Source organism: Quercus suber, unplaced genomic scaffold, assembly GCF_002906115.3.
Source record: "Quercus suber isolate HL8 unplaced genomic scaffold, Cork oak 2.0 scaffold_201, whole genome shotgun sequence".
NCBI lineage: Eukaryota > Viridiplantae > Streptophyta > Magnoliopsida > Fagales > Fagaceae > Quercus > Quercus suber.
Genome location: NW_027069659.1, coordinates 741,535 through 813,623, shown reverse-complemented (window position 1 = coordinate 813,623; position 72,089 = coordinate 741,535). Strand labels below are relative to the sequence as shown.

The window sequence follows — 72,089 nt, the reverse complement described above, 5'->3', positions numbered from 1 at the left end:
TCCTCTCTTGTCATGTGGGGAAAATTTTACCCCCTTTATATTGCAAACCTAAGATTGTGTACAACATGATGTTGCTATATGGCTCACAGAAAGACATTTTCCAATGTTTAATAAGGTTTAAAATAATATTTCAAATTAAATCCAATTGCCATAAGTGTTGAGAAATTTAAAAGAAAGTTCATCATTTATTTTGAATTGTTTTAAATACATATATATTTTTTCTTTATATTGGATCCAAGAAATGATGGAAGATACTGATGTGGGTAATGTTGAAACCTGTGTAAATGGAGGTTCAAATTGATCTACATGGGCAAAGAGAATTGACCTCTTGAGAAATGCCCTATAAGGTGTTTGTCAAAATGCTTGACCATAAGACATCCTCACTACGTTATCTGCCTCAGAAGCCTCATGCAGTCAGGCTTGCTTTTCACGCTGCTTCCACCAATAGCCACTTCAAATTACCTTTCCTGCCACTCGCTCCTGAAGCCTCTCCCCAGCCCTTCTCTATGTTCTAGAGGACCAAAAGTCTCTGCCATCTCATCGATCAAGCTGCTTTCACTACCTCTTAAGCCCAGCCCAAGGGAGTTACCAGTTATGACATTGTTATGAATGTTATATAAACTGTGCATATTTTAATTTTATGCATTATAGCTATTAAATCTCCGGCTTTACAATGGAATTTGAATTGAGTTATATTTTTGGATAGTCTTATGAGGCTAATGGTTAACTTTTGGCTATGCATTTCTTTAGTCGTTGTTTTGGTTTTATTTTAATGATTAGTAATATGCGTTGAGGAGAATGTAACAATTTTTTTAAAAGATTTTCAAGGAAAGCCTAATTTTTATTTTCCCAAAAGTTTCTTAGGAGATCATATGAGGCTTTTGTAGGTCTTTCATGTGGAATTCATGAATTGTGTGGGTGCTTTTTGTTCTTTCCTGGTTGAACAAAAGTTTTTATATATGAATTAATGTTGTGATTGTAGGAGGCAAAATTTAAGTCAATCATAAAATGCCATATCAAAATTTAGTGACAAATTCTAGATTAATATGTCATTAAATTACATAAATCAAGTGTTGACATGTGTCATTTAAGATGATAATTATCCTAATTAAATAGAGATAAATATCTCAATTAAATTGGAATGATAATAATTAATCATTATCTCTATTAAATAAATAAAAAATAGAGATAATTATCTATAAAGAGGTGAATCCCAAGTGAGACTTATCCTTTGAAACCACTATAAAAAGAGAGCATACATCCTCTCATTCTACACCATTTTTCTAAGACGTTGAAGTTCTGGAGAAATTCTGCCTCAAGAACACACGAAGAACATGCAAAGAAGTTCAAAGTTCTTTGAAGTTGTATTGGAATCAAGTTGAAAAGCCTCCATGAACTTCAACAAACCCCAAATCCTTGACTCAAATCCTTGAAGCTCAACGAAGTTCTTTGAAGTTCTATTGGAATCAAGCTGAAAAGCCTTCATAAACGTCAACAAACTCCAAATTCTTGAAGCTCAACAGATCAAGCCTCTAAAGCCCCATAAAACTTTAACCTAAAAGCCTTCACATTCGAATACTTGAAGAACAATAAATTTCTAACAAGCTCAAAGTTAGAGATTTGTCTTCACATTCTTGAAAAAAAATAAATCTCTAACAAGCTTAAAGCTAGAGATTTGTTGTGAAGAATGTTTAATCCATCTTTCAACCAAAGTCAAGAAGATTTCTTTCGAGTGAAGTTCGAAGAAGATAGAATCAAAGGGTATTCTTTTGTAAAAGAATTGAAATAGAGATTTTACTCATTATTCATCAATACAAATTTATATTTGCAAAACATATTTTTTTCAATTGTTCCATTTTCCGCAATTGAGAAATTGTGTTTACAGTGACATTGACTTACAACAGCCTTATATTTGTGACAGGAGTACTAAAAATTTTGTATTTCAATGTTCACTTCTTCCTCACTTGTGTATTATCCATTATGGATGGCATTTTTGAATATAATAGAAAATAATATGGTTAATAGTTTAAACAATTCATGGGTAGATTAGCTTCTCTTTAAAATTTTATTTTTTTATTTTATTTGAGAAGAATTAAAATATTATTTTATACTAAAGATATATAAATAAGTACCGAACTATATTTATGTCTTGTAGCATAATTTTGTAAAATACTATACTTATTCTTACTCTTAGTAGTAAATATATACATACTTTGATTGAATTGTCCAACCTTAAGAATATGTTCTTGATTCTATGGAAAAAGTGAATTCTCATCTTCTCGATTGCACTTATCTTATAGAAGAAATTACCAAATATGCTTGTTGATTGAGCAAATTGGGGACGTAAATTTGGCAGGAAGAAATTCCATTAACAATGTAACCTTTTTATTGTTGAGAATGGGACAAATCTTGGGAATTTTTTAAATTTTCTATTTTATAGTTTGAAAAACTTAATACCTTTTTGTTTTTTGATAAACTGCAAAAAGACTTGAAGAATGCTACGCTAGAGAATGATATAAATTGACTAGAAACATGTGATTCTTATTTGGTGGTCTTCTTCTTCTATTTTTATTATAAAATAAATAATGTCATTTCATCCATAAGTAATATCAACATGATAAATTCATTATTATAATTTTTTTTGTAGATCATACCTTGGTTGCTGTCATTGTTGAGCATGTCCTTGATAAACTCTCTCGTTTGTGCAATTTGACTGTCAAATTATCAGACATTCTATTTCTTTTTGGCTAAACAAAAACCAAAAAGAGGGTCCCCACTCTTTGTTGATCCATAGTTTCAAGAATCATAGATGGCAAGGGTTAAACAAAAACCAGCTATGTGTCTAGAAACTCAGGATTATAACAATGTTTTTATTTTATTTTATTTTACTAAAGGAGAAAAAGCTTTAGTATTACTAGCACGTTGCATAAGTTGACAAGTAGTCTATATGTATATTAATAGACAAAGTTTAAAGAAAGTTCAATTATAATTTCAAATTAGAGTCTAATTTTGCGCCACATGTCTCATCTAATTTTTAATTTTTGTTTTAAATGAATTGTTGAGAGTAAAAATCGAAGAGTCTAAATTCAATTAGATTCTAAATTAGATTTCAATTGGAGTCTAATTATTGTGGTAAGTGAATTATTGGGTGAAAGAACCAAATGTCTAAATTCAATTAAATTTTAAATCATTATATATATATATATATAAAATGAGAAACCATTACATATTTTAGAAATTGATGGTTTAAAAAAGATGTAAGCTAATATCATATATAATTTGAATCTCTTCTTTAAAAAATGTATAATTTGAACTGTGTAATTGTGATTGTTTTTAATGGTACCCGTGCATATGTGCATGGTTACACATTAGTTTAAAGTAAAAGTCAGAGCTAAATCAAAAGTCCACACACACACACATACCCAAACATAAACATAAACATAAACATAAACATATGCACAAACTAACACACTAAATTGAAAAACTAATAACTCATAGAAATTATTAAAAAAAAAAAAAAAAAACCTAATTCAGTAACAATATACTTTAATAACATTAATTTAAATGTTTATACAAAAATTCATGAAGAAAAACAAATTTAAAGGTATTGAAAAGAAATTATAAAGTTATTTGATGTTATACTTTTATCTTTGATTTAAAATACTACTTATTTATATCAATTTTTTACGCACCAACTTATAAGTATGAATGTTAGTGATATATTGGTCTGAAATTTTAATGTTTTAGCTGAGGAAAATCCTATAATTGTGAATGAATATATATATATATATATATATAGAAATTGAATTGGAAAAGCACTAAATAAGTATGAAATGAAGGTAAGATAAAACAAATAGTTTACACAATATTGTTGTTGGCATTGTAGTTGCCACATCTTGAAAATACTTATGTTTACTAATCTTCTCAATGTGATGTTAACATAGGTAGTTTTATCTTCAATTTTATTTTTATTTTTATTATTTTTATTATTTTAAAAGCAATTGTAGTTAATAAATCTTGAAAGTGTTTTCGTTTACAAACCTTCTAAATGTAGTATTTTCCTAGGTTGTTCTATATTTAGAATTTAAATTAATTATAGCCTGAATATTGGAATCATTCAATACAGTAATGAAAGGTAACCATGACAACTTGTGTTTACCTCAAATTTGGATGCGAGGTAAGTTATATTATTTTTACCTTAATTTTGGATTATCTCCTTCAACCTTTTTTGTCATCATTTAAAAAAAAATTATAGTTATTGTATTGAAATTTTTTTTTATTTTACTAATTGGGTGTAGAAATAATTCATGTAACTTTGCTTTACATAAACAATAACCTTAATGTTGATATAAACAAATTTTTTTTTTTTTTTTTGGGTGAAACAAGATATAAACAAAAGTTGACCTAACATTCTCAAGATGATGATCATATGGATGGTCATTTTGCTTCTATTTTAAAAGAAACAATAGTACCAAAGGTATGCGTATTTATATAGGTGTGCGTGCACACACATACATAGACGCACCTACACATAAACATAAGCATAACATATACTTATACACGAACTAACTAACTAAATTCAACAATTAATAATTTATAGAAACAAAAAACTACTAAATGAATAAATATATATGTTAATAAATTAAATTTAAATTTTTATTAAAAAATTCATGAAGAAGAAAAAATGTAATGAATCTTAAAAGATAATTTCATGACAGGTGCCTCCATGTCTCTACCCTTGGTGTTAAGAACTATTAGGAGTTGTAAGGAAAATGGATTTTAACATAATTTCTTTTCAACATTAAACGTGTTAAAAATTTATATTGTATGTTCAGTTGTTTGTAATTGTGTCTAAATGTTTTTCTTATTATTATTAATTTTTTTTTGATAAACAGAGCGTAACTTTATTAAGAAAAAAATAAAAATATTACATCTTAAATCAAAACTAACTCAATGGTAGTAGAATTTTCTATTATCCAAGTTATATAACTAACAATATTCTTAGCATGTTGAGCCAAGAGATGTGCTTGGATGATTGTCTGTCTTCTCACATGGGTTACCATGTTTTTGATGCATTAATTGTAATAATGAGGCATATTGTGTCATAGTGGGTTTTGTCGGATTATGCAGTAGTACAAGCAGATGATTTGAAAATTGATCCTCTTGCCTCCTTGGAAAAGTTATGAGGTAAATTGTAGAAGTGGTTAGAAATTCTGAATTTTAATTTTTTTTTTTTATGTCAATGTTTATAAAAAAAAAATAAATAAATAAAAAGAAAAAAAAAATATGTCACTCTCATATCAATACTGGCCATTAATAGTAGAGTTGCCATTTATACTGACTATTTTTCACTTGATTTATTGACCTTGTTTCCACAACTTTTCTTCCATTTTGGTTGACGGGTTTCTTTTGGCTCATTTTTGGTGATTGAAAGCTTGAATTTGTGTGAAAACATAAGAGCTGTTTAGACTCCCAAATTAAAACTATGGCTCAATTAATTTTACTCTAACTTAAACTAAATGCGAAATAGAGTAAATGCGAGCGTACACACAATATAACTACTCTAAGCCATATTCATCAAATCAAAGTAGTAAAATGAAAGCTAAAAGAGTAAGGAAGAAGAATGCAAACAGAAGATAACACACTGATGTGTTATAGAAGAAGAAACTGAAGAACTCGGCGAAAAACCTCTCCGCCGCCCTCCAAGCGGTAAATCAATCCACTAGAGAATAAGTTGGAGTACAAGAATAACAAAAGAGCGTCCAAGCCTAGTCTACCCCATGTACTTGAGCCCTCCAAGCTCCTGCTACCAACTGACTTGACGAATCCTTGTTTTTTCTATCTCTCTAGATCACGCAATTCAGCCTGATTGTATCCACCAAACAAATGGCTTTTTCTAATACTTTCCAACAGCACAAAAACCTCACTTTACACTCAGGATGGGTGTGGTAAGTGTTTGGCCTATCAACCTCTCAAGGATTTGGATATGGAGAGGTAGGAGTTGAGAAAAACCACAATGGATTATGTAGAGAATTGTAGGTACGACAATTTCTCACTCTCAAGGGTAATAGCAAAGGTTTTTCTCTGAAAAGAATTCCTTTTAATATGTGGGTAATGTGGGTATATATAGTGCGGGTAGAGATAAGGTGTATCAAATATGACAAAATAGTAAAACAGAATGTTTTGCCGGTATCTCGCGGGAAGGCCTTACCCGCGAGACACTCACGAAAACCAGTTGTCACCATCTGTCATGACTCTTCCCATTTCAATCATGTGCTGAGCACATGCTTCACTTCGTGGTAAGGCTTCTCGCGAGCTACTCACAAAAACTCCTTTGATCTTCAATTTGCCTTAAGTCTTTACATTCTCTCTCACACACAACCCTTACAATGAAATCTTACATATAATAGTACATAAGATTGAACATAATTACAATCAAATTTCACATGGAATTAAAGCCAACACAAAATAGTTGTAAATTACAACTTTATAGTGATCAAGTATTCTTAATATCTGTACTACCTTAAGCATTGGTGTTAGGCTTTTAGCCGCAGATGTTGAGTAATTGAACTCTATCAAGCCCAATTGGGTTGTATTTGGAAACTTGAAATGTTTCTTTTTTTAATTTGGCTTTTTATTTGTAAGGTTGCAATTTTTTGAAAGATGAAATAAAGAATCAAAGTATTATACATATCATAAGGGAATCAAAGTGGTATCAAATCTTCTTTTTAGGGTAATACACATATAAATGTTTTTCTATTAAAAAAAAAAAAAAAACCTTTGGCATTCCATCAATATGAATGGCCTTCGATCATGCTAGCACTTTAATAAAACAAGTTTCAAATGTATTTTCCTATTGCATGCAAAGCAAATGCAGATGTTGGAATTCGCTATGTTAGTCACCAACTTCTTCTATTCTTCTCTGAAATTATTCAAAAGGAAAAAACATAACTGAATAGTGTTGCAAATGGAGAAAAACGTTCAGAAGAATAGAAGAAAAACGTGGAGAACGAGAAGTTAAAAGAAATAAGATAATCAAGTGGAGTGGGAGTTTTTACGAAAGATAATGCTGAAGCTGGGGTTCATGGACAGCTGGGTAAATCTGGTTATGCAAGGTGTTTCATCAGCAAGCTATTCAGTGGTCATCAATGGTGAGTCTCAAGGTTTTATCTCCCCATCCCGAGGTATAAAACAAGGAGACTCCTTATCACCATATTTGTTCTGGTTCTATGTGGAGGGACTTTCTGCCCTACTTCGAAAAGAAATTGAATCACAACCATCCAGGGGATTATGTCTTGCCAAAATGGGATTAGTATAATCACAACACATCTAGGGAATTATGTCTTGCTGGAATGGGATTAGTATTCTCTCACTGGCTATTAGCCGACGATAGCCTACTGTTTTGCCCAGCCATTCCATCTGAATGTAGTCGCCTACTCCACATCATAGGCACATATGAGCAAGAATTTGGCTAGGCTATAAACTAGTAGAAAACGACTTTATTCTTCAGCCCAAACACGGTTATGGAAGTGAGGGAGAGTATTTGTAATATTCTCAATGCTCAGAGTGTGATAGAGTTTGAGAAATACTTGGGTTTGCCGATGGTGGGAGGAAAGAATAAGGTGAATATTTTTAAGGAACTTTGGGAAAGAATAGCTAAACGGGTTACCAGTTGGAAAGAAAATTTCACTTCGAAAGCAGGGATGAATGTCCAGCTAGATTAAATCTGTTGCACAAGCCATACCGATGTATTCAATGAGCCTGTTCAAGCTGCCAAAAGGCCTCTGCAATGATGTTAACTCTATAATCACAAAATATTGGTGGGGATAGATGAGCAACGAGAAGAAAATGCATTTGATAAATTGGAAAAGGCTGTGTGACCCGAAGAAAAAAAGTGGGATAGGTTTTCGAGATATAAAAAATTTAAATTGGCTATGCTAGCCAAGCAGGCATGGAGCCTAATCAACCAGCCGAATTCCTTGTTCTTTAAAGTATAAAAAGCCAGGTATTTCCCTGCTTATTCTTTCTTGGAAGCTAAACTTAGAAGTAACCCATCGTACGTGTGGAGGAGCCTACTACAAGCTTGGGATATTACACTGGAAGGGTTGAAATGGATGGTGGGGAGTGCAACCTCAATTGATATTGTTAATCATCAGTGGCTACCTCAACCTCCATCCTTTCGCAGGAACGGGCCAAGTCCATTAAAGGTAAGGGAATTGGCGGATGAAGACACAAAGCATTGAGACAAGGCTAAATTAAAGTATTGGTTTGAGAACCATACGTGTGCTGATATCTTAAGCATTCCTTTGACTAACTTGCATGCTAATTACGTGTTGGTGTGGAAGGAGAACAAGTCCCAAACCTTTTCGGTCAAATCAGCGTTGGGGTAGCATAGAGGGTGCTTAACTCGTCGAATGGCGATCAGTCTATGGCTTTTGCAGATGGGCATTTATGGAAGTCAGTGTGGTCCATTAACACTCCTCCAAAGGTACGAAATTTTCTGTAGAAAGCATGCTTAAATATCTTGCCAACCTGAGATAACTTATGTAAGAGAAAAGTGCAGCTGGATCCTCTTTGTGCCGTATGTCACCAACAAAGCGAAACAGTGAGTCACATATTGTGGGAATGTCCCTTTGCCGGTAATGTGGGGGCCTGGTCAGGGGTAAGATCCAAAAAAGCAATGCTCATGCTTCAGACTTCTTCACTTTGATGTGGAGTATGCTCGAGAGACTTCCTCGAAGGGAGATGGAACATTGGGCTATGATAGCATAGGCTATATGGAATGCACTTAACAAATATTGATTTGAAGATACCCAAGCTCGCACAGAGGTTATACTATTGGAAACAAAGTATGGAATGAATAAGAAATTGACTCCTAATGTGTCCACTTGAACATAATATCAAAGTAGTGAGAATCCTTAAGTCCCAAATAGGAAATAATAAAGAATATGGGTTTATATGCTCATGGGTTGGACATTGGATTGGACTTTCGGCGTGTGTGGACTGGGCCCTCTTGTTCAAATAAGAATAAAAATATTTTATTATTTTATTTTTTGGAGTCAATAAGTCTGTATACAGCAATTAATTTTGAAACAGTGTATTTGTTCAGTAATGTATAGATGCATATAGATGCATAGTCCATCATTCATGCAAAAACAACTTTTAGAAAAACTCTTCCAAAGAGAATATTTTGTGCATTCATTTGAATCAAGGAAAGAGAAAGAGACATAGAGTAGTTCGCAGAGCACAGACCTTGTGTGCTTCTTCTCTATGTTGTGGATCATTTTATCTTGGGAGGCATACATTTGTAAGTCTCAAAACACCACAGATTGTGTGAGGGGTGAAATCTGATTTAAGAAAATTGTGTCAAACACAAGACTTAATCTGAATCATTCATTTTTCACACATTTGGTCTGTGAGTTTTTAATTATTTGCAGATTTCTTCTTATATGTTATATATTGCTTTTGCCTATCATATCTATTTGTGTTATTGCTTTATATTTAGATCTATATGTTGTTCCTTTTGCTTAATCACATAGTAAATTATTGAAATATATCCAACAATCTTAAAGCAGATCTTATTTTCTTAATTTATTTTTGTGATTCTGTGAAAAGTTTTGTAAATAATGTGTCGAATTACACTACCATCGTTAACTTGTTTTTTGGTGGTTTGTTGTATTGCCTATTATGGTCTGTGTCAACCGATGTAAGTGCTAATGTTTGTTAGGACATATGTAAAACTTGTTAGGACATATGTTATATAGAATTTGCTAAATCATTTGACAAAACGTACTTTACTTATAATTGGGCAAATCTATGATGTGTTTAATACTTCAAGAAACAAGAGTTCAAGTTTGAGTATTGAAGCCATGCAAATCTGTCCAAGAATCAAGTGAAGAAGTGATATTCATTAAAGCTCGACAGATGTATATATCGAGATTTAATATTTGAATCTCGACAGATAGCTCGACAGCTGTATCTATTGAGAATTACGAAATTTAGATTTCCAGATCTATTTTTCACATATATTCAAGTTATTTGTGTAGGGTTTCTTTCTCACAACCCTAGACATATATAAGGATTATTTTAAGAGCCGTCTCAGATAATGCAAAGTTTGTCGCACTTGTTGTTACATGGATATTGTGACCAAAGATAATCTGCCTTAGTTCACTTTTCTCTTGAAAAAGTTGTTGCGTTTGTACACTGTAGGATTGTAACCAAGGAGCTTCTTGATCTTCATAGTATAGATGAACTGAAGAACTTTGTAGTCAACATCCTTCTCAAGTTGGTGTGTTAGTCACATACTGGGATCCGTGTATCGATGGGTTAGTCACGTGCTTGAAGCCATGCATTGAAAGGAAAGATTATCACTACATTACAAGTCCAATTGTTTATTGGAGTAAGGGTTCAACTGTAGGTTGTTATTAGATACTAGAATTTCTTTTATTTGTACCCCCTTGTTTTAATAATAGTGGATTCTCAGGAGTGGTGACCTTAAATTCTTCCGGTGGGGTTTTGCTTTGGTGGTTTTCCCCATTTGTAAACAAATCACCTGTGTCAAATTTATTTTTTGCTGCATTTAACTTAGTTGGTGATTTGTTTGTACTACCACGTTTATTAGATGTAATTGAACCTAATTAATTTACTTAGGTAATTAATTGGTTAATTTACCAAAAGGGTTAATACATTCTTGGCCTATCAATGTTGATGATTGTGACATCTATTGCGTCAATAAGATTCCTATTACTGTTGTAGTGTTGTAATTAGATTTCGGTGTATAACTGCTGTAGTGTTGTGATTGGGTCTCAGTGTAACATCGTATTTAGTTAAAGTATTTTATTGTGTGAAATTCTTTGATTGCCAGATACGTGTAGCGTAATAACAATATTGCAAGCTTCTCTCTCCCCAGTAGGAGCTTTTTCTCTCTCGACATGGTCTGAGCATATTTCCCTCCCTTCTTATTAAGCGCTACCTTCTCGACCTACTAAGATTATCTCTTTTAGAAATTTTTCTTTCAAAAACTTCTTCAACTATCTCTGGGTAGAAGGTTGGTGTTTTTATTTTCTTTCCATGGAACAAGAAGTTGTGGAAAATCTGTAGAAACTACAGTTGACAAAAGAGGAGGAGCAAGATATTGCTATATCCAAGTGTAACAAGCCTGAGCTGATTGAAGAATGTACTCTTAGTCTGTTTGGACACCTGCTATCAGATTGGCATTAGAACATGAGAGCACTCAAAAGTACTCTAAGAGCAGCATGGAAGATGGGATCTGATGTTCGAATAGTGGAGGTTGGAAACAATATACTCCAGTTCAAATTTAGTTCCATGTATCAATTGAACTGGGTGGAAAGAAATAGTCCTTGGAATTTTGACAATAACCTCCTTCTATTAACATGGTGGAGACAGGGATTATCTTCCACAAATATGAATTTCACCCACTCCCCTTTCTGGGTCTAAGTCTGGGGATTACCCTTTAAGCACATGAATGAAGAAGTAGGAAAGGAACTTGGGAGAAATTTGGGCAATGTCATTGATTTAGATAAAAGGTCCATGCAAGCTAATCAAGCAAAGTTTTTGAGAATCAAAGTTGATTTACCCATCGACAAGCCCCTTTGCAGAGAAGGATACATTTTTGTAGAGAATGGAGGGCGAAGCTGGGTTTTGTTTCGGTATAAGAGACTTCCAGTTTTTTGCTTTCTATGTGGAAAGCTTGGGCACGATGAAAAACACTATAATTCAAGTCAGGTGGAGAAGACAGGTGATAGGCAATATGGAAAGTGAATGAGAGTTGGAGGATCAGCCAAAACTGGAGGTGAAAGGGGCAGTTTCATAGAGTACAGAAAACCAGAGTCCAAGGGCAATGATGGTATGATTTTCAATCTGCAATGCGTGGCAGAAAATCCAGAAATATCAAGTCAATCAGAAGAAGAAAAAAGGGGTGGGTAGTACAGATGTAAGAATTTAGGGCGGCAGATGGTAGTGGAAAATGGTATGGGAACCAGCACCTCAAATCAAAGGCACCAAAACAGCTCACAAGGATGGGACAACACAGAAGGGAGGAAGCGAGATCAGAAACTTGATATTAAAAATTGTAATCAAAGTAAGGAGATTCAATCAAATCTGGTTAGGGAGCCTTTTATTCAAGTTAAGGATGGCGTGGCAGCAGTGGACAAAGGGAGTGGGTCATGTCTTGAGAAACAAGAGGCCACTAGCTCAATAAAGCCTATAGCAGAAATGAAGGCAAAAGAAAGTAATAGTAACCAAATAGTAGGCCCAGATAATGAAGGAAAAGGCTTAAGTAAAGGCAATTGGAAGAGGATAGCAAGGGAGAAGGGGAAAGCCCAAGATGTGGATATGAATGCACAAGCCCATTAGGTTAGGAAAAAAAGAGGTGGTAATATAGAGGCTTTATTAGAAGCTGAAGGTGTTGATAAAAAACATCTCTATAAAGGAAAAGATTGTGGAGGAAACCATGGAGATTATGAAACAGCAGTGTCTACCTTACAGCACCGCTAAGAGCAATGAATCTTTTAGCCTGGAACTGCTGAGGGCTTGGGAACCCTCAGACAGTTCAAGTTTTGCGCGAATATGCGCAAAGATGGGATCCCAAAATAATATTCTTATCTGAAACAAAGTTAAAAAAGAGAAGTATGGAAAAGGAGAAGGAGAAGGCAGGGTTCAGAAATGGTCTAATTATCTCTAGTATGGGGAGAAGTGGCAGACTAGCGTTGCTTTGGTTCTGGTGGAGGTTCAGGGCTACTCGAATCATTACATAGATGCAACTATTACTGATTCGTCCTCTGGTTTCAAATGGCGTATCACTGGATTTTATGGGCATTCTGAAACTCACAGAAGAAAGGAGTCTTGGGATATGATTAGGGAGCTGAATAAAAGGTACTCTCTTCCATGGCTATGTTTTGGAGATTTTAATGAAATTTTAACCATAGGGGAAAAGTTGGGGGGGTGCAAGAAGACATCAGAAGCAAATTGAGGATTTTTGTGATGCAATTAATAAGTGTGGTTTCAAAGATTTAGGATATAACGGACCTGACTTCACGTTGTGCAATATGCGAGAAGGCGAGGAGAGGATTTATCTTAGACTGGACAAAGCACTAGCAACATTAGAGTGGATTGATCAGTATAATAATATGAGAGTCCATCATCTTATGGACTCTGTCTCTGACCATTGCACTTTGTTGATTATGGATTGATTCAGTCTCCCAAAGACCGCAAAAAAGGAGAAGGTTCCACTTTGAAGCGATGTGGACAAAAGGAGAAGATTGCGAGAGCATCATTAGTGAAGTTTGGGAGAGTGGGGTTGATTTAAATACCCCAAATGGTGTTGCTGTGAGGTTGAAACAATGTGCTGATAAGTTGACAAGGTGGAACAATACCACATTTGGGCAAGTCCTAAGGCAAATTCAGAATAAAAGAAAAGCCCTCTGTGAGATGGTGATAAGGGACAGGGATGGAAGTCGGGGAAGAGAAATAAACAAGATGAGGAAGGAGATAATGACCTTCTGTATAGTGAAGAGATATTGTGGCAACAACGAGCTAAAGTTCAATGGCTGACATCGGGGGATCGTAATACCAATTTTTTTCACTCAAAAGCCTCAGAAAGAAGAAAGAAGAACACCATTAATAGAATTCAGGACGAGAATAGAGTTTGGTATGAATCAGAGGATAATATAGCAAAGGTAGCTATAAATTATTTTGGAAGACTTTATACTACATCACAGCCTAGCAACATAATGGAGGTCACTGATACAATCCAATCCAGAGTCACTTCGAAAATGAACCTCGAATTGATCAGTGAATTTACCAGAGAGGAAGTAGAATTGGCTCTAAAGCAAATGCATCCAACAAAAGCCCTGGGTCTCGATGGTATGTCAGCTATCTTTTTTCAAAATTATTGGGATGTTGTAGGTAATGATATTTCTAGCATGATTCTGAATGTCTTAAATTATAACATGTCCCTAATTGAAATTAACAAAACCAATATCACTTTGATCCCAAAAACAAAATTCTCGTCTAGAATGTCAGAGTTTAGGCCTATAAGCCTATGCAACATCATTTACAAACTAGTGTCAAAAGTCCTTGCTAATAGACTCAAGAAAATACTACCCCATATAATCTCTGAGAATCAAAGCGCATTTCTGTCTGGAAGGCTTATTTCTGACAATATGCTTGTCACTTTTGAATTAGTGCATTACTTAGACCACAAAAAAGAAGGAAAAGATAGCTTTATGGCAGTTAAACTAGACATGAACAAGGCTTACGATAGGATGGAATGGGTTTTTATTGAGAAAGTAATGGAGAGAATGGATTTACACGAAAAATGGATAAGCATGATCATGAAATGTATACCTACTGTGTCCTATTCTATCCTTATAAATGGTGTTGTTTATGGTTGTATAAAGCCTACTCGGGGCATCCGTCAAGGTGATCCCTTGTCGCCTTATCTGTTTTTTTTATATGCAGAAGTCTTTTCCTCCATGACTAGTCAAGCCGCTAGAAGGCAGATGCTAAGTGGTATTTTGATATGTAAAGGATGTCCGATGGTGACCCATTTGTTTTTTGCAGATGACAGCCTCCTATTTTGTAAGGCTAGTTCCCAAGAATGTCAAAAGTTGACAGAAATTCTTAAACTCTATGAAGATGCTTTAGGCCAAAAAATAAATGTTGAAAAATCTTCTATTTTCTTCAGCCACAATACCCCTCAACAGCTAAGAGAGGAAGTGCTGAACATTCTTGGGCCTATGTAGAGGTCTCGGCATAACAAATATCTTAGTTTGCCCACACTTATAGGAAAATCAAAAAATGAAGTCTTTGCGGAGATTAAGGAAAGGGTGGGGAAAAAGTTAGCAGGGTGGAAGGAGAAGTTACTATTTGTGGGGGGAAGAGAAATTCTTATTAAAGCAGTTGCCCAAGCAGTTCCCACTTATACCATGAGTTGCTTCCAACTCCCAAAAGGCCTATGTGAGGATTTAGAAGGAATGATGAGGAGATTTTGGTGGGGTTAGAGACAACAAGAATCAAAGATTGCTTGGGTCAATTGGAAAAAGATGTGTAAATCAAAACTTAAAGGTGGGATGGGTTCTCGGAATTTGTAGGCTTTCAACCTAGCTATGTTGGCAAAACAACGTGGAGACTAGTGATGAACCCTAATTCTCTAGTGGCTCGAATTTATAAGGCTAAATACTATCAGCATGGGGATGTTTTCATGGCCAAACTAGGTTCCAACCCCTCATATGCATGGAGGAGTATTATGAATGGGTTAGAAGTTGTAAAAAAAAGGAACCCGATGAAGAGTAGGAAATGGAAACTTAATTCATATTTGGGAAGATAAATGGTTGCCGACTCCCTCAACATATAAGGTTATTTCTGCTCTAAAGCTCTTTGGTGACTTCCCAATGGTGTCCGCACTTATTGATAAAGATACTAGGAGATGGAAAATTGATTTGGTCAGATCCTTTTTCCTCCCTTTTGAGGCAAACACAATATTAAACCTGCCCCTAAGTTACAACCTACCTGAATATAAGATTATTTGGGTGGGAAACAGAAAAGGAGACTTCACAATGAAGAATGCTTACTACATAGCACTAAATGTTGTTCAAACAGAAGAAGAAGGGGATAGCAGAGCCACTCTATGGAAGAAGATTTGGCACCTGAATATACCAGAGAAGATTAAAATTTTTGCTTGGCGAGCCTGTGTTAATGGGCTTCCAACAAAGGTTAACTTGCAGACGAGAGGAATTAATAGTGGTGTGCTTTGTCCGGGTTGTGATGGAGTTCCAGAATCCATTTCCCATGCTTTAGTTGAGTGTGAGGCGGCCAAAAGAGTGTGGGATTGTTGGAAAGATTGCCCTGAAAATATGGTGTCTAATCATTGGGATGTTTCTGACTCAGCACTTGAAATTATTGCGGTTGGGACCTCCTCGGATTTGGAAGCTTTTTTTGTGGCAGCTTGGGCAATATGGTATTAGAGGAACCAAATTGTGTTTGAATCCACTTGCCAACTCCCTCAACAGATATGGAATTTTGCTATGGGATATTTGAAAGATGTCAAAGGAAATGGGAGAAATAAGCACTTGCATTGGACTGTTGAAAGCAAAAAGTGGGAAGCTCTACCTCATGGGGCCTTCAAAATCAATGTTGACGGAGCCACCTCTGAGTAAGGAAGAAACTCTAGGGTTGGTGTGATCATTAGAGATTCTGAAGGAAAGGTTATAGTAGCTTGGTCTAAGTATCTAGCCAGTCTGTTCTCAGTGATGGAAGTGGAGTTGCCGGCTATTGAATCAAGTATTCGGTTTGCCAAAGAGTTGAAGATATCAAATATCATTATTGAATCTGATGCGTTGACAACAATTCAAAGCATAGAAAAGGGGGAATTTGGAGGTTGCCTTGGTCATTTAGTTCATGGTATTATTCACATCCGTGAGGACTTTAATAGCTGGAGTTTAAACCATGTGAAAAGGAATTACAACAGAGTTGCACACGAGTTAGCTCAAGAGGCCAGAAGAAGAGAAGAATATAAGGTCTGGAAAGGGACTTATCCTTCCATGATCTCTCACCTGATCCAAAACGATTGTATTTAGTTGTATTTTCTGCTGGTTGTACTCTCTGTTGTTATTCAATTTCATGATGAATGAAAGGTGACGTTTTCATATCCAAAAAAAAAAAAAAAAAAAAAAGTAATAACAATATTGCAGAAGTATAGTTACATACTGTGTGTATACTTTCTGTAAAGGTTGATGAATGAAAGGTGACGTTTTCATATCCAAAAAAAAAAAAAAAAAAAAAAGTAATAACAATATTGCAGAAGTATAGTTACATACTGTGTGTATACTTTCTGTAAAGGTGGCTTATACATATGTTTATATATATTACTGTTATATTTGGAATTTAGCCGATTGAACTATAATTATTTAACTACTATAGTTGCTTTTTGATTGACTGTAATATTACACAAGCATGATTCGTTCTACTGTGTAAGAATTATTTACTATGTTTGCAATGGCCTAAAAGAGGAAGCATGCAATCCTGGGAAGATTGTAACCAAGTTAATGTTTGACCATTGATATCTGTGCAAGATGGTAATAGCACTACTTCATGGCATGTAATCTATGAGTAATACATATATATGGGCATATGAACACTATGGTTGATATCATTTGTTAATGTATTAGTTGTGTATTTGGCTATACTGTATACAATGCATATGCTATGACAGTTATTGTAACAAGCCGCAGACCCACGCTATGCGTGGGAATATTATTAATGATCATTTGTAATTAAACTTATTTAAAAGTAAAAATTTTGTAATAAAAGTTCTTTAAGGAACATTTTGTGAATTGCCAAAAGAAATTTCTTACGGCATAAGTTAATCAACTACCATTACTAAAAAAAAATAATCAAAGAAATATAACACAACCTATCAAATTATTCAAACAAAATTTTGTCAAGAAATCATTCGAATCAGCCATCAAATAGTATACCCTAGCAACTTCATAATTAAATATAGTGTAGAGTAAACATAGATTTTACAAAAATTAAATAATGAATTCAAATTGAGATGATAAAAATAATAATAATAATAATAAAAAGAAGTTGAAAAATGAAAAGAAGAATCATGGTGTAAATTTTTGTGCTATTGAATATTACTCTCATACTGTTGGACTATATATATAAATATATATAAGAATGTAACTATTATAAGAATGATTATTGTGATTTATTGATAATATTAATAAAAAAAAATTAAAACCTAAAGCATTTTTTCCTCTGATATAATGGAGAAGACAATTTATTGTCATTTAATTTAATTAAAACAATAAAGAATATACTCATATAATCATACATTTGTATTATTACCCAGGCAAACAAAGAGTCATTATTAAAATATTTGATGACTTCTGTAGGGACTCAGTTTGGATTGACCCTGAGTATGAATGGGTTTTCAGCCCAACAAGCCCAAACAATAAATTTATAGAGAGTGGGTTAAAGGTTTAGGCGCTGGCCGTCGTTCATCAAGCATGAACTCTCATTTATAAAAAGATACTTAGAGTTTCTATACAACTGGGAGAATGCTCCTCGGCCCATGGCCGAGGAGGCCTTTTGCTTCTCTTTTTTCCTCCCCCTCTTTTTTACTTTACTTGCTTTCCTTATATAGTCTTCATCTTCCTATCTCCTTATTCCATCTGTTGATCATCCATTCGCCTCCCTTCTGGCCATCCGTCCCATCAGAGGCCTTATCAGTACTCAAGTGGTTCACTCTGATCAACGTTGCCCTGCTAAGGGGTTATATCCCTATTAATGCGGCCAGGGGGGTTAGGTGAATGCATTAAATGCGAGGGTGACAGCTTACTTTGGGCCTGGTCTTTCCCGAAAATCACCCTTGTCAGGCCAAGGATGAGGAGGTCCTTGGCGTGGATTGGGAAAAGAGGCTTTCCCCAATTTAGCCTTGAATAGTCAGTGTTCCTCGGCATGGGCCTTGGGTCTGCTACCCGATGGGCCGAGGTTATCAGGCCCACGGGCCCCACAATAGCCCCTCAAAACCCTGCTGCACGTTCCCTCGAACGGGGAGGAGGGTTTTGATACCTACGGGCCCTCTTAGGCGAATCGCCCCACTTTGACTTGTGCTAATACTGGCGACTTTTCGACTACTCGATGTGCGTTTTTTACGTTTCAAGACTTAATGCGTGCCCACATTAAATTTTGGCGGCACCATGTTTCCCACGTTCAACTGCGTGATGGTAATCGTTCGGTGGGGATCTTCTGCTTTTATGTGCAGCCAGGTACACTTGGGGAACCTAAGGGGAAGTATAAGTACCTGTTTAAACCGCCTGGTTTCCTCATTTTCGTGCTTGCAACCATTGATGCGTATGACTTGCGTCTAGTTCAACTTGCACTCTTCCTGAAGAGAATCGCCATATTTCTGTAAGTCTTCTTCTTCTAGTGACCCCCAAATTTCCTTGATTTTACTCCTCCTTTTCTTCTTCTGGAACTTTTAGTCGTCTTTGGGGAATGGGTAAGTTTAAGAAGTTGGTTGATTCCGACGAGATGATGAACAAATTCATTGTCGACTATGGGATACCCAATAATGTGAGTTTGAAGTACTGTGAAGAAGGGGAGTGGTACCTTAAGAGGAGAGAGGGTGAAGTCGTAATCCCGATAGTTGCTTTCGTAGAGGGAGGGATGAGAATCCCTATGAGGCCAGTGACCCTCAATTATCTTAGGCATTTTCGCCTGGCTCCTACCCAGTGTGCCGTGAATGTATTTAGGATATTAGGATGTGTAGATATCTTGAATGAGAAAATGGGGCTGAGACTGACTCACCACGATGTGAACTGGTGCTATAACCTTCACCACCTGAGGGGTAAGACGTACTATATGAAGACAAGGGACGATAGGATTCGTCTCATCCAGTGTCTTCTTGATTCCAATAAGGGGTTGACTCAAGATTTCCTCATAGTGTCGGGGGAGTGGCACAACGGTTTTCATTGCCCAACAGTAGAGGGGGAGCCAGGTAGGGTATCCGAAGTAAAAAACAATCTAGGTTTCCGTATTTTCAAGTTTTATAACTGTGTATCCGATTTGGTTGATTAACCATAGAAATTTCACTTTTCTTTTCGCAGATCCGCACGCCTTTGCACGTAATTTCCATCTAGTTAACAAAGCGGATTTGGAAACCGTTCTTAGGTCGGACCTTTTCCTGAACGAAACTGATAACCAGGTCAGAGCTGCTCATCACATCCTCGGATGCGACCCAGCTCAGAAATCATTCCCAGTCCCGAAGCACGTAATTAGAGCTCGTGACCCTCGGCTTACGCAGATCACCGTGGTGGAGGACGGTTTTGCATTTACTGAGGGGTCTTATATACCTGAAGGCATTCCGCTATCAGGTCCCTCCTCATCCCAGCAAATAACGGTTGCCGAGGAAGGACTGTCTAAGAAGGCAAGGAAAGTGGTTGAACTGAGCTCTTCCGAAGACGAATATAGTGTGTTCGACCTAGCTGATCAATCCGAGGATCCCTCCGGTGACCTAGGGGACCCTCATTTGTCCGAAACCGATCTCCGGTCCCTAAGAGTTGGTACTCAGGCCGAGATGGGTTTAAAAAGACAGCCCCAAACAAATCTTCTTGACTTGCTCGAAGGCGGTTCCAAGAAGGGTGGACCAAAAGAGTCACAGCCCCAGCCTCCAGTACCTCCGCCCCAGATTTTAACTGTGCAAACCAGGTCGTCCTCTGTCCCCATAGTATCAGACCCCCAGACTGAATCTCTTGTCCTGAAAAGGAAAAGGCTTTCTAAGGGTAAAGAGCCAATGGATGGGGGCAAGTCCCACTCCCCGCCTGAGGAGGGTAGGTTTCGCAGGCCTCCGAAGCAACTGAAGCTCGGTGATCAACGGAAGGGTAAGAAGGCCATTCAGCAGCTCCGAGGCTCAAGCCTGGCTGCCCGCTGCCATGCTCCACGATTAGCCCCTGATGGATAACGCGTCGATGCGGGAATCTCAAGGAGCCGAGGGGGCTCTTGTAGCCGAGGCCCTGGAGAAATCTCTTCTTCTTCCCACTGACATGGCCGAGCTAAGAAATATGAGTGGGGTAGAGGTTGTCCTCGACCTTAAGAAGTATCTAGGAATGGTGGGTCCTTTGGCACCTATTCACTTTATTCAAAGTTTGTCACTTAATACCTTCCTTTCTCTTTACGGAGTTACTTGTTTTTATTGGCAGGCTATCCAAGCCCTTTTCAGGTTAGGCGAGGAGGTCGATGACCAAAGCTTATAAGGTACACTACTCCCTTCGCTTCAAAGCTTATAAGGTAGAAAGTGGGGGAGTTTTCCTTCGATGTGGGACTCCTAGGCCACCATCCGAGGTGAATGCCAAGCATGCCGAGGTGAATGCAAAAGCATGCAGAGGTGAATGCAAGGCCATCTGAGGACGGCCTAGGACGTTGCATGCATGCCTAGAACGTTCCATGCATGCCTAGGTGAGGTATAGGGTGTCAAGCCTCAAAGAGGTGAAAATCCCGACCACCCACAACTTCTATATCCAATGAACCATTTTAGAAAAGACTTTGATTATTATTATTTTAATGCATTAGAGTCACAAAATATTTAGATAGTTTATTCAAATATGATGTGGATAATAAAAATAAATATGCTACATGAATTAGAGAACAACATGATTATATCCACTAAGCGTGAAGACATAGAATTGGACAAAGAAACTCCTAGTCTCAACCCCCAACAACTTAGTACTCTTCATATTAGTCGAAGGCACAACAACCATCACTCTTTTAGTCTACATTTAGGGAGCATTTGGTATGCTGTGATGTTACATTATACTGTAATATTACATTATTATAATCTTACATTAATTTAATCTCAATACAAGAATATAACATTACATTGTTTAGGAAGGTAATGAAATTAAGGTGATGTATATATTTTTTTTAATTTTAGATTATAATAATGTTAGAAAAAAATAAAATAAACTAAAAACTTTAATATCACACCAAGGACACATCACAAGGAACCAAACGCCCCTTTGTGTGTTGATAAACCACTACTTCGTCACAAAATCATGTTGAGGGTAATGAGGACTATAATGGGGGCATTGGAGGATTCATATCATATTGAGGATAATGAGGACTATAATATAATGAGGCATTGGGGGGGACAAATGCGACGATTCTCAAGAAGGATCAGTGATGTTGCTGAGAATGCAAGTAATTCTCGCAACACATTTGATCTGAGGGATCTGTGGAATCCAATATAGAACTCTTTATGGCTATTGGCATCTAGAGATGTGGATCGAAAATAACTCTCTTCATGAATGCCAGAAGAAGTATTACATTAAATTTAGAGAGAATAGCAGATTATGGCCATTGTATAAGACGCAGTTTTTCATTTTATGGGAATTATTTTCCTTTTTTTTTTTTCCTTATCCCTCCTATGAATATATTTTTATGTATTGGCATATTTTAAATTAAAATGCATTTTATATGTATTTGAGTCTTAATTTTTACAAGTCAAAGCAATTACCATGCATACATGCACATATCTAGCTAATGCAAAATCATGGGACCATCCACTTGGAGCCTTAGCCAATTGACTAAGTGGCCCAGTGGGAGAATCAGCCATTTTTGACATGAATAGTTCACAAAATATCACAAAGATTGGCAGGCTAATTAGGGATGATCAAGCAACAGCAATTTAACACTAAAAAATGTTACATCGACCAATAACTTATTATTGAATTCGTATTTTGAAAATCCAACCGTTTGATCAAATTTTCTATATGTTCTTAACATGCATGCCAATTTTCATGCCAATCGGATGTAATTTACAATTTAAACTTTAAACTCATCTTTAATGCGTTATTTTAAATTACAAAAACTTGAATTTAAACAATTGATTGATGATAAGGCTATTAATTTTATATCATCTTGAAATTTTGTAAGAATGAAAAATATATGAAAATAATGTAATCTAACGGTAGATTTGTCAAAATTCACATCGAATTAAGAAATATAGGGTTGGGTTCAAGTTACACTTGATGAAACTCTAAAAAATGTTACACTTGATGTAACTCTAAAAAATGTTACACCAACCAATAAATTATTATTGGATTCATATTTTAAAATCCAACCGTTGGATCACATTTTCTATATATTTTTAACATGTATGTCAATTTTCATGCCAATCGGATGTAATTTACCATTTAAACTTTAAACTCATCTTTAATGCGTTACTTTAAATTACAAAAACTTGAATTTAAACAATTGATTGATGATAAGGCTATCAATTTTTTATCACCTTGAAAATTTGTTAGCAAGAAAAATATATGAAAATAATGTAATCTAACGATAGATTTGTCAAAATTCATATCAAATTAAGAAATATAGGGTTGGGTTCAAGTTACACTTGATGTAACTCTAAAAAATGTTACACCAACTAATAACTTATTATTTAGTTTATATCTTGAAAATCCAATCGTTGGATTACATGTTTTATATGTTCTTAACATGTATGCCAATTTTCATGTCAATCGGATATAGTTTAACATTTGATCTTTAAACTCATCCTTTATTCGTTATTTTAAATTACAAAAACTTAAATTTAAACAATTAATTGATGACGTGACTATTATTCTTTGATCATCTTGAAATTTTGTAAGCATGAAAAATATATGAAGATAATATAATCTAACGGTAGATTTTTCAAAATTCACATTGNGGTCTATGGCCTCCTTGGAAATTGATAGCTTCATTATTAGCCCAGCTGATAATTCTCTTTTCGAACTCTGCATGAATTAATTCTCACCAACCCCTACCCCCTATAAAAGGTGGCGAGATGGTTTCTCCACAACCCATGGACCTTTCAACACAAACAGAAAAACAGAACACATTCTTCCAACTTCCCAAGCCCTTTTAACAACCCCACCGGAATTGTGACTGGAACTTGCAAAAGCCGGTATGGCCGCAGCCCCCACTGGGCTTTCGGTGCGGCAGAATCTAGGCGTAACCCCGATGGCGCCCTACAAGGTGACCCGGAGGGATGTTGTTAGAGTACCTAACGTCTTTCCTCGGAGCGCACCCCCGACGAAGAAGACGTGCGAATTCACCTCATGGGCGGTGCTCGAGTGTTGCCGTCTCCAACGGCCAACACTCATGAAGATTGGAGAGAATCAAGGGAACATCATGGGGGAAGGTATCCCGGAGCCCCTGCATCTGCTCCTCTCTTTGTTCCAGTTTCGCCTGGCCGAGAAGGGAGTTATCAGTGGCCTGGAAACATGATGGCCCTCCCCCTTCTCTGCCTTTTGTCAAGCTCTCCCATTCTCTTTATACCAATAAAGGGACGGCTTGACACTTCCCACTGGCTAGTTTTTTCTTAGGGCGGCTCCACTTGGGCCTCTGATTGTAGAAATAGCTGGTAAGATTAGCTTGTAAATTTGTTTGTAAAACATGCCTGCCTGAGCCTCTGATTGTAACTTGTACTCTTTCTATTTATGAAATAACAATATCAAGATTTCTCTTTTCGCTGTCAAATCTTCTATTTTTTTTTTTTCAACCTACTGTAAAACGAATACTTAGAACACTCGCCTGGTGCGCCGGCCAGCACCCTAATCCTTCCCACAGACGGCGCCAATTGTGGGGACTCAGTTTGGATTGACCCTGAGTATGAATGGCTTTTCAGCCCAACAAGCCCAAACAATAAATTTATAGAGAGTGGGTTAAAGGTTTAGGCGCTGGCCGTCGTTCATCAAGCATCAGCTCTCATTTATAAAAAGATATTTAGAGTTTCTTTACAACTGGGAGGATGCTCCTCGGCCATGGGCCGAGGAGGCCTTTTGCTTCTCTTTTTCCCCCTCCCCCTTTTTACGTTACTTGCTTTCCTTATATAGTCTTCATCTTCCTATCTCCTTATTCCATCTGTTGATCATTCATTTGCCTCTTTTCTGGCCGTCTGTCCCATCAGAGGCCTTATCAGTACTCGAGTGGTTCACTCTGATCAACGTTGCCCTGCTAAGGGGTTATATCTCATTAATGCGGCCAGGGGGGTTAGGTGAATGCATTAAATGCGAGGGTGACAGCTTATTTTGGGCCTAGTCTTTTCCGAAAATCACCCTTGTCAGGCCGAGGATGAGGAGGTTCTCGGCGTGGATTGGGAAAAGAGGCTTTCCCCAATTTAGCCTTGAATAGTCAGTGTTCCTCGGCATGGGCCTTGGGCCTGCTACCCGATGGGCCGAGGCTATCAGGCCCATGGGCCCCACATCACTTTTACAAAACACTCATATCAGACTATCTATTATACTCATATTTTTATTTAAATAATCATTTTTATTCATTTATTATTATTTTTACCTTTGCAAGCTCTAATATGCGTCTATTTTATACTATATTGTGTAAATTTTTGCACATTTTGTATTTTACCCCCATTGAAGCAATTGCTCTATTTTACACCCACTACCAAGAAACTTGTTTGGCTTTGTATTTGTATTCAGTTTTCATTTTTAGTATCCAAAAAAACGAGATTTAAATACAAAAACTGAATACAACTTTTTTTTTGTTTTCATTTTCTTAAAAATGAATACAGTGACATTTTTGTAAAAAAACAAATATGTGGATCCCACTATCACTAATTTGTCACATCAAATAACACTCTTTATTTGTTGGTGGTTGTCATAAAAAAAAAAAAAAAAAGTGAAGAGAAAGACAAAGCAAAAAATGATATCAAATAAAAAAATAGATAGAAACAATAAATAAGTACAAAGTTTAAGTATAGAAAATGAATACAATCACGACACAAACCACAGACCCATAAAAGTATTAACATCAGTATATGTAAAATTTATTATCTATTTTAGCATAAGAATTCTATTTTACAATATCACATTTACAAAACACTTTATTATACTCACGTTTTTATTTATTATTATTATTATTACCTTTGCAAACTCTGATACACATCTATTTTATACTCTATTGTGTAAATTTTTGCACTTTTTATATTTTACACCCACTGAAGCAATAGCTCTAATGCAGTTGTTATGAGTACTAGTTGTTCGTTAAAATGCCCACAACGATGGCTTGAATTCGTTGCTAAAAGCTCAGCTCTGAGCAGTTATGTCGGGTACATAATATAATTTTCGCAGCTCAGGTCTCCTGCTTTGAAATTTGATTCGCTGGTTTCACGGTGCCTGTCGCTTTGTCCCCAAGTCACTACGCCTCCTGCCATACCGCTGACCCCTCCTTAATCCTTATCCTCTCTTCAAGTGGGCATCATTCACAGTTTATAATGATACATGCATATCCTTGAGTGATTTTATGATTTTATCCCCATATTTAACATAAATTAAGTTTCAATTTTTTTTTGGGATAATATTATATTTTTTAATAGAAGTTGTTTGGTAATTACAATAGGACTAGTTGATATGAATTTTTGTCGAATTAAGTTAAAATTTCTTGCCTAAGTGAAATCTACTTATTTAAACACTAGCCTCATTGCACATGCATGTGCAATAAGACTCTTTTTTATTTTTTATTTTTTATTTTTATTTTATGTTTAGTGTCATAATGTTTAAAAATGATATAGAAATAGTGGCCTATTTTTTAAGATATTTTCAAGAAAGAAAAAAAAAAGTCTAAAACTTATGAATTTTTTTTATTAAAAAAAATAGTAAATTACTCTTTCAAATAGTTTCTGTTTTTAAATTTAAAATTATTTAACTAAAAGATAGATGTATTTTAGAGAGTTTAAGAATTTGTGTGAGAATATTTAGTACACAAAATGATGAAACCCAAACAGAAAATTTTGTTATTAGTAATATAGATTATTTAATCAACTTTAAAAATATAAGTATTTTTTTTTTGAGAAAAAAAAAAGTATTTAAGAAGGAGTTTTACACAAATACATGTATATATATTTATGTATAGTGTGCCTCCCCCAGGACCATCTGGACATTTGGGCCCAAACTGCACGAATGGGCCCATGGTTACTAACTCCCTCGTCAGAAGCTGAGCTTAAGGGCCACCAGGTCAGCCGGGCACAGGTTAAGGGAGTAGGGTGCGGCCCCGCTGGGCCCAAGCGCATTTGGGCCTAAAGTTTCGACGCAACAGCGTAGCCCGTGGCCTTAATCTAGGCCCACGACCTCAATCCAGGCCCACATGAACTCGGGGACCTTTACCGAACAATAAAATAGGGGTAACGACCGAACACGCCATCATTTGCATACTCGGAAGCACTGCCGCCGAGCATGCTTTCTAGAATAGGAATCAAGTTCCAATGCCACTTTCACCATATCTCACTCCCACCTAACTATCCAGTTATGATCAACAATATTGGACCTCCCATTGCATTAACCATGGAGGTGATCATAGCCTCTCCACTAAATTGAGGGGTATAAATATGAGAAATGAAAGAGAAAGAGGAAAAAAAAGAGGTTTGGGAAAAAGAGAGAAAGAAACAAAGAGTAGGAGGAAAGAGAAGGAAGAGAGGAGTAATGTAAAGAGAGAGAAAAGTGATCTCATTGAGTCTCTGAGTAAAGAACAACTTAGGGTAGGAAACCCAAACCCACCAGACAAATAAATTGTGAGCCCAAATGAGATTTCAGCCCAATAGCCTCATTTTTGACCCACACAATTTATATTAGGCTAAAGTAAGCTAATGAAACCACTTATTTGAACATGTTTATAATAATTTTTACCTATAGGAAACCAATATCTAAAAAGTTTTAGATGAAAGAAATAAACACTTTAATCTCATCTTCTAATCATTATAGTAAATAGAATATATACCAACTTTTAATTTCTAACCTCTAATCATAGTTTGACCTTAATCCCATCTTCTAATCATTAAATAGTAAATTGACTAAATTCTCACCTACTACAATAATATTAAAAAAAAAGAAGGAAAAAAAAAAAAAGAAGAAGAGAAAAGAATAAGGGGTGATTCTCACTCCTATCTATTCCTTTCTTTAATAACAAAGATGGGCTGCCCTCTCTCATTAAAGATTGAGACAAAAGGAACCCAAAAAAGAGAGCCACCCATCTTCCCAAATCAGGAAACTACGGTTCCTTCATTGTCTTTGAGCCATTTTCTCTGTAAATTTCTCTACTTTTCACATGGAAGGCTCAGCCAATGAACGTCTTAGTTTTGGGAAGATGGGCTACGGGTACACACAAACCAGCTCTATTTCCCTTGTCTCAATTCATTGCGTTCAGTTTTTGATGTTATTTCCTAACTGGGTTTCTGTTTTTGTTTTGTTTTGTTTTGTTCTTCTTAAGGTGCAAGCATTATAGAAGGAGGTGCATGATTAGAGCTCCTTGTTGCAACGAGATCTACGCTTGTCGCCATTGTCACAATGAGGCCACGGTATATGCATTATTAGTTTATTACTACATGCATGCACAAACACAAAGACACAGCTTTTTGGGACTTTTTATCTTGTTTTAGATTAATATATTTGCCTTTTGTGACCTCTATTGATCTGGGTCTTTCTTAATTTTCATGCATGTTTGGTTTATTAGAACATGTTGGGGAACCCAGTTGATCGGCATGAACTCGTTAGATACGATGTTAAACAAGTACGACAATTCTGCTTTATCTGTTTGTTTCTTTTTCTTTTTTCTGTTAAAAAGAAACAATTTTTATGATTAATTTACATTGTTGTGGATTGCTAATGATGCTGTTGTTGTTGTTGTTGTTGTTGTTTAAGGTTGTTTGTTCAGTTTGTGACACAGAGCAGCCGGTAAGTGTTTTGTGTGTGTGTGTGTGTAAGGTGATGTAAAGCTAAAAGCATGTTCTGATTTTCTGTTATGTATTAATTGGTTTAGTTCATACTCTCTTATTGTTCCAGGTTGCTAAAGTTTGTACCAACTGTGGTGTAAATATGGGGGAATATTTTTGCGAAGTCTGCAAATTCTATGATGATGATGTAATTACACTATCTCAGATTCAACTATTTAAATGGAAAATTCAAGAAATATTTAATAAATTTTGTTGTCCAGATAATCTAGAATGAGATTTAATATCCTTGTTTGTTTACTTGTTCTTTTTATTGATGCAAACTGTTGTTTTAACTAATCTCAGACTGAGAAAGCGCAGTTTCATTGTGATGATTGTGGGATATGCAGGTTAGTAAGCATAGTATGATTAGTGTCTCTTTGTTTTTTTATATGTTAACTTATCATTGAATTGGTGATATCAAAGATGTACTGATCTAAATTTTGTTCTTTCTATCAGAGTTGGTGGTCGCGAGAACTTCTTTCATTGCAAAAAGTGTGGTATGCACTTCCTCCCCAGTAACTAGAAATTTGTCATTTTGATTGGTTTTGTTACTTTAGTTGTACAAAGCAGAAGCAGTACATCACTTTTTCTTCTTTTTTGTTTGTTTGTCTTTCCTTTAAACTGAAGTTACCATTTTTGTGTTTTGTTTTGCTTGTCCATTCATTTTTACGTAGATGCTTATCAGTTTTAATCATATTTTAATTTACAGTGAATGTTGATAACCCAGCAAGTGCAACCCAGAGTAATGCAATAAGATTGGAGGGTTCTGGTTCCTTTTTTTGTTTAACATAAGAAATTTAGGTGAAATGGGATGTTGCTGATTGATCCATAAATTGGGTGTCCATGGTGATATTCTTTGACTTTGCAGAATTTATCAGGCATTTTATCACCCATCTGGTCTTTTTTGAAGGAAATGTAGTTATCCTGATTGCCTTGCAAAGTTGCAATAGGAAAAGCCTTCGAATGCTTTACAATATAATATGCTGTCAAAGTTCTGATGGATCTTCTAAAATATTATACATAAGGAAGAACTATAATTTATGATCGATCTTCTTTACAAATGTCTAAATTTATGTTTCATCTTCAAGGGTTGGTAATATGTAAGATGTTAAAAACCTTAAGGCAGGAAAAAATAGTTAAGATGTCAAAAGAATGAATGTGTGTAGCATAAACCAGTTCGAATTCTTTTGGAGCATATATCCCAGAAGCATAAGTCCTGTTTTATTTTTTCTAATATTGAACATAAGTTTAAAAGTTTTACCTGTTTATGTTTATGTGCTCTCATATAAGGGCCTTTTGCTATTGAAAGTTCCTATAATTCTGATGCCACATATATTATGGTTTCATAACTCAGTGCTTGCATGTTGGGTGTGCTCTCATATAAAATCTTTGGCACTATGCATTTTTCTATGTTGTCTTTTGTCATTTTCAAAATTGACATTCAGTTTTTCCTCCTGATTGGAGTTGACCATGTGAGCCCCTTTTCCCAAAGAATTTGAGTATGCTCCATGAGTTAGACATGCAAAAGTATGGTTATTTTTCCCTCTTTCTTCCCTTTTCTTTTGAATTATATCTTTCCTAATTAGAATATTTACTCCACTAATAGGGTCTTGCTATTCGGTTAGTCTGCGTGATAACCATTTGTGTGTGGAGAACTCCATGCGGCACCATTGTCCAATATGCTATGAGGTTTGCTTCCTGTATGCTTCATTTGTGTATTGAAATAGAATTTCTTGATGTTCTAACATATAATGGTATTTTTGTAGTATCTTTTTGACTCACTGAAGGACACAATTGTAATGAAATGTGGGCACACAATGCATTGTGAATGTTATGGAGAGATGGTAAAGCGTGACAAGTAAGCAACCTTTACTTCTTATTGCTTTAGTGTTATTTGTTGACTGGGCCAAACATTTATGTTTTTTAAGTTCTAACTTGATTTTGTCATGCCGCACAGATTCTGCTGTCCCATATGCTCAAAGTCAGTATTAGACATGTCTAGAATCTGGAAGAGAATAGATGAGGAGGTAGAGTCTAGTAGACTTATTCAATTTAGCTATTCTTGCAGATACAGTATTTGATCTGTGTATATTTATGAAGATTCAGTGGCATGTTGGTTGTGCTTCCATATAGCAATTATCTTGCGTAAACAGAAATTTCACTTTAATCTGTTATTATTACGTTATCAGATAGAAGCAACTGCCATGCCTGAGGATTACCGTCACAAGAAGGTGCTTACTTATCATCCTTGTCCTTATCTAATAATTTGGTGCTACATTTCCTTGTTGCCCATATTTCAATAATTCATGAATTCTATAAATGCTCATGCAGAGACCTTAAGCACCTTCTCTGGCTAGATTATAATTGTATTTGGGTTATGTATTGCTTGTGGTTTGCATTCATCTGTCAAATATATTTACATGCACAAACACTACGCATTCCTAAAGAATATAGAAAAAGAAAGGTGGAAGGAAGGTGTAATAACTGAAAAGGCCACCCCTTGTTTTTCAGTGTCCAAAACTTTGAAAACTTAGCAAGGAGAAGGCACACCAGTATCCCTATCTATCACCCTTATAGAACTCTTACTACCTCTGAGCAAACTTTGCTGGAAAACACTAAGAAGCAAGAGTATTTTTTGCAGGTCTGGATACTGTGTAATGATTGCAATGATACCACTGAAGTTTACTTTCACATAATTGGGCAGAAATGCAGCCATTGCGAGTCATATAATACCCGTACAATTGCCCCTCCAGTTCTTCCTCAATGAGTCAATGATCATACTATTACAGAAATATATCCAGCCAGGCAGGCTTATTGAAAGCTTGCACCCTGTGGTTTTTTTTTTTTAAATAGAAGGGGGTATTTAATTGCTTGTTCAATCATATTGAACTTCATCCTTCTTAGAACGGGATATTTATTTTGATTTTGTATCATTACATTATGATCCAAATGACTATCAAGCCTCAAACTCTCAGGCTATTCTTCTTTCTATTTATCAGGTTAGAAGAACCAAATGAGCCCTTTGGTTGTTGTAAACATTATATATATACAGTAATTTAATGGAGCACTGTTTTCCAGTTATGGATGACTGACAATGCATGATATCTGATCATTCATTGACTGCTTTCGTTATGAAATGTGATGTGATAACCTCCATTGATGCCTATGTGATATAAATATAACCTTACAAGTGTTAAGAACTTGTTACATGCCTTGCAAGTGGTAGTTGCTGACCATGAGATACTGTGATAATCTGTTGATATCTCACCACTTATAATTTCATTTGCCTGTACAACTTAACATTTCCAAGGAGGTTTATAAAGCAACCAGTCCAATTGATATAGCCTTGAAAGGAAGCATTTCCACCCTGAATGATAGAAGCTAAAATAATAATTTGCTTTATGTATGCTTAATAAGAAGTAATTTCTAGAATTCTGTGAATTTTTAATTTGGACATGTGTTTGTATTGTATTGGGTCCAGTGCATTGATGCACCAAATGGGTCAATTCTATTATTAATAATCTGTTTGCCTAATTGGAAAAAAAAAGGTTTGGTTTACCTCCATTACTTTTTTAATTAGATATTTCATTTTGTTTCAAATATACAATGCTAAGCGGCAGTGTATTTTACTCTACACATTTTATTTAGTTAGTAGGTGGCTTGACAGTCTCTCATTAAAACAAAAAGAGATTCAAGTTAAAAAAGTACTGTAAGTAAGTCAAATCTATTGGAATATGTGATGGGTGGACTAGATCAAGCCTATGATTAGACCCAAATTTAAGGTTAATGGTTTGCAAGCCAATTTGGGAAAACTACATGGACAATCCAATTCATCTATCATAGGCTGGAAGTTTGTATAGCATGCATCCCTGCCTTTTTTTCTGTCACAAATCTACCAATTATTTTAGAGCAGATCTGAATTTATGGGTCACATTTTCCACCCCAAAAGAGTGAATGTATTAAAGTTGGTTTGGGTGCAAAATGCCTGTCTACTCTCTTCCATTGTGTGTGTGTGTGTTTTTTTTTTTTTTTTTTTTTTTTTTTCACCTATCAAAAATTTTTTTTTGGGTCACCGGGCGTTGTGAATGCCTGGTTTGCATTGATGATGAGGTTGGCGTTATAATTCTGATAGGCTGACACAGGATAAGATTGCTATAAATATAATTTAAATTGTGTTTCCAAAAATTTCAAACACCTGACTAATCTTATTTATTTAAAAAAAGGATAGCAAGTTTTAAATGCTGCTCCCATCCCATGTAGCTGGACTTGTAAGGTCCAGAGTCTATAGATTGTTGGAGTGACAACGCATGGTGATTGGAATATGAGGTATGAAACGAAGGCCAATTGAGTTACCTTATCAAAGTTAGTACTTTTTTTTTCCTCCTATCCATGTCACTAATTTATAATTTCTAAGTTTCTAACCATAAAAAGTATTAACCTTATCAAAGTTTATATATATATATATTTATAGCTAAAATGCAAGTTGTACCTCTAAGTTAGACTAAAATTCAATTATATCCTTTATCTTTTTTTTTTTTTAATTTTTTTTTTCGTTCAATTGAGTCTTCTAAGTTTCAAATGTATTTAATTAAGACTTTTGTCCATATCCATTTTAAAAAACTGCAATGAAATATGCAATTAACGAATGATTTAAAAAAAAAAAATCTCACAAAAAAAAATCTATAAATTATTTAGATTTTTTTCATGTGAAAATTATTTTTTGATGAAATTTTTTAACAAAAATGGACAGAAGACTTGAATTGAATAAATTTGAAACTTAGAGGGTTCAATTGAACCAAAAAAAAAAAAAATGGAATTACTTTTCATAGTTGCTATTGAGATTTTATTTTAGACTATTTTAATTAGGGGTGGTAATTTGTGTTTGCGTGTTGGGTTTGTGTTGTGTCGACTAATGGGTATTCGATTATATGAGTTAACACTAACCCAACACATTTGTTATACGGGTCAAGATTTCTCAACTATAATACAGTCTGTTTATTAAACGGGTTAATCATGTCGACCCCTTTATCAAATTTTATCAAAGCGAAAAAAATATACAAACTTTAGTATTATCCAAATTGATCTAAATTATGAAAAACCAATTTTTTTAATATTAAATTCAAAACTAACAAGTAAATGCATTACAAATAATCATTTAAAATTAAAACATATTTCAATACCACAAATAATCAATCATAATATGCTAAAGAAAATAAACCACAACAATTAATAAGTTTATATACCTAAGATTTGAAGAGTATATTGGTAAAATATCATTTAATTAAACGGATCAAACGAGTTTCATGCGTTGGATACTAACTTGACCTGTTTATTAAACAGGTCAGTCTTGTCAATTTGAATATAACACAAACCCGTTAAGTCTCAACTCATAACAAGCTAATTTCATGTCATGTCATGTTGTATTTGTGAGTAATATCAAATTTTGTCACCCCTAATTTTAAGTTAAAATCTGACTATCATTCTTACTTTCTTAGAATTAAAAAATAAATAAAAATAATAGCGGTTGATTGAAATAAAATTATAGTATATTCATAAAAAAAAAGAAAAAAAAGAAAAAGAAATAAAATTGTAGTATTAAAAAAAAAAAAAAAAGAGCGCAAGTTCACAGGAACAAGGCTGGACCGCCGGTCTACCCACACGTATCCCTTGTTTCTTCCCCGCACTAAACCCTGATCGCTCTAACTACAACACTTGGGCTTTAGCTCTCAGACTCACAAAACAAAAAGATACACACCACCGAGTTCACTCTAAACTCAATACCAAGGCTCTGACTCGGTCCCTCCAAGCCATGCAAGTGGTTTCGCAAGCTCGCAGACTCTCTAGGGCTTTCAAATCTCCGATTCTTCTCAACTCGGACCGATTCCTCGCTCCCGATTTCCGATTCCTAGAAGCTCCTCTCACTACTCTTCAATGTCCAAACCACCACAGCTTCTCCTCCCTAACCCCCTGCTTTTCAGGTACATCAACATTTGTTTGCTTTTTTTTTTTTTTTTTTTTTTAATTTTTTTATTTTTTATGTTTGGTTACTGAGAAAGTTGAAGAAAAAAGAAAGCACGGAAATGAATTTGAAATTGTTGAAAACAAGGAACAGAAAAAAAGCTTAATCGAAACATACTTATCAAAAAAAAAAAAAAGCTTAATCGAAACATTAGTTCTTTTTTTCCCTTAATGATACTTTTGGCGCTGAATGTGAACCTCTTTTTACATTTATTTTTCGTTATATTTTGTTTGGTTACCGAGAAAGTTGTTGAAAAAAGAAAGCACGGAAATGAGTTTGAATTTGCTGAAAAAGGAACTGAAAAAACTTAATTAAGTAGTGGTTACTGTTCTCTCTGTACAGGAATGAAAAATCTTAAAACGAAAACTTATTTATTCTTTGATTTTCATGCATTTTAACTTAAATCTTGTTTGGTTAGCGAGAAAACCTAGGAAATGAGAAGAAAAGAAAATTCTGGAAATTGAAAGTTTCAGTTGATTAAATATGTATTGAGATATAAAGGAATTCTCTTCTGTAACCAAACAGAGTTCATATGATTGGATTGGGATTGGATGAATGATTTGTGATGTGAAGATATTGGAATGTTACACAGGGATGATTCAAAGCTATCATCTGCAAACAGCACAGCAGCCGATGTATTTGAGGATGTCAAGGGCGTCTTTTGCTACGGAGGCGAGTACAACCGAAAGAAATCCCACAGGTTATTGACTTATGTGTTCGAATTGTTTTTTGAGGTTGTTCTTGTAGCTAGTTTGATGATATTTTGCTTTAAATTTGTTGAATGCAGAGGCTGTCAAGGAGCTTTATGACAAAATGCTTGATTCGGTGGTTGTTAAAAGATCGATGCCCCCTAATGCTTGGTTATGGTCGTTGCTTGAAAATTGTAAAAACCATGATGACATTAAACTTCTATTTGACATTTTAGAGAAACTCCGACGATTTGTAAGTTTTCGTTGTTTCTTAATTATAACACCTTTTATAATCTTCAATTTGACCTGTAGAGTTTTATTTTTGGGCAAGTTAGACACACTCTCAAAGGGTCTTGAACCAACGATCTCATCCTCCACCCTATTTTTATGGGTGGGGCCATGAACGACGTTCCATTTGAGCTACAGTTTATTGCCAGTTTGATCTATAGAGTTAAAATGGTTGATAGCTGACAGTTCTACACTTTTGGCTGCAGAGACTTTCAAATCTTCGTATTCATGAGGATTTTAATTGCAATCTGTGCCGAGAAATTGCTAAGACATGTGCTCGTGTAGGGGCCCTTGACCATGGTATGTTTTTGACTTTGTATTCTATGCTTGAGTTCTACTTCTTTCTATATGTCAACATCCATTCTGCTGATTGCTTTTCTTATTTAAGCTAGTTTGCTTTTTCTAGTTGGTTGTTTACACCTAGACTTTTAGGAATCCATGCATCCCAATTGCTACACTTGTATTGTTGTGTTTGGAACTTTGCACCTGCAAGGCTTCTTCAATTGCTACTCTGTAGTTTATGAAGATTTTTTAGCTTAAATGTATGCAGGGAAGAAGGCCTTGTGGAAGCATAATGTGTATGGCTTGACTCCTAGTATTGGATCTGCCCACCATTTACTGGTATTAATGACCTTTGACTCTTTTTTAATCTTATTTGGAATTCCCTTGTATTAGCATTGACATGTAATAAATGATTCTTGTAATTCGATGCAGTTATATGCTAAAAATCACAACAATGCTAAACTCATGGTAGAAATAATGAAACTTCTGAAGAGGAATGACTTACCACTGCAACCTGGTACAGCAGATATTGTTTTCAGGTATGTTGGTTATAACTTATAACTACTTCCTGCTTTTGCTTTGCTTTCCAGAAAACTCCAAATGCTCCACTTTCTAGGAAATTTGTCAACTCTAAATTTAAGTGATTTCAATTTTGAACTTCAGATGATCGGGACTGGGTCCCAAAAGGAAATTCTCCACCAAATTTAGAACTCAAGTTTGTTTCTTGTCCAGTTTTCCTTGGTTCAACTATCTAGGTTTTCATGATTGTTGTGGTTACATGCATGTGTTTATATAATTATACATTTATGATTATGCTAAATAGGTTGGATCATTGTTTGAGTGAAGAGTCCATATCTAAATTTAAAGCGTGTTTAATTAGATTTGTTAGGATTTAGGACTGAACCTTTGATGTGATGAACTTGTTTAGCATTTAAGGGATTGGAATGCGGAATGGGTTGTGGGATGGGAACTATTTAGGGAAAGTGATAAGGGGAATGACTTATTTGTTGTAGTCATCCTCCAAGAAGAAGAAGACCTCCTTGATTGTCGCACTTTTCACTTAATTTTGTATACATATTGTATACCTCCTGTGTACACTGTACATGGGGGGCTCATTTCTAGTTGATTAATAAAATTTTTACTTATAAAAAAGAAGAAGAAGAAGAAGAAGAATAAATGGGGATTAGGAAGAGAGCTTAGAAGAGAGTTTGGAAAAATGTATCAACTTTTGTAATGACCTTGAGTACATGGTTGCCTAGTATTATACTAGGAGATTCCAATGCAATTTTCAAGAAAAAGATAAAGATTCACTCTTTAACTAACTAACAACCTTTGTAATTAACTAACTCTTCTTGGTTTAGTCTTGCATGATCTCCACACAAGCATAGATGTGTTGTTGGGCTGGCTGTTGAGCTAGATGCAGCTTGGGTTCACTACATTTGATCTTTAAATTGAGCTTGTGCCACTGTCTGTGTTATCAAATTTAAGATGTTAATCCATTGAAAGGCCTTGTCTTAAATGTGTTACATTGTGACTCTGTTCGGCCAAGTCTAATTGCTTTGAAACAAGTGGTCAGTGGAGTTATTTAGTAGTGAAGGAAATTATTTCTTAACAATTTATTCCTAATATTTTTGTGTCTATTGTTCCTTTTTATTTTTAATCTATAATTTTATCTTGTCAATTTACTTTGGTGCGTTTTTAAAATGATTTTGCTAATGTATTTGTTAATCAATTGCAGCATTTGTTACAACATGGATAATTGGGAGTTGATGTCCAAGTACTCAAAAAGGTTTGTCAAGGCTGGAGTAAAATTACGACAAACTGCATTTGATGTATGGATGGAATTTGCTGCGAAAATAGGTCTGCGAAAAGTTTTATGTTCTCCTGTTTCTTTTTTTCCTTTTTGATATTTCGATAGTTATAATGAGAGAGGGGGGAGTTTAAACCCTCGGTGTGAGTGTGTTTCCGTTGGAAACACCAGGCAGTACCAGTTGAGTTATAAGGCTCTTGGCTATGTTCTCCTATTTCATGTACAACATATGTGCTTATGTTTAATGTCTGTACTTACTGTCAGATTTTGGATGGTGGTGGTGGTTTTTGGGAGGGGATCGTATGTAGGAATTGAAGTCACCCATAAATTTTGTAAAGTTCCATGTAATATGCTGTGTTCTGTTTGCATGAAATTGTATACTTGCATGCTTAGTGTACTTGGCTTGCTGCCTGTTTTGGTACTTTTACACTGAATTTCTCTTGAAATAATACTCCCTTTGTCCCAAAATAGGTATTGCTTTTCTTTTTGGGATTACCCAAAATGATCATCTGCTTTCAAAAAGCCAAAGAGTTCACCTTTTAATTTTCCCATATTTCTCTTGCCTACTTGTTAAAACAAGCAAGACATAAAAAATACACAATGTTCAACCAAGATACAGTTTTTGTGATAGAGGGAGTATTGATAAGTTAGTTGAGAAGTTATTTACTTGCTAAACATCACCTACCATGAGGCAACCTCCTCCCCCCCAAAAAAAACCCCTCTTTTCAAATAAAAGCAAAAAAAAAGTTGATCAACATAGTGTTATTTTGTAAATAGTAGCATCTCTAGGAGTCGTGTCATAATTTCAATAATTATGCTTTCCTTTAGTCCAGAAGATTACTGTGCTATTTGTAGAATTGCTTTAGTAAAGTGTTTCAAGTTATTCATCTGTAGGGGATACTGAGACACTATGGAAAATAGAGAAGTTGAGATCTGAGTCGATGAAGCAGCACTCTCTTGTGACTGGTTTTTCATGCGCTAAGGTAATAAATCTTATTATCATCAAGTTTTATGCCCTGGTTGAGTGTGAAAATTGATTTGGATATAAAAAATGTGTCGTTCCTAAGTTTATGCTGCGCTCTTTATAGTATGCAACTTCTCATAGAAAGTCCTCAATAAACTCTGAGAGACATTGCTGTCACTGTAGAAAATAATTTTGACTTTTGTTTATGTTTTCTTTCAGATTTTAATTGTTTTTGGCTAAGAAATTTGAGCTTGTTTTGAGCAACTCTAGTTAAGGTTTGGGTTGGGTTGAGCTATGGTAGATTTTCAGACACACAGTGTATGGCTAAGCTTGGGTTTATGTCCTTGCAGGGTTTCCTATTAGAACATAAGCCTGAGGATGCTGCTGGCATCATTCAAGCCCTAAATCAGGTACCTAGTATTTTGTGTGCTTGTTAATATTTTCAGAGAATTCTCCCCCAACACACCCACACACACAAACGAGAGAGCGAGAGAGAGAAATTAAAGAAGAAGAAGAAGAAGCAGAAGGAGAAAAAGAAAGGAAAAAAAGAGCTACTGAAGTTGTGGCATAAACTGCTCCGGCTATCTAGAGCAACTATCATACCATTGAAACCACTAAACAATATATTTTAGCTTCCTGCTTGTTATATCCAAGAGTGATGAATATAAAATTTTGATATATAGTATAACCACCCACATCATGGCTAGTTTTGCTTATGCAGTGCTGATCATTTTGATAGCATGCAGAGAGGGAAAATCTTTCCTAGGTTTTCTGTGAGATGCAGGTTTTGTTTATTCAACATACTAATTAAGGGCTGGGCATAATATAGATTGCATCTTAATGGGACTTTAACCAAAAAAAAAAAAAAAAAAAATCTTTGAATTAGTAACATGCCATTGATAGTGTTGATCATGCCAAAGCAGGCCCTGGGAGGGGGGAGATCTGGATATGGTCTAGTGACAAGCAGGGTCCAAATTATTATCCAGTGTAGCTACATCGGTAACATGATTTTTGTTACTTGGGTGAACAGAAAAGATTTTGAGAGTTAAAACGTGTTCTTTTATTTGTTACTTTATTTTTTGTTTGTTTTGTTAAAGCGATTGGTGCTTATGTGTGGCAGACTTTATCTGATGCGAAGAAGTCAGGCATCACGGCTGAACTCCAAAAGCTGGTAAACGAGTGGCCTTTGGAGGTTATCAAACGCCAAAAAGAAGAGGATAGGAAGGTAATCCTTTTAATAATTGAAGATTTTAAACTTCTATGTTTGTTAAATTGTGTGTTTGTAATAGAAATCTAAGCTTAAGCATTTCTGTCTCTGTTATGTCCCATAACCCAGGCATTAGCTACATCTTTGAAATCAGATATTCCTGCTATGGTTAGTGGTCTATTAGACATCGGCTTAGAGGTGAGTGTAAATGTTGAAGACCTAACCAGTAAAGAAGGTATTCTGTATTGAAGAAAATTGGCGCTGAAAGTGAAGATCTAAGCTCCTTGCACTCATTGTATCTTGTACCAGAGAGATGACCATGTGTTTCAGCCAATACTGGCTGAGAATGAGCACCTCAATAATTTCCCTCTTTACAAAAGACACTTCTAAAGCCCTCATTCGCATTCTCTGACCAGTACAAAGATCTTTGTTCTCTTTTTGGATGTAATTCTTTTGCGTCTCTACAATTGTTGCCATTCATTTTTCTGTTACATGCTCATGCTGTATATTGTGGATCCGCTGGTAGATTGGTGCGGCATAGTCATAGAATTTTGGTGAGTTTTGTTGAAAGGAGAAGGATCAGAATATCTGATTTAATAATACAATCGTTGGGCATCTGTTTCTAGGAAGGGTTTTACACTGATTTCCAATTTCTCATAGATAGAGCTTGGTTGCTGTCCCAAATGTACACTGTCCTGTTATAGAGTTGAGCTTAAATTTTGCTTGCCTCTACCAGCACACTAGATTGTTGTAAGTGCCCTACATGATATGGCAACATTATTTCTTTCTCAACCATTCGACTTTCTACTTTTGACATACTATATTGGGAAGATTTTGGTATTTTACTCTTACTTTAGTGGTTTTTTATTTATTTATTTATTTATATTTTTTTTAAATGAGGAAAAAAGGGTCTCGCGTGTGTGTTTACTGACCCCGACCTACCTAAACCCTGAAACACATGGCTTGGGGCCACCTGGGAAAGTTGGGGCTATCACTACACGAATCCCCTCCCAGCCTCTTCACTGGCATTGATCTTAGAGGTATAAAAAATGACATAATTAACTTCATTAATCGTGACAGAAAGTGGTAATGTGATAAAATTAGTCCATGTAACCAATTTATTATGAAAATATCTTTTAATAAAACTGTCATTTTAAATGATGAGAATATCATTTTCAATTAAAATTTAATTAAAAAAAAAAAAAAAAAAACAACAACAACAACAACAAAATTTGGCTTGAAAAGCACCTCCTCTCTTTCTTATTTTCTTTCTCTTGTGGACTGACCACATTTTTTAATTTTTAGTGAGAAGTAAAAAAGCACACTTCTAGATTCAAGAACGTTGATCAATAAATAACCAAAAGTTGAAGAGAATTTTTTGGAAATTCAGACCAGTATTGGAACATAATAGGAATGTATGGGAAGCTTCCATATAAGTGATACATTTATGCAGTGAGAAATGCATTCCATGTATAAAGATAAATGCATTCCAGTTTAGTCTCGGCCATCTCAACACTTTGATTGTCGATGGGCAACTTGGGTCATTGTCAAAGTTCCACTCCTGGTCATTGTCAAAGTTCCACTCCTGGCCTCACGGAACATAGAAACATTGGAACAAACCTATATGTGAGGAACATATTTAGGACGTGTACTCGTTAAGGATTGAGATCTGGTGCAATAGCTATTGCATTATGCAATACTTTCTCAATGGTTCATATTAAAAGTTAAAAAGTTAACTTTTGATACTAACCATTAGATCAAGGAAGTTAAAAAGGTAAAGAGGTTGAGAGTTTAAAAAAAGTTATAAATTTTGTAAAAGTAAAAATAATGTGAGAGGTATTGTATGGTGCAAATGTTAGGGCTATTGCATCTCATTCCAATCCCGTAGGCATATTTTCAGTCTTGTTTTAATTGAAACAAAGATAATAAATGCATTCCAATTTTTCCCAAAACTAAATTGCGTGGCCAGCAAGAAATATGAAAAAATTAATGATAAGATAGTACAAAATGTAACTGAAATACGCGTAGGCTCATTCTATTGCAATGATTGGGATTTGGGACTTACCCAGCAGTTTCGTCTTTCACTCAAAGCATTCTCATATTCTTCAGCGCAAATACTTTCCCTTGCTACAACATTTTCAGACCCCAATCTGAGTAATGTTTTCTTGGTAATTCTAAAAAGCCCCTCAATTTTGTTTTCTTGCTTGTACGACAAGAAAAGCATACAAACAAAAAACAAAAGGAGAGTTTGGTTTTTTTTTTTTATTCTTTTAACCTTTTAATTAATTTATTTATTTTTAAAGCCTCACAACTGTATATTTGTCAACTTTCAGGCCAAAAAAAAACCAAACTCATACAAAAAAGAGCAAAGAAAACAAAAAATAAAAAAATAAAAAAGAAAAGGTGAAAAAGAAGGAGAGAGAAAAAGGTAGGCCATCAAAATTTTGTGAATAACTCTATTGTACTTGATCTTTTTGTGTCTGAACATTTTCTTTGACATATTTATTCACAATAAATAATTTAACGTCTGAATAATCCGTATTAAAAATATATAAACTTGAAAAATGAAAATTGAAACCTATAAAATCGAAATCTCCTTCTTAATCTTCTCAACGGTATTGCCTCCATTGCCATTAACACACGCTGTAATTGTAACCATTACTTGCCCATGATTAACTGCAACATTTGCCGCCAAGACTTCTGCTTGGTGCTTATGAAACACCATGAAAATCTTTGTCAATAGGCCTTGTTTCACCAACATTTGAATCCCAAAAAATGTGACATTGCTAGAGACAGTGACATTGTCAGAAAAATTCGAGTTAGGAACTGTCCCTCTAATTGGTGCCATTGATTTTGATGATTCCTTAAGCTTCTCCAACTGCCTTTTCTTTTCTTCAAGAAGAATTATATACTTCGCAGTTTCAGAAACTATCTTCTCTCTTGTAGCCTTATGACATAAAATAACAACAAACACAAAACATTGTTATATATACTAAAATCCAAATAAAAACCCATATACCGTGTAGGCAATTAGTATCTGGCATGTTAAAAATAAACAAAATTTGTGACTAGCCATTTAAAATAATTTGGTACACCATAGGAGAGAGATTAAGACCCACATGCTTTGATTGGCAAATTTTTGTGACATTTGTGATCCACAATTTTAGAGGAACATAGTAGCTTTCGAGTTAAAATTGAAGTAAACCCGCCAATCTTTATATATATATATATATATGCACGCACACACAATAGGATTTGAAATCTTAATCAAGATGATTTGTGCCTATGAACCAAGAAACACAAATATACAACCCATTAGCCTTAAGAAAGTTAAGATGAAGAACCATTGTGTTGAGACACTTAAAAAAGAATATTATGTGAAACATTGAATCATAAAATGTAAAAACTTAACTCATAAACTTAAAGGGAACCCCATTTGAATTCCATACAATCTAAATTTTTTTTACTTCTATAACAAAATATAATTAAGCATATGAACCATTAATATTATTGAAACTGAAATATGAAATAGCCCACTAACCTTGGGAAAGAGATCAGGGACATGTAACTGAAGATAATCATAACTCTGACTCATCTTTACCCTCCTATCTCTCTCTTTCTGGACACTCTCACTTCTAGCTGTGCCTTTTGGTGGTCTCCCTCGCTTTCTTGAGGTCGAACCCTTTTCAACACACCCAATTTCAGGCTCATGCAAAGTTGATATTTGTGACAGTGATGGTATCACAGAGTCACTGTAGTCCTTCATGATATCCAATAGAAAATTACTTATCTCCTCCTCTTTTTCTTGGCTTTCACTTTCCATTTGCCCTAAAAATTTCAAACGGTACTTTGGTGGCGAATGTGATAGGAAAGAAGAAGAAGAAGAAGTTTGATTGGTTTAAGGAAACTGTAGGAATATAATTCTGAACACAGAGATTTGATAGTATAGGCTTTGTGAGAATGTGGTTTGTATGTGTTACATCCAAAACCAATTATAAATAGTTTTGATTAATTCTCTTTCATTTTTTTTTCTCTACTATTTATCTTTTGTAATATTGCATATTTTGTCCCTAACTTCTAGCATTTATTTTTATATTGTTCTTATACTTTAAAATGTCTTTTCTATTGTGTAATTGATGGAAAATGCAAATGTATTAAATCAAATTCATAAAATTGATGTGACTTTGATAATTTAGAACTTATGAGTGGCACGAAATTCATTTGTCACGTTAGCATATTTTACATTGATTCAATGATTAAAGACTATTTTAAAACAATTTTTAAAAATATAGAGATTAAAGTAAACATTTTAAAATATACGCTATTTTGAAATATAATTAAAAGGTTGAATAGCTTTTTTTTTTTTTTTTTGGTTGGGATGATTATCATGAGGATTGGACGTTGCTGATCTCACTGACTACACGTTGGTGTGTTTATTTGGAAACAATGATTAGGCAAGTCACAATCTGCATGCACATTTTGAAGTTGGGTATGGTGAGGAATTATATATATGTGTGTGTGTGGGGACTTTTTGCTTTGCGATATGTCATTGAATATGAAGTGTAAATGAGTAACGGTGTCCATTCTTGGAGATTGCCTTGGATGTAGTTTTGGACCATCACATGCATTCAGATTCAGTGTTCTATTTTTTGAGTTTCATTTATGTATATAGTTAATTATTTATTTAAGAAAAATTTTAAGACAAATATTTTGGAGTTTTTCTGCAATTAATAGAGGAAGAAATTGATGGTTGAAATATTAAATTTGAGGACTTGCTGCTTATATGAGCCATGGGAATCAGTTAGGTTCACGTGTATTATTGCCAATTTTATAAAATGGAACATGCAGAGGAAGACAAGATTTTTTTATTCTGTCTATTTGTACTTGAAGAGCACGACACATGCACCCTACAAAGTGCAATCTCTATTCTCTACTCACTGTCTAAAACTTTTAATAGAGTTTTATTTTTTAGTATTATTTTGGGAAATGTCTTGGACTCCCATCAAAATAATTAAAGCTAAGAACATTCACTTTTTTTTTTTTTGGTTAAATACTTAACCACCCTCATAGTGGTGTATTTTTGTTAAAGTTTAACTTTGAAATGACCTGGTTTATATAATTTCATGTAGTTTTCTAAAGCTAACTTTTGTCATGCTAAACATGCTTAAAAAAAGTTTCAAGAAAAACTCGTCCTCTACAATCTACATGTGATGTTTCACTCCAATTCAATTTTTTTTTTTTGGGGACATAAATGAGCTATGATTATGTTAGAAATTTTGAGCACTAGAAAGTAGAAATCTCTACTTAAATTAATTTGTTTTCTGCATAAAAAAATAATTATTAAAAAAAGTGGAAATCAAAGGATCTCTTCATCTGAGAGCATCTTGATAAAGACCAAGCAAGAACTTGAGAGATAGGAATGGCCCCTATTATAAGAGGAGCCCATTTTGCAAGATTATATTTATGGGCAACAAACTTGGCAATCTAAGACTAAAGACTTAAAATAATAATAACAATAAGAGATTTTGGACAAAATTGCTTTATATTGTCAGCAACGATAGAGCTAATTTCTCTAGATAAATTCAGAGGTTATCCACTGATACCAATTGCTTAGGATTGTTCAAGAAGAATTTCAGGTAGTTACTTTAAGGTGAAGTTGTACGAGAGACTATCCCTTTAGCTTGTTTAACCACTAAGGTCGAACTCCTAAAGTACACTATTTCTTTTTTCTTTTTCTGTTTTAATACTTTGTTTGGGAACTAATTTCAAAGTAATGAACTGGTGATCTCGTCCCAAACGAAAGCTGATTTAAGTGCAAATATTTATGACATTTTGTGTGTGTGTGTGTGTGTGTTGGTCCAAGAGAGTGTGTTATGTTTCTCAACAGAGAGAGAGAGATAGAGCGTTTTATGCTATTGTTGTTATTATAAAAAATATATATATAAAATAAAAACTTTTTTTTTTTTGTGAGAAGGAATTAAAACCTTTTGTTTGTAGTCAACCCATGTCTATGCATATTTTCAACCCAAAAAGAAAAAAAAATGTGAATACATAATAAAGTCTTGGGCTTACATCCTGAACATACCAAGGATCCTTTATTATAATTTATTTTCAATTTATTTGATTTATGTACAATTTCTGAAAATTTTATTTTCACTAAATATCATTATACTTTTATCCAACTTATTTTCTAAACTTAATAAACTAATAAAAAAAAAACTCTTCTACACGAGCAAACCACAGCAATAAAGCACTTAAGCACATTGCATATACGGTTCAACAAGAACTTCATTGAAACCAATAGCTCAAAGTATCAATTTGATCTTGGAATGACAGCCACAACTTTCATATATAAGCACTCCCAAATTTCTACTCTAATAAAAAAAAAAAGGAAATTGATAATAACCCGTATAGGAATGGTAGCTATAACTTTTTGAGTTAAAAGTTAAAAATTTAATAAACACCACATTATTTATCATTAACAATTTGACATCTTGACGATAGTTGTGAAATATTTTATAAAAATTATTGTGACAAAGATATTGAAAATATAAATACTCTTTTCGCATGACATAATCATAAGCAAACCAACCACGATTGAAGGGAAAAAAACAAAAAGAAAAAAAGAAAAAGGAAAAAACAAAACAAAACAAAAACAAAAGAGGAAGATACAATTGGGCTCTTTGGAGATTAGAGAACAAGGCCCAAAATCTAAAAACATTATAGTGGTGTTGACAATTTTATTCTAATAATTAGATGACCTTTTGTTGGAGCTGAGAGTAGGCATGAGAACTAGCAACAGAAATGCTAGTGCTCCAAGCTGAGAAAGGCCAATAGCAACTGCACCTTGGTCACAAAATTTTCCAAACACACTACAAACTTCTTTCCACTGCACATGAGAATTCCCTTTGTAGCCCATTAAGGCAATGGCGGTGGCGGCTCCATTGCCGGAGAAGATTAATGCAACCATTAGTGTATCCAGGATGATAATCATCTTGGGTACTATGTTGTTTTCACCTTTGCTTGTGAATAGGAGGAGTATAGAGAGGGCTGCATATGAACATGCTATGGCATTTGATGCCACAAAATACCTAGTACAAAGATCAAAAAGAAATGTTAATTCCTAAAATAACTGAATTTCCAAAATATGTTAAATGGTTCCAAAGAAGTAGTAATATTCTTGGAAGGGACATATAATTGTCATTCAAAATGATAATTAATAGAGCAATTTTATATATTTACATGCTAATACAAATTGTTACTAACATAAACAATAAATTATCCTTGGTTTGGGAAACACGTGATCTATTATTGAGGATATATTATTTGTCAATAAGTCAATATGTCCTTAATAATAGATCATCCACCACCGCGAGGGAAATTAATGTGCAGACCTTTTAGCTAAAGAATAAGCTTTTATTAGTGATAATTTTGTTGTGTATTTAAATCCTCCTTCATTTATTTTGTACGAGTTATGTGCTAATACTTGGAGTGTTTTCTACCATAAACTTTATAATGTTTAGTTTGTTTTAATTAAATTTCCTTTTCACCCAAAAATAGAGAAGAAAAGGTCGATAAGTTGAGAGGATGGGATTTTTGGCAATATATATATATATATATATTTGGGACCATGCTGATGGTGACATAACACTAGTTTTACACAATTGAAGAATTAGATGGATGATCTTCCAACTTGAGTTGACGGGTGATGTATCCACCATCGACCCAACTTGTAAATTGTAATTTCAACATCACTTTAAAGAGTTTCACCAAAACATAATGAAATATATTAATTGCAGTGCTGTCAACATTTGAACGGTTGCTTTTTCTAGTTCTTTTTTTTGGGAGAAAAGTCTAGCTGTATGAAGGTGATGTTCTATAGAGTTGGAAAGTCATAAGTTGTTGGTCCAAGTAATTAAAGATCAATTCAATGTTTGCAAACTGTTAGAGTTTTAATTGAATTTTTTTGTTTTTTTTTTCAGCTTTATTATTGTTGTTAGTGGGCTATAAATAAACCAAATTGTTTATAAGTTATTCAAAATTTGATTTTTTTTTAAAGAGTCCTTAGAGCATTTGTTAACAGACCAATTTTAAAAAGTTTTAATATCACTTTTATGATAAATATAAAAATATATCAAAAAAGATCTGTTATTTTTTCTTTTTTTCATAAAAAATTTCTAAAAATACTCCATAAACCAATGCCTTTAGGGCATTCATTAACAGTTTCCCTAATTTTTTTTTTTTTTTTTTTTTGAATCTAAATTATGTTTTTGGTTAGTAAATGAGACAAACTCAAGTTTAGATTTTGGTTCAACTATTAATCAAGATAAGCTCCAATATAATAAGGTGTTCGTAAACAAATTAACTCATGAGTTTATATGATATTATAAGTTTATATTTATGCATTTATACGAAATATTTATATAAATTTGAGATTAGATTGTTTATAAATATTTATATAGATTTGAGATTAAATTGTGTAAGTGTGTAAATAAGTTCTTAAGATAGCAATTTTATTATTTTTAATGTATCAATAACAGAGTCCATTTCAAAGCTAATGACAAAGACAAATTGTAGATACATGTAAATCCTTAAAATATGAAGCTAACTTGTGCTTTATTCAGTGATGATCACTTCCCCTATGGTTGGCTATGTGAGGGTTAACTTTTCGCAAAATTTTATGACGCAGTAAGTGCTAACATCACTTTCCGGGAAAGAATTGAAGAAATAGAACATTCTACCATAAAATTTATGTTGTATGAACAGACTCAAACCCGAATAAGGATTGAAGAAGAAAATTAGAAAGTGATTAAAAGAATGTGAGGGTGCATTGATGGATCCTTTGAAAAATGAAAAATAGATGATGTTGGCACTTGCAACATATTCAAATTTCGTTGAAGTTAACATAAATGCCTCGCGCGTATGTAGCTAATGACATAAAGGTAAGTGTCACATGATAAAGCATGAGTAACTTCCATCTTTTTAAGGTATATCACATGGATGGTATTTTGAATTGAATCTAAAAATTATATATATATATATATATATATTAACAATACAAAGTTAGTGAATCTAATTTTTACAAGTTTATAAACCAAAATTGTTCTATCTAAGTAACTCAAATAATATAATTGCAATTATAATATGTTTATTAATTATTAGCATAGATTTGTAAAGGGTTAGTCGAGGTTTCTACTTTCTACTATATATGGGAAAAATAAGTTAATCAAGTAACTCAAACAAATTTGAGCTTATTCAATAAGAAAATGAATCAAGTTTAAACATGTAATCTACTTTGGTGATCAACTCAAGCTTGGTTTGTGTTAGAAATAAAATTAAATGAACCAATCCTAAACTTTTTGACAATCAATTCAATTCTGTCTATTTTAAACCCTACTCGTTAATTCTTAAAAAAAAAAAAAAAAAAAAAACCCTATTTGTTGGTTAGCAAACACCTTTGTAAAAAAAAAAAAAAAAAAAAACCCTACTTGTTGGTTAGCAAACACCTTTGAGCTAACATATTCATTGCAAAATTGTATGGAATCTAATATATAATTAAAATATAATAAAGCTAATGATGTTTAATTTGAAATGATTGGACTAGATTTTGTGTCACGCGGTCATCAATAATTCAAAAATATATATCAAAATAATATTAGTCAAATTTTGTTTAAATACTGGTATTAAGGTAAAGTCTAATACATTCAGATTTTTATAAGAACCTCGTAACAAAGAAGAGAACAATACTATAGACATAAAAAATTTCTTCACTTTTTCCATAATTTATTGAGATGACAAATTATAATTCGTAAATCATTTCTACATAGCTCTACTCTACCATTGGAGAAAATATATTATGTGTCCGGTGTATGTTTTCTTCCACTCATATAGAAGTGGACCAACACATATAAGGTTTATCTCCATGTGAGAGGGAAGATGAAAAAGTATATCATGAGACCTGTCTCAATGACATGTGAGTCCCACCTGTGTAGGACCTCCATATCATTGAGACATAAGTCTCATACAAGAATTTTCCAAAGGAAAATACATGCACCAGATTCATGGTATACCTTCTCCTGCCATTGATGTACTTTGAATAACAATTATAACATGCTATCCCAACAATTATGAAATATTTTGTGTTCATAATCAAACTTATTGAAAAGAAAAAGGACATCTGAAACTTACACAAAGGCAGACAAGTAATGCCACTTAGCAGTAACAGGAACATTGAAAGGTGGCAGGGTTGGGGTGAGCTGTAATGAGACAACCTTGGTCTGCTTGTTTACCCCAAAAAGTATAGCAGCAACAAAAGTTAGAGCAAAAGCCAAAAGCCTTACAAGTAATTCACGACTCTTGGCTGTTCTTTGATTTGCCATCTTCATTTCCTTCTCTCTACTCTCCAACCCATCCATACCACCCATACTGACCTTGTTCTGGCTCTCCATTTTCAAAGAACACACAGAAAAGCACTAAACCTTCTTAGAGAGAGAGAGTGAGGGGGCAAAAGAAAAAAGAGTGGGGAGGCTTATAAATAGAGATGGTAGAGATGGGTTTTCGTCAAAAGGGCAAGTGTGAAAGAGCTATCAATGTTTGGCATTGTTAGGAGGGGCATTGTTAGGAGGGGAAAGTAATGAAGGGGTTCATAAATTTGCACCAAAGGTAATTAAGACAAGCAAGTGGATAACACTGTATGTACGTTGAAGAAAGAGGACGAGTAACGGGTAGGAAGACAATAGGGGCCTGCAATTTATTACTAGTAGTATTAATTTGGTAGTGTGTTTACGTGTGAAATTTGTAATAAGATCAATGATTCATATGTGAGTAGAGGAATGAGCAATGCTTTCAAGTATTAAATTCTAGATTGAGAGGTTTAAGATTAATCTTGCTATCTTCATTATCAAAAAAAAAAAAAAAATATGATGATAGACTAATAAATAAAGTGATTAATTCAAATATAAACTAGCGAAAAATATTTACCAATTCAACGAATGTGTAAAATTTGTCAATTTTTATTTATTTATTTACTATGTGATCTCTAGCACCATCCACGGGCTGCTTTGGAATTTACAAGTTCATGGCTTTGTTGGTAGAGTGCCAAGTACCAACTATATATTAATAGGGGTTTATTTTGATAAGATCTTGTGGCATCTTAAGTTTGATCGGCTGGCAACAGGGTCACCAATACTAGTTCGATGGTTGCATTAAAATTAATTGAACTTGAAAAGGATCACAACTTTTGTTCTTGATTATTGATACAATCAATCCAAACTAATGTCAAATGTAATAGTAAAAGATTTGAGTGTATCTACTTTACTATCAATTAGTTTTGAGGTGGAGTAATATTACAACCAAAATCATGGGTTTGAGTTGCGGGAAAATCATCGTAATTGGGAATTGTTGGAGAGACCACAATTTCACTCCTTATGACTGCTCTTAAAAAAACTCACAAACGTAATGTTAAATGTCATAAAAGTTTTGAATGCGTCTTTCTCATTATCAATTGATTTTGAAATGAAATGACACAACCCATAATTCGACAAAATTTAATTGAAAAAATCTAATATTTTGCATATAAAGAATTGTATTTATAATTATATAACGGGTGTCCTTAAGGCATTTGTTAATTGATATTTTATGAAAATTTTGATACCACTTTTATGTAAATATAAAAAGATGTCAAAAAAATTATTACTTTTTTCTTTTCTTATAAAAAGTTTCTAATTTTTTTTTTCTAAACCAATGCACTTGGAGCATCCGTTAAATTTTTCCAATTAACAAATAAATCAAATAGAATTATGGTTTTTGTTATAAAATAAGAGAAATACAATTTAGCCTATTTAATTGTGTAAGGACGCAATTTGAGTCCCTAACCTAAAGGATTATGAACCTAGGCCCAAAAAGCCCAATACAATGAATTTGTAAAGAGTGGGTTGGAAAACTGGTTTTAATGAATCTGACAACAAGTAAAGTGGATTCAGATGACAAGAAAATGAGGATAAACTGGTTTAATCTAAAGAAAATCATTCTCGGCACGGTCCGAGGAGATTAGTTCTTATAATTCCTCNTTTCATGCTATATTCGTTGATCAATTTGTTGATATTTTAGAGGATTTAACTTTATTCACCGTTATGTTTGTGAGTTTTTAAATTAATAATTGCATGAACATATACAAAAAGTTAAAAACAATGGAATTGAATATAGTGTACCTGTGTACTTTTACCTAGCTAATGTGTTTAGGTGGAAGAAAATGAATTAAGAGGAAGGATATATAATTTTAGATAAATGATACGACCACAATATTTTATAATAAATTATATATAGGTGATTAGTTAGTATTGATTCTAATTTGGAATTACCGCTGAAACTTTTTTTTTCACTAATAACAATCCGTAAGAACTTATCACTTAGAATTTATTGTGAAAATATTATAGACATAGTATTTTTCTTAATTTTACATGTTATTGACCTTTTATTTTATTTAAAAAAAAACCGAAAATATGGATAAAATTAGTATTTTACATCATTCCAATTGTTAAAGTTGGAAAGTCGCACAATATCTACACGTTAGGACAGCCGTAAATTTGGACAAATCAGACAAGTATACTCACCGTTAGAATTGGGCAATTGGAGAGTTACAACTTACAAGTACACAACCTACCACCATCCAAAATTTTTATAAAAAAAAAAATAGTACACAACCTACCTCAACTTTATGACAGCCGAAAAATTTGATATTTATTAATGTGACAAATTAATGATGATAGACTAAAAGTTATCTCTCCTCCCGTAGGAGCTCTCTCTCTCGTGAAAACGAGTCCTCTCTCCCTTGGTTTTCTTCCAAGGGTTTTCCTTCTCTTCTCTTTCCAAACTCTATAATATTTTCTTATTTTTTGCTTTTCTATAGCATTGTTTGTGTCTGTGTTCTTTAGTAAGTTTAGCAGGGACTATGGCGGAGGATGTGATTGAAAGCATGGGTAGTCTGAAGTTAACGTCTGAAGAGGAAGAGGATATACAAATATCCGATGAGGGCAGGATGGAGGGATAGATAGTTGTGTGTTGAGCTTGATAGGGAAGTTTTTAACGTGCAAGCCTTTTAATAGGAGGGCGGCGAAAAAACACGTTGAGAAGAGCGTGGGGGCTTGAAAAGGAACTGCAGATTTCTGAGGTTGGAAACAATCTATTTCAATTTAAGTTCCAGTCGGAGTATGAACTTGAAAGGATTTTGAAGGGAGGACCATGGACTTTCGATAATCAACTTTTGATGCTCACTCGGTGGAGGACAGGCATGAGTGCAAACAATGTGGTTTTAGAGCATGCATCTTTATGGGTCCAAATCTGGGGGGTGCCTTTTGATATGATGTCTCCAAGTGTGGCGAGGGAGGTGGGGAATAAGATGGGAAGGGTGGAGGATGTGGAGCGCCGACGGCATATGGATGAACAAAATTTCTTCTTGAGAGTTAGGGTGGCCTTACCTATATCTAAACCATTGAGGAGAGGCGGGTTTTTGCTGGGATTAGACGGCAAGCGCCATTGGGTCACGTATAAGTATGAAAGGATGCCAATGCTATGCCATTTCTGTGGGGTTCTCGGTCATGATATCCGCCATTGCTCGGCACATTTCTCAGCATCGAAGACGGAAAAAGCTATTAACTATCAATACGGAGATTGGTTGAAAGCAGACAATGGACGGCGTAAATCTCCACCACGGCGGAGGCAAGACAGCCCACAGTAGAGCTGCGTCAGTGGGTAGTTTGCGAGGAGATTAGTTCTTATAATTCCTCTCAAGTTTGATTACAAATTCAATTCTTGATTGCTACAATGTTTTTCCCTTAATTTCTCGATCCTTTTCTCTCATTGCCTTCTCCCTATTTTATACAATCCCTCAGCCTTCATATTTGTCTTCCACGTGTAGATTAGAGTGTTGGTGCTGATCCCTGTCACATCAACACCTTTCTGAAATCTCTAGAGAGTAGCTGTAAGGCTGAAAGCTATTATCCAAGTATCACTTTCTTATTAATGTGGCCAGAGAGTTAGCTGTAGAGCATTTAATTCGGTGGTAGCAACTTTCCCTTGAGATATTTCATAGCTTTCCTCTGTCCTGTTCTTTCCTGATACTTATCCTTATCCATGGAATGATCCAGAACGTTACTCTTAATGGCAGACCACACCCTCTGACCTCAGCTCTTCTCAGCCGAGGAGGGATTCCTCCTTGGACCACCCTTCTGGATGGCTTTAATCGGATTTCACTTCTTCGCTTACTAACACGAATCCTTAAGAAAGTGTTTACCCGTCCTCGAATTGCCTAACGTCCTCAGATTGGGCCCCTAGTCCAATATATACATAGATATGGGCCCTTGATCCTATCACCCTTACAAGTTGATAAAGTAAACAAGTACAAAATAAACAAAACTACGAAAGTTAAGTATGTTAGATTAGATAGCCATAGAGTATAAGGACTAAAACCCTCATTTGTTTCCCTTTAATTACTTGAGACAGTTATTAAGATAACCATGTTTCATTAATTAGTACATACAACTTATTGGTTGGCCTAGTGGAAGGGCTTGGGCCAACATGACTTAGGGGTGTGGGGTCTTCATTAAGATAACTATGTTTTAATTTTGTTAATAAGAATTTGCAAGAAAGATTAAAATAAGAGAAATGCTATGTCTACAATATTTTCACAACATTTTTACAAAAAATTATAGATGTTGTAGTGGGCCTTTTTGTTATATTGGGCTGGGTTGCCTCCTGCGGTACTAGGCCCAAATATTCTGAGTAAGGGAGTTGAGACCGGTCTAACTGCAACTTAATTTAGTCCGGCTTATGCGCAAATGTTGAGTCCAAGTCCAAGGGAAGACGCAGCAAAGTGGGCTTATCTTCTATTTCTATCGCAGGATTGACTTTTCTATTTCTGTCGCTGCCAGTTTTTGTCGTAGGATTGACGTTTCTGCCGCAGAAGGAACTTTTCTCCGGTTTTTGCCACAAATCTGACTTTTCTGCTGTGCAGCAAAACTTTTTGCCATGTAGTAAAACTGTCTACCGTGCAGTAAAACTTTCTGCTATGCAGTAAAGCTGTCTACTATGCAGTAAAGTTTTCTGCTGTGCAGTAAAACTTCTTGCCGTAAAGCCTTTTGCTGTGCAATAAAGTTGTCTGCTATGCTTTAAAGCCTTCTGCCGTGTGAATGACTACTCTTCATTTTTACTGCAGAAATATTTTTCCACTTCCTGCACATAAACAAATCTAAAACCCAAAGAAAATACCCGTCAAACAAGTGTTAGTTTAAATGGGTTAGCATATTCTCAAACATATACACATATTCGTAAATAAAGATATATGTATATATATATATATTTATGGTAGGATAATGATTAGTTTGTGTCAAAAGTAAAACACATAATAACAAATAAAGAAGAAAGTTTCGGCAGAAAAGGTTTAGCTGGAAAAATAGCTAACACAGTAAATATGATGAAAAGGTGCTACAGCAGAATAACTAGTACAGTAACTAAAGACACCACAGCAGGACAACTGATGTGGTAGACGTGATAAAAACGTGCTACAACAGGATGACTAAATACAACAAATATAAGTTATAATGAGAGAAATCAAATATATTTGCAATTGAAATCAAGTATTGAATCTTCCCATAGAATAAGTAAACCAAGAAGGAACCCAAACTCCAACTTGAACAACCTTGTCATAGGCTCCTGCCATAAAAGTTGTACATTTTGGAGAATAGGCCTAAATAGCTATTAGCTTTTATTTTTGGAGACTTCAAAGAGTGGGTTTGCTAAAAGGGAGGGAAAAGATGGTCTATTGATGCATGTCCCTATTTTTGCCATGTTTTCTCTCTTCTTTTTCTTTCTCTCCGTTGTTTTTTTTTTACTCTTAGTTTCTTACTACTCTCTTGCCATGGGTTGTTTTTCTCACTTGGGTCTTTTCTCTTCTTCTGAGTTCTTTTCTCTGGGTATTTACTACTCTTTTACCATGGGTTTCCTTCCTTAGGTGCTTTTCCCATCAGGTCTTCCCCCTTTTTTCATCGATACTTTCTCCTTCTTTTATAATGAGCTAATTCAATGTGATTTTTCCCTTTTGTCCCTAGGGCTTCACTAATTTTTTTTGGTTTGTTGTGGGCATCCATTCAAGACTACCCACCAATGCATTAGTTGCCCCAATTTTGTTAAAGCTTCCATAGGATCATCATAGGCCAAAGCTCCAAATCTGGTGTGCAAAGCTCTCACAAAAGCTTCCCAACTTGTAAACTGCCCTGTCTCCTCCGCATCTTGAAACCAGACCAAAGCTTCATCCTCCATGTGATAGGAAGCTAAAAGAATCCTCTGATTTGGAGGTGTATTATACAATTGAAAAAATTGATGAGCCTTATAGACCCAACCTGAAGGATTCTCTCCCCTAAATCTTGGAAACTCCAATCTCACTGACTTTGGAATTGCCGTGAGTGAGTCCAATTGTACTGATGTAGTAGTTGGAGATGAAGGTGCAGTCCTCTGTTGCCATTGATTTCCCGCTTCCGTAAGTCCTTGCATCGTTTCTGTTAATGTTTGTAGCACTGAAGTCATCGCATCAATTTTCTGGTGAATGCCTTGTATTTCTTGTTCATGTTGATCAGAAGTGAATGAAAGATTATTGTATTTCTCATTGAGAGCAGCCAAGGATCGTGTTTCTGCCATTAAAACAGAGTTGGCTCTGATACCAAATTGATAGGATCAATTAGAAAATAATGGTGTTTAGGAGTTATTTCGAGGTAACCAACCTCCAAGAAAAAGAAGAAGAATGAAGAATAAGAAGAACAGAGAGAGATTGGAAGTATTAAGAAAGAAAGAGTTCAATCAAATTGGTAAAGTTTCTGCATAATCCCTTGTACATGACTCTCCTGCCTTATATACGGTTTGGTCCACTCAAAACCGTAGTCACAATTAGTTACAGCACTAGTTCCCCTTAGCTGGCATTATTTGGCACCTACAGCTGGCATAGTAACCAACTACTATATTAACACTACATACTGACACGCAAAAGGAGTACACAACACTCACACACCCACTACTACATACTTCAGCACAACTCTTATCATCTGTCTCGTCTTCTCATTCCCTGTCTCGGCTCTCGGCTTCTCACTTTCGGCCCCTCGCTTGCCTCTGTTCTGAATCGAAAATTGGAATCGCCGAGAGGGTTTTTTTTTTTTTTTTTTTTCCCCCTTTTCCCTTTTCGTTTTCCCTTTCCCTTTTCTCTGTTTTTTCGTTTTGGGTTTTGGGGCCTTGGGCCCTTGTTTGTTGTGCATCTGTGACTTAGAGACCAGAGAATGGGTATTTTAATTTTTTTTTTTGAGAATGGGTATGTTTGTTTTGTTGTGGCGTGCCTCATGGGTCTGTGATTCAGAGTAAATATATTATTTTATTTTTTATTTTTTGCTGGGAATGGGTATGTTATATGTGGGTATGTGATTCTATATATATATATATATATATTAAATATATTAAATAGCGATAAACCCGAAACGGTACACCGGTATTGACCGGTATCCGAAATATATCGTACCGCTGACCAAACCGGTACAGCCTCCGGTACGGTATTGACTCTCTTAACTAAAATCCGACTAAAAATTTCTCATTGATAAATGTATTTTTTGTATCATTTATAATTGAATATGTATTGTGGGTTCTAAGTAAGCTCCTTTGTTTTTGGATAAGAAATTTGAGGTTTGATCTTCACTTGCTCCCAAAAAAAACTGATTAGTGTTTTAGTTTGATAATAAAAAACAACAATCAAAAAACGAGTATCATATGTTAAAATTATCTCTCAAGCAAACCAAAAAAAAAAAAATTTGAATATTGAAAATTAATTAACTTTTTTTTTTTCAATGTAAAGAATTGGTGTCTCAGCCTTTGGTCATATTATTTTACTTCCAAACCATTAAACACCCTAAAAACTCTATGAATTGATAGTGTGATAGATGGATCTTAAAACCTTTTAGGCAATTGTATCCTTGGCCAATTGTTAACAAGACTAAAATAATAATAATATCCCTAATTGAATTGAAAAAGATTAGTGAAAATAGCCGAAAAATAATATTAATTTACTCAATATGAGTATAGTAGGTACCGTAACGACACTATAGAGAGCTAGAAACTAGAAAGGGAAACGATTTTCACATTAGTTTTGTATATTCTCCCGCACTATCATAGTGTATAAATTAATTATACCAAGATATGAATTAAAAGAAATTTTATAATATTTTATATAATAGGGTGGGAAAAAAGTAAAATAATGTTGAATTAATCTGCCCAACTAAAAATATTATATACAAGTCATTGTATTGTACCACATTCATCTAAGACAAAAACAAGAGTGCGAGGAGGTATATTGGTTGGTCCCATTTTTGGCCATCCACTTAAGTAGTAATTATTGTTATTAATGTATCTTAGCAGACTTAGTTTTATACGGCCGCTGTCTTAATGGTAATTATCAATTTTGTTAATTAATATTGTTTTTTTTTATTATATACAAGTTAAAAATTTTACTCTAGCTTAATCTAAGTATATATATGTGTGAAGCTCCTCTATATATACTTGAATCTCGGTCTTGGCTCCACACATCTCACACCCCACATCCCACAAATACTTATACTTATGGAGTGATTATCATACCAAGGGTGTGACATGGTATTAGTTAATATTGTTGAATAAAATAGTTGCACTATGATGCCATACAATATTTTATAAGATACATTAATAACAATATTTTATTGTTATTAATTAATCTTAGCAGACTTAGCTTTATACAGCTGCTGTCTTAATGGTAATTATTAATATTGTTTTTTTTATACAAGATATAAATTTTACTCTATTCTAATCTAAGTGTATATGTGTGTGAAATTCACTCTTGGAAACTTGAACCCCGATTTTTGCCCCCCACACCCCACAAGTATTTATATTTATGGAATGACCATCTCGTTAAGGGTATGACGTGATATTAATTAATATTGTTAAATAAAATATTGCACTATGATGCAATACAATATTTTATAATTCAATAAATCTCTATTTTATAGATAATTCGATTATTGTTTCAATCTTTTTAAACATTGCGTTCAAAAATCAACTCCTAGTCAGAGTCCCATTACCGCAGTTAACATTTATTTATGGCATTTTTCCCATCTTCTTATCTACTCGATGACTTCGTTCTTCTTCTTCTTCTTTTTATTTTTATTTTTATTTTTCTAATGGGATCTACTTTTGATGACTTGAATTACAATACCCATTATTTATGTGGCTGCGCTGATCACATTCACGTTCTTATCATAAAAGTGAAAGAGTCTGACTTTGCATGTGTTTTATTTCTATACTCTATAGCGTAAAACCTACATTAGATAAGCGTATCTAAAAGAATGATATGTCATACTCATACTGTAATTCATATTTCAGGTAAAAGATGGATTAAGTATGCATACGCGTTTCTCTGACGATAGGGTAAGGCTCCTGCCAAAACCCTAGCCGCCTAGTAGAAAGTTGTGCCTAGCTCTAGGGTTTAGGCTTCTTTAGTTGATGTCAACTACACTAGTGAGATCTCTTTTACTACGTCAGTAAGATTTTCTCAGTTTTCAACGCTTGTACCTTGGGGGAACATGGAAGACCTGTCGGTGATGTGGAGAAAACTCTCGCTATCAGAGGAGGAGGAGAGGGAGTATAATGGCAAGATCTTTGAATCGACAGAGGGGAGGGTTTTAGCAGCAAAATTTTTTACGCACAGAGTTTTAAATATGGAAGCCATAGCCCGGACCTTCAAACAGTTATGGCAGACGAAGAAGAGTTTCGAGATCAAAGATATGGGAAGTCATGTGGTACTCTTTGTGTTTACGGATAAGATGGATGCAGATAGGGTCCTCTTGGGAGAACCATGGAGCTATGATAAACATCTAGTCTCTCTGCGTCGGATGGAGAAGAATGTTGCGATAAGGGAATTGGTTTTTGACAAAACTTTTTTCTGGGTTCAGGTCCATGATTTACCGGTGGGAAGTATGTACCCAGATGCGGTAGCTGCGATCGGAGAAGTCTGTGGAGAGGTAAAGCAGGGACTTCGTGAATGGGGTAACCATGAGGGTAGCACTTTTATGCGAATTAGAGTTGGGGTTGATATTTCAAAACCTCTGTGCCGAGGGCGTAAAATCCGTCATGCAGATGGGGAGATAGGTTGGGTTCGTTTCAAATATGAACGCCTGCCAAATCTGTGCTACTGGTGTGGCCGGCTTACACATAGTGATAAGGAGTGTGATCTTTGGGTGAGGAGTAAAGGCTCTCTGACTGAAAATGATAGGCAGTTTGGTGCGTGGCTTCGTGCCCCAACTTTTAATGCAAGAAAGTGTGCAACAATCAGGGTGGGTGGTGTAGAGGAGGAGGAAAGTGTTGGGGAGGCGAGTGGTGGTGCTACAAGTCCTGGTCAGCCTTACGGAGGAAGCGAAACAGAGGATAGAAGGGAGACCGTTACAGGTCTGGGAGGGGCGACTGGTTCGTTCCGGGATCATGGTCTGAATCAAAGGCAGGAGGAAGGTGGAGCGGGGGTGGTTACGCCGGCTAAGCCACCCCAGTACGTTACGGAAAACGTAATCTCTGGAGTTGCAGATATTCCGGAGAACACAGCGAGTGACAAGCCGGATTTCCAGGAGATCTTGAGCAAGATTGACGCAGAGATTTCGAAATTTGATCCTATTGCATTGGGCTCTTGTCAACTTGGGCCCACGGGAGCTTTAGAGCAATCTGAGGGCCAGCCCATTCGCAATAACGTAGAGGATATGGGCTTCACTTCAGAGTTAGTTATGCTGGATTCATTACAAGGCAGCCCACTGGTAAACAATGGTAAGGCCCGTAGTTGGAAGAGATTGGCACAGGATAGAAATCCAATTGATGCCCAGCCCGTCCCTACCGTGAAGAAAAGATCTCTACGTGAAAAAGAGGATGGCAGTGAAGTTTTGCAGGTGGAAAAAAAACTTTGTGTTACAAGACCATTATCAACGGTGGAGGCTGCTAGGCAGCTCCGCCGAGAGCCATGAGTTGCCTAGCCTGGAACTGCCGTGGGCTTGGGAACCCACGGGCAGAAGATGAGCTTGAAGTTATTATTCGAGCACAAGATCCCCTAATTGTTTTTCTGTCAGAAATTTGGTCTGGGAAGAAACAGTTAGAAAGAATAAAACGTAAGGTCAAATATGTTGGTTTGTTTACAGTTCCTAGTAATGGTAGAGGAGGTGGTTTGGCCCTCTTGTGGAAGTCAGAGGGTGCTGTATGGGTGGACAGCTTCTCAAAAAATCATATTGATGCGGTTGTAAATGGTGGTTCAGTGGAGGCGTGGAGGTTTACCGGTTTTTACGGAGAACCGGAAGTATGTAACAGGGAGGAAGCTTGGAGTATGCTACGCATGTTGAAATCAAAACCACACTTACCTTGGTGCTGCATGGGTGATTTTAATGAACTCCTACACATGGATGAGAAAAGAGGTGGACGTCTTCGACCGCATGCACAGATGCAAGCTTTCCGAGATACTTTGGATTTTTGTGGCTTCATGGACCTTGGCTTTACAGGTCCGAATTTTACCTGGCATGGTAGAAGACATGGACATTTGATTTGGGAGCGCCTTGATAGGGGAGTGGCTAACTATGACTAGTTATCAAAGTTTCCGGCTGCTACAGTCCGTCACCTTCATTGTTTTTCTTCTGACCATCGGCCCATCATTCTTAGTTTTAACCCAAATAATGAAGCTCAGCGTTGGAGCAAACGTCCATTCCGGTTTGAAGAGATGTGGTTGACTGATAGTGGGTGTAGTGATACAGTAATGAGAGCATGGCAGGTGGATCACCAAGGGACCCCTATGTTTAAAGTTACAAAGAAGATTAAGAAGTGTAAGAAAATGCTGAAGTCTTGGAGCAAAGAGCACTTTGGAAGTGTCAAGTCTCAGATTGCAAAGAAAAAGGAATTATTATGGAAAGCTGAAGAAATGGCTGCCAAAGGAGGAGAATATGAACCAGTTACAACCCTTAGACGTGAACTCAATATTTTGCTTGATAAGGAAAGCCGAATGTGGAGACAGAGAGCCAGAACTCAATGGTTGGCAAAAGGTGATAAAAATACAAAGTTTTTTCATGCGGTGGCAACCCAAAGAAAAAGAAGAAATTTTATAAAGGGAATCCGAGATGAAGATGGGGTGTGGCAGTCAGAGGAGGAGGCATTGTCTTCAATATTTGTTGATTATTACACTAGGCTCTTTACTTCATCAAATGCTCATGATATTGACCGAATCTTGGGAGGAGTGAATAAGGTTGTTTCTGACAGTATGAATGCTGAATTGATGAAGCCTTATTGTAAAGAAGAGGTGGATGCAGCTATCAAACAAATGGCGCCTTTAAAAGCACCAGGACCAGATGGGATGCCTCCAATTTTTTATCAGTCCTTTTGGCAGAATGTGGGCTCAGAAGTTACCGAAGCTGTTATATCCTGTTTGAATTCTGGTACTCTCCTCAAATCCATTAATCATACTTTTATTACATTAATTCCCAAGGTTGACAATCCTGAAAGTGTTACAGAATTTAGACCCATTAGTCTATGCAATGTGCTTTATAAAATCATTAGTAAAGTTATTGCTAATAGGCTTAAACCCATCTTAAATTCTATAATTTCTGAGGCTCAAAGTGCTTTCATTGCTGATAGACTTATCACTGATAATATTTTGATAGCTTTTGAATCTCTGTATTATATGAATACACAATGCTCAGGAAAAGAGGGGTATATGGCCTTGAAGCTCGATATGAGTAAGGCCTATGATAGGGTGGAATGGGGTTTTTTGGAGAGAATTTTATTACATATGGGGTTTGCCGAACCGTGGGTTTTAATGATAATGCAGTGTGTATCTACAGTGACATATTCCATACTCATCAACGGAGAGCCAAAAGGTTTTATCCAGCCTTCACGTGGTTTGAGACAGGGTGATCCTCTCTCCCCCTTTCTTTTCCTGTTTTGTGCAGAAGGTCTAAATGCTCTCTTATGCAAAGCAGCTGAGGATAAGGAAATAACGGGTCTATCTCTATGCCGACAGGGTCCAAAGATTACTCATTTGTTCTTTGCAGATGATTGCCTCTTGTTTTGTAGATCCAATGTAACTGAATGCCAGAAAATTCAGCAACTTCTTGGTTGGTACGAAGCTGCTTCGGGCCAGAAGGTTAACAAGGCCAAGACCACTTTATTCTTCAGTAGAAATACTCGTGAGGAAGCTCAACAAGAGATTAAGGATCTTTTGGGAATGCCAGCCATAAAGCACTATGATAAATATTTGGGTTTGCCATCTTTTGTGGGGAGGCAGAAGAAAGCTTGTTTCAATCAAATTAAGGAGAGAATTTGGAAGAAGATGCAAGGGTGGAAAGAAAGACTGTTATCTCAAGCAGGAAAGGAAGTGATGATTAAGGCCGTGATCCAATCCATCCCCACCTATTCCATGAATGTGTTTCGCTTGCCACTAGGTTTGATAAAAGATATAGAGTCCATGATCCGTAAATTTTGGTGGGGAAATCAAGACAATACAAGAAAAATGCAATGGGTGAAATGGAGGACACTTTGCTCCCCAAAATCTCTAGGAGGTATGGGGTTTCGTGATCTTCGACAATTTAATGATGCTCTCCTTGGTAAACAGGTGTGGAGACTCTTCCATGAAAAAGATACTTTGCTTTATAAAGTGTTTAAGCCGAAATATTTCTCTACGGGTTGTATCCTTGAAGCTGAAATCAACCAAAGGAGCTCTTTTGCATGGAAAAGTATAATGCAAGCAAGGGATGTTATTTGTAAGGGTGCTAGATGGCGTGTTGGGGATGGCTCTTCAATAGATATCTGGAAGCATAGATGGCTGAACTCCTTAGGGGGTGGTAAAATCCTGTCTCCTAGGCAGGACTCTTCTTTGGCTGTAGTTAAAGATTTGTTTATCACCGGAACAAAGATGTGGAACTCTGACCTCATTGATCAGAATTTTTACCCTTGGGAGGCCGCAAATATTAAAAGCATGCCTGTTAGTTTCCACACGGATAGGGACCTACTCATTTGGCCGTGGACCTCTGATGGAGCATACTCTGTCAAGAGTGCTTACCGGTTTATGGCTTATGAATTGCTTTTATCCCAGGCTGGTTCGTCAAACCCGGAAGCTTCAAAAACTTTGTGGAATGGTATCTGGAAGCTTAAGGTACCTAATAAAGTGAAACACTTCATGTGGCGGGCATCAAATGAGTCTCTTCCAACAAAGTCTAACCTCTGTGCACGGCATGTCCTTCATGATAATAGCTGTGGTCTATGTGACGAGTTTCTTGAAGATGTCATCCACTGTTTATGGTCATGTGACCATGCCAAGTGTATTTGGCTCTCGGATCAGGCTTTTCACTACCCAAGTACAAGGAAGTTTAGAAGCTTTGGTGATTTGGTGTCCTTTGTGCTTTCGGAATTATCCTCAGGTACTGCTGCGCTTTTTTCCGTGGTGTCTTGGTGTATATGGACTCGACGGAACAAGTTGAGAGAAAGGCAATCAGTGTGGGATGTTGGAGAGACAGTGAAGAAAGCAAGGAAGCTGTTGCAGGAGTTTAATGATGTGCAAGAGAGTCCTTCAAGGCTGGTTCTTCCACGGGTGGAGGCGAGATGGAAGCCACCTGAAGCAGGGGTCTTCAAAATCAACTTCGACGGGTCGGTGTTTGAGGACAGGGCACTTGCTGGTCTGGGCGTTGTCATCCGTGACGAGTCTGGGCTGATCATTGCGGCCCTTAGTCAGAAAATACTTTGGCCAAGCTCGGTGGACATGGTTGAAGCTCTGGCAGCAAGGAGAGCTCTTGTTTTCGCCCAGGAGATAAGCATCTTCAAAGCTGAAGTAGAAGGTGATTCCCTGAATATAATACAGGCTTTAAAAAATCCTAAGCCAAATAGAACTTAGCTGGGTCATATTGTTAATGATATCCAAAAATTAAGGGATAGCATGCAGTTTTGTAACTTCCTTCACACACGTAGGGGGGGTAATAAGTTGGCCCACTCCCTTGCAAAGAGAGCAGTTTTAGCTGCTGATACGGATGTGTGGTTAGAAGAACTACCACAAGACTTGATTGATGTACACCAGTTTGATTTATCGTAATAAAGTTGACTTACCTTTTCCTCAAAAAAAAAAAAAAATTCATATTTCAGGTTTTTATTCATTCTCTCTTTAACTAGAAAGGGATACCATGAACACGAGAAATCCTATGCTTCTTTTAAGCTTAAATGGATAAGATATATTGTACATTTGGGTGGTATAACTGGTAAATGTTGGGCGCCCTTGATTTTGACAAACTTTCTTATTTGGAATAATCAACAAAGCAAATTTCTTGAAGTTCAATTACATACAGATCGATGCCTTCCAACAACGATGGAAGTCATTCAAAAAATACAACTAAATGCAACCAAATTCTTGTATATAACATTTAAATTTTCTACACATGCATTGTGGACATAAATACCTGTTAAGAAATTAAATAATAATGACTTTACTTTGATTGCTATTTTTGCTAGAGGGTTTTCGAAAATCTCTTTTTTATAATTTGAAAATATATATGTTTAATATTATATGAGTTAAATATGTATTTTGGGGATATATACTTTTATTCTGAAATGAAAAACCTGTTATTTGAGATCATTAGGTATGGTCCCCCATCTGATGACTCATTGGTGACCATGAGAGGTACTAAAATCCTCATCCTTTCAAAGCAAACTTATCACTTACCACACCAAACTGTCTAAACTCTAAACACGGTAACAGTGAATGTGGACCACTGCCGACAAGGATGCGTCGTGGTTTGGTCTCGGCCGGTAGGCCCCAATTTGACCTCTACAGTCTACTTTTTTTTTTTTTTTTTTTGATGAATTGGCCTCTACAGTCCACATTCACTAAAAAAAAAACACCTAAATGCATGGATTGAGATCATGTATCACACTTAGGGTACGGTATTGCATTTGATGCAATTTTTATGAATGATTTAAATTGATAGTTGCAAAAAACAACTTTCAATCTTAATCATTGATTAAAAGAGTGAAGAGTTAAAAGTAAAAAGTAAATTTTTTTTTTTGGTGAAAGATGGTAGGGTGAATTACACCCGGTGCAATACCCACTAAATCCTAATCCCTAAATGCATACATGTATGCATTGTAGGAATACAAGTTTCAGGTGTGTGCTGCAGTAAAATTTAACATGTATCTTCTTTGAGTTTATGTCTTAAAAAAATTTATAACTTTTGCCACAACTAGCACATTGTAACTATTTATTTTCTTGCTTTCACCTCCCTTTTAAACTCTATGGAATGGGCCACATTTTTATATTGAGAGAGTTTATTTTTATTTTTATTTGGATAGATGTGTATAATATTTCTAACTAATTGAACCTATACGTATCCAAAATTGATCATGTGTCTAAATCCTATTATGTCTAGTATGCACTAGACACAAGCCGTATCCAAATTTAAATATAGTTCTTCCTTCACTTGAACTAACAAGAACCCACTTTGTAATAAAGAGCGTGGGAGATTAATTTGAAGACAAAATTGAAAATTTGAATAAAGTTCTTTAGGTGGGCTTCATTACTATATTAATTAAATTCAATCATTCTAAATGTCTGAATTTAATTGCAAAACATAATGTACTATATCTAAATAATTGTTTTAAGTTTTACCCTTGGATTTATAAGTGCTTAAACTACCATTAAAAGTATATAATTTTTAAAAATCACATTTTTTTTAAAGTTTTTTTTTTTTGCCTAACTATTGGGGTGGAGATGAACTTGGACATGGCCCGAGAATTTGAGCTAAATAAGAAGATACACCTGTGAAATGGGCCCGGCCCAAATTACAGGTAACCATCGAATGATCTTCCTTGGGTTAAGAGTAAACAATACTCACCATCAAGGAGAGACGAGGTGACCGCTTCTTCCACATTCTTAACCAAGGTGAGGGGCGTGACCGGTACCTTGAGGTAATGGAGGAATCTCGAGAAGCTCTTTTTCTCCTTGGTTATGAATTCCCATTTCTTAAATTAACTCCGAGGGACATGAAGAAGAAAATGCAAGGCCCAATGAAACAATCACCTTCGCATTAATAAGGCTCCTTATCTAATGTCAGCCGCACCAAATGTTGAATGACTAGTCTGAATAATGGAAGCACTCCTAAAAAGTCCTCATTTATGATCAAAAAATGGCAAAGTGGGAGTTTGATGGGACAAGTATCCCCCAAATCCAGTTGGGGGCAAGCCAGCTGGAGAAAGAGAAGGAAGGGGAAGGAGTCTATAAAGGAGGAAAGGTGCGACAGGATGGGGGGTTCAAAAAATTAAAGAGAGAAAATCCAAGCAAGAAGAAGAAAGAGAGAAAGAGAAATCAGAGAGCTTTTTACTAGATTTTTCCATTCCTATGTATCTCGGGAACATTGTTTCCTTATATATAACAGTTTGATTTAGCCCTTCTTCGCCTTCAACTTATTGCTTAAATCTCCCATTGTGGTTTTTTCTCCCATTTTTTTAGAAATTAATTGTGTAGATCAAATATCACCCTCATTGTCTATCTGTTGGTTGTTTTTAACTCCCACACAAACTATTTTTTTTTTTTTTAAATATTGATAAATATAAGCAATCTCAAATGGACATGAAGATTTTTTATTTAAAAAAAAAATTAGAGACCATTTCAGTGGGCCTTAAGTATACTTTTTTTTTTTTTTTAAATTCCCACTATTTTTCTTTTGATAATTAGTACAATGGGGAGCGGGATTCGAACTCAAATTCTTTGTATAAGGAAGAATAAGAAAAATTAAATAATGTAACTGAGTCTGAGTTAATCGGATTGAATGGCTGTTCGATTCCAAATCAAACTCCAACCAACACGTAAAATCGATACCAAAATATTATGTACTACTTCTAATAGAAAAACCAAAGCAAATACCCAAAATGGAATTCACAACATTGATTGAAATGATAGAGGGCCCTCGCACTTGCAGTTTATTTTTATCTCTTAACTAGGATATTCTTTTGATTCTTTGCTCTAGTTGCCCTTAGAGCATCCGTATCAGATGTGCCAAATGTGCCAAATGCCAAATATTTGGCACATTTGGCACACCAAACACTAAAAACACTCATTTATCAGATGTGTTAAATGTTCTAAATTTTTGCAATATGCTACAGTGCCATCACAAATTTGGCACTGTACGGACAAATGTGGCATAATATATATTATTATTTTATTATGTATTCTCTCTCCTCATATCATATCACTCTCTCCGTCTCATCTCTGTCTTCTCTCTCATCTCTGTCTTTTCTCTTCGTCTTCCACAGCACACCGAAGACCAATGGCCACCACTCAACGCCGCCGATCACACCACTCGACGTCGCCGACCAATGGCCACCACTCTTCTCGCCTCGGGTTCTTTTTTTTATCCTTTTTTCTTTTTTCCGTTCACTTTTTTTGGCTGTGATTTGATGGGTGGGTTCGGATGGGTAGATCGGTGGTGGGTGGGTTCGAGTTGTGGGTTATGGCGGTGGGTGGGTTGAGTTTCATAGGTTGATTGTGGGTTATGGCGGTGGGCGAATCGGCTGGTGGTGGGCGAATCGATTGTGGGTTATGGCGGTTATGGCGGTGGGCGAATTGGCTGGTGGTGGGCGAATCGATTGTGGGTTATGGCGGTGGGCGAATCGACTGGTGGTGGGCGAATCGTCGGTGATGGCGAATCTCTGTTCTGATCTCGGTGGTGGGTATTTTTTTTTTTTTTTCTGGTGATCTGTTCTGTTCTATTTCTGGTTTTTTTTTTTTTTTTTTTTTTTTTTTTCCTGGTGATCTGTTCTGTTCTGGTATGTTTTCTGGTTGTGGTTGTAGTTGTTGTTGTTGTTGCTGCTGCTGCCGCCGCGGTGGTTGATGATGACGATGATTGGGGGGAGGAATTTAGTATATTATTTTAATATGTAGGAAATATTATTTTAATGTATAGAATTGTAGTATAAAACATCTGATAAATGAGATGTTGTAAAATGGCGTGGTAAAATAATAAAGTAGGGTTTTAATGTGACAAAATGGCATAATTTTTGCCACATCTGATGCGGATGCTCTTAGGATCACATTTCCAAACTTGTTTTTACTATGTCATGCGCATTCCACGCGTAATAACTTATCAACAACATCACTGTTGTTTTGCCACGGGGGTTGGTGGACCCACAGAATTATTAAAGAAGAAGGCATTTACCTACCTACTAATATAGCAAATGGGCAATTGAGGACAAAATCGTAATCACAAGGGCCTGTAACATAGGCAGGTCTAGGCTTTAATAAACCATCACTGCCCACACAAACCCTCACACGTGTCCTAACCTTTCACCCTCACAATCCCACACTTATCACTAACCCCCCGTTCGATTCTGACACGTCGCATTACAGATACGAGGCCCTTAACAGTAACCGTTGGATGAGAGCAGACCCTTCTTGGAAACCCAATCCTGAAGGGTGGAAACGTAATTTTGACATACAAAAGCCCCTATATATGGGTAAGCAAACGCTATGGGTGAGGAAAAAAAAAGAAGCCAAAACACTACGGCTGATAAAATCGTTGAAACTCTTATTAATCTTATAATCTTCTTATCTAAAGATTTTCAGAGTTTGGGTCTCTTTAGGGAATGCAGAGAGATGGTTGGAGCTTCGCTGACAAGGCCTGAACTCAGTTGGCGAGCCAAGAGCTGTATGGGCGGTCGGACTTGCCACCGCAAACACGTCGAAGACGGGTGACCGTCTGATACTTCTAAATTCATCAATTGATGTTCTTTCTTTCTTTCTTAGTCAGAATATTAAAGTGGTTGTTTTTTCCTTTTCAAAAGCTTAATTTTGTAGCAGAGGGTGAAAATTTTAAGAGCAAATGGGTGACAACAAGTGTAAAGATGGTAGTTCAGCGTTGCTACATGGGAAATACGAGCTTGGTCGGCTTCTGGGTCATGGTACTTTCGCCAAGGTGTACCATGCCAGGAACTTGAAGTCCGGGAAGAGCGTGGCGATGAAGGTTGTGGGCAAAGAGAAAGTGATCCAAGTGGGTATGATGGAGCAGATCAAGAGAGAAATCTCGGTGATGAAGATGGTACAGCATCCAAACATAGTCGAGCTCCACGAAGTTATGGCGAGCAAATCCAAGATCTACTTCGCCATGGAGCTCGTACGTGGAGGCGAGCTATTTTCGAAAATCGCTAAGGGTCGGCTAAGAGACGACGTGGCGAGAGTCTATTTCCAACAACTCATCTCCGCCATCGATTTCTGCCACAGCCGTGGAGTCTACCACCGAGATCTCAAGCCCGAGAACTTGCTCTTAGACGAAGAAGGCAATTTGAAAGTCACTGATTTCGGTCTCAGCGCTTTCACTGAGCATTTGAAGCAAGATGGGTTGCTACACACAACGTGTGGCACGCCGGCTTATGTGGCGCCTGAGGTGATTGGAAAGAAGGGCTACGATGGTGCTAAAGCAGATCTTTGGTCCTGTGGAGTTATCCTGTATGTTCTTCTAGCTGGGTTTTTGCCATTTCAGGACGATAATATTGTGGCCATGTATAGGAAGATTTACAGAGGTGACTTCAAGTGTCCGCCATGGTTTTCTTCAGAAGCTAGGAGGCTGATTACAAAGCTTCTCGATCCGAATCCGATGACGAGAATCACAATCGCGAAAATCATGGATTCTTCTTGGTTCAAAAAGTCAGCACCCAAGTCAATCCTAACTAAAGAGGAGCAAGAGTTTCAGGAGTACGAGAAGTCACCATTCAAACAGTCCGAGACTCTGAATGCGTTCCACATAATATCGTTGTCTGAAGGGTTCGACTTGTCGCCGCTGTTCGAGGAGAAGAAGAGGGAGGAGAAGAAGGAGCTGAGGTTCGCGACGACGAGGCCGGCGAGCAGTGTGATATCGACGCTGGAGGAGGTGGCGGCGAAGAGTGGGAATTTCAGTGTGAAGAAGAGCGAGTCGAGGGTGAGGCTTCAAGGAAACGAGAGTGGGCGTAAAGGGAAGCTGGCTATTGCGGCGGAGATTTTCGCCGTGACGCCGTCGTTTCTGGTGGTGGAGGTGAAGAAAGACAATGGCGATACCTTGGAATACAAACAGTTCTGCAGTAAGGAGCTCCGGCCGGCTCTTAAAGACATCGTTTGGACCTCGCCGGCCGACGATTCCACACTACATGCTTAAATCTAATATTTGTGTGTGACTATTGTTGTTGTTGTTGATGTTATTATTGTGATTATTATTATTATTATTTGTTTTCAATTATGGTGGAAGAGAATTGAAACATTGGGGACTAGTAGAAGACTATGGTCTTTTGTGTCACCAAAAGGGTGATCCTCTGTGAATCAATAACTTCGTTTGTTTGGTTATTTCAGTGCGTGATGTTTTCATTTTTGTTTAGTATATGCAACTGTGGCTTGTTCTCACACGGCCTTCTGGCCTGCTCTTTTTGACTTTTTCTTTTCTTTATTTGCTCGTACGTAATTACAATTTTACTGATATCTGATAAGTTGAAATAATGTGGTCTAACTTTCTAAGCTTATCATATGGTATATCATTCTTTCTGCATCCGTTAAGTTATACTTGGTTATGGTTATAAAGTGTCTTATTGTATAATAAGAGATTTAGGAGCCGTTGGGTAATGTTGTTTTATTAATTTTGTTTGTATTTTTTAAAAATATATATAAATAAAAAAGTGTGTAAAAATACATGTAATGTTATTTAAAAACTTAAAAATATGTTATAGGTTGAAATTCTTTCAAAATTTAAAACTCATTCATTATAACTAAAATATTTCTAATAGAGATGTTTAAATCTCAAATTTTTTTTCAATCATTATAACCATGGAATATTCATAAGAACAAAACTTAGATACATGCATTAGAACGTTTAATTAAATTCAACATGGACCAATAATTTATAGATAATATTTGTCATTTTCAAAGAAAATTTAATGGGGGTGTTCATGTATTACACCTGAATATTGGATCTAAATTTTAACTTTTCAAAAAAAAAGTTATAATTCAAGCTTTACACACATAACGCACTAAAATCCTCTCACCAATAAACTCATCAAAGTAAAAAAAAAAAAATCCTCTCACCAATAAACTAATCAAAGTTTTTTTTTTTTTTTTTAACTTCGTTTGTTTGGTTATTTCAGTGCGTGATGTTTTCATTTTTGTTTAGTATATGCAAGTGTGGCTTGTTCTCACACGGCCTTCTGGCCTGCTCTTTTTGACTTTTTCTTTTCTTTATTTGCTCGTACGTAATTACAATTTTACTGATATCTGATAAGTTGAAATAATGTGGTCTAACTTTCTAAGCTTATCATATGGTATATCATTCTTTCTGCATCCGTTAAGTTATACTTGGTTATGGTTATAAAGTGTCTTATTGTATAATAAGAGATTTAAGAGCCGTTGGGTAATGTTGTTTTATTAATTTTGTTTGTATTTTTTAAAAATATATATAAATAAAAAATGTGTAAAAAT

General features: G+C 35.5%; 4 protein-coding genes across 4 annotated transcripts; 3 read left to right on the top strand and 1 right to left on the bottom strand.

The window, feature by feature from the left end:
- The first annotated feature begins 27,464 nt into the window (after positions 1-27,464).
- Positions 27,465-31,369, top strand: LOC112031935 (E3 ubiquitin-protein ligase MIEL1). Its single transcript, XM_024064636.2, has 12 exons — positions 27,465-27,674; positions 27,787-27,874; positions 28,030-28,086; positions 28,218-28,250; positions 28,359-28,436; positions 28,592-28,635; positions 28,745-28,785; positions 29,895-29,977; positions 30,055-30,146; positions 30,246-30,315; positions 30,478-30,519; positions 30,930-31,369. The coding sequence occupies exons 1-12, from the start codon at positions 27,625-27,627 to the stop codon at positions 31,053-31,055; spliced, it is 804 nt and encodes a 267-aa protein (XP_023920404.1). The 5' UTR covers positions 27,465-27,624; the 3' UTR covers positions 31,056-31,369.
- A 2,585-nt stretch (positions 31,370-33,954) lies between these two features.
- Positions 33,955-40,339, top strand: LOC112031940 (uncharacterized). The gene is made up of 11 exons (XM_024064641.2): positions 33,955-34,266; positions 34,900-35,007; positions 35,095-35,249; positions 35,491-35,584; positions 35,835-35,905; positions 35,999-36,105; positions 37,305-37,426; positions 38,271-38,359; positions 38,691-38,750; positions 39,461-39,565; positions 39,677-40,339. Exons 1-11 carry the CDS (start codon positions 34,098-34,100, stop codon positions 39,794-39,796), a joined length of 1,200 nt encoding a protein of 399 aa, XP_023920409.1. The 5' UTR covers positions 33,955-34,097; the 3' UTR covers positions 39,797-40,339.
- Positions 40,340-46,047: 5,708 nt separating this feature from the next.
- Positions 46,048-50,193, bottom strand: LOC112031942 (CASP-like protein 1E2). Its single transcript, XM_024064644.2, has 2 exons — positions 49,736-50,193; positions 46,048-46,638 (listed from the first exon to the last, which is right to left on the bottom strand). The coding sequence occupies exons 1-2, from the start codon at positions 49,993-49,995 to the stop codon at positions 46,293-46,295; spliced, it is 606 nt and encodes a 201-aa protein (XP_023920412.1). The 5' UTR covers positions 49,996-50,193; the 3' UTR covers positions 46,048-46,292.
- An 18,929-nt stretch (positions 50,194-69,122) lies between these two features.
- LOC112038486 (CBL-interacting serine/threonine-protein kinase 6) lies at positions 69,123-71,024 on the top strand. The gene is made up of 2 exons (XM_024071292.2): positions 69,123-69,346; positions 69,440-71,024. The coding sequence occupies exon 2, from the start codon at positions 69,478-69,480 to the stop codon at positions 70,780-70,782; it is 1,305 nt and encodes a 434-aa protein (XP_023927060.1). The 5' UTR covers positions 69,123-69,346; positions 69,440-69,477; the 3' UTR covers positions 70,783-71,024.
- Positions 71,025-72,089: the final 1,065 nt, after the last annotated feature.

Bases quoted from the DNA above. Each gene is read 5' to 3' on its own strand.
- LOC112031940 (XM_024064641.2), top strand. From the start codon at position 34,098: ATGCAAGTGGTTTCGCAAGCTCGCAGACTCTCTAGGGCTTTCAAATCT. The intron at 34,267-34,899 runs GTACATCAACAT...AATGTTACACAG, and splicing joins CCTAACCCCCTGCTTTTCAG to GGATGATTCAAAGCTATCAT. The intron at 38,751-39,460 runs GTACCTAGTATT...TATGTGTGGCAG, and splicing joins TCATTCAAGCCCTAAATCAG to ACTTTATCTGATGCGAAGAA.
- LOC112038486 (XM_024071292.2), top strand. From the start codon at position 69,478: ATGGGTGACAACAAGTGTAAAGATGGTAGTTCAGCGTTGCTACATGGG.
- LOC112031942 (XM_024064644.2), bottom strand. From the start codon at position 49,995: ATGGAGAGCCAGAACAAGGTCAGTATGGGTGGTATGGATGGGTTGGAG. The intron at 46,639-49,735 runs GTAAGTTTCAGA...TCTTTGTACTAG, and splicing joins CATTACTTGTCTGCCTTTGT to GTATTTTGTGGCATCAAATG.
- LOC112031935 (XM_024064636.2), top strand. From the start codon at position 27,625: ATGGAAGGCTCAGCCAATGAACGTCTTAGTTTTGGGAAGATGGGCTAC. The intron at 28,437-28,591 runs GTAATTACACTA...AACTAATCTCAG, and splicing joins GCAAATTCTATGATGATGAT to ACTGAGAAAGCGCAGTTTCA. The intron at 28,636-28,744 runs GTTAGTAAGCAT...TCTTTCTATCAG, and splicing joins GATGATTGTGGGATATGCAG to AGTTGGTGGTCGCGAGAACT.